General features: G+C 39.1%; 6 protein-coding genes and 1 long non-coding RNA gene across 9 annotated transcripts; 2 read left to right on the plus strand and 5 right to left on the minus strand.

Annotated features, from left to right (window-relative positions):
- Nucleotides 1-2866: 2866 nt before the first annotated feature.
- LOC133017586 (C-C chemokine receptor type 3-like) lies at nt 2867-5759 on the minus strand. Its single transcript, XM_061083696.1, has 2 exons — nt 5753-5759; nt 2867-3859 (listed from the first exon to the last, which is right to left on the minus strand). The coding sequence occupies exons 1-2, from the start codon at nt 5757-5759 to the stop codon at nt 2895-2897; spliced, it is 972 nt and encodes a 323-aa protein (XP_060939679.1). The 3' UTR covers nt 2867-2894.
- Nucleotides 5760-6795: 1036 nt separating this feature from the next.
- Nucleotides 6796-27984, minus strand: LOC133018115 (cytochrome c oxidase assembly factor 1 homolog). 3 transcript variants are annotated; one of them, XM_061084427.1, is made up of 5 exons: nt 27966-27984; nt 25651-25758; nt 20579-20730; nt 20133-20209; nt 6796-6915 (listed from the first exon to the last, which is right to left on the minus strand). In XM_061084427.1, the coding sequence occupies exons 2-5, from the start codon at nt 25742-25744 to the stop codon at nt 6870-6872; spliced, it is 369 nt and encodes a 122-aa protein (XP_060940410.1). In that variant the 5' UTR covers nt 25745-25758; nt 27966-27984; the 3' UTR covers nt 6796-6869. The 3 variants fall into 3 exon arrangements, with proteins under 3 accessions (XP_060940410.1, XP_060940408.1, XP_060940409.1); XM_061084425.1 differs by lacking the exon at nt 6796-6915 and adding an exon at nt 14578-14903; XM_061084426.1 differs by lacking the exons at nt 6796-6915; nt 27966-27984 and adding exons at nt 14578-14903; nt 27618-27697.
- LOC133018114 (C-C chemokine receptor type 3-like) lies at nt 8235-10869 on the minus strand. The gene is made up of 2 exons (XM_061084424.1): nt 10801-10869; nt 8235-9362 (listed from the first exon to the last, which is right to left on the minus strand). The coding sequence occupies exon 2, from the start codon at nt 9346-9348 to the stop codon at nt 8263-8265; it is 1086 nt and encodes a 361-aa protein (XP_060940407.1). The 5' UTR covers nt 9349-9362; nt 10801-10869; the 3' UTR covers nt 8235-8262.
- Nucleotides 27985-31071: 3087 nt separating the features above from the next.
- Nucleotides 31072-39304, plus strand: blvra (biliverdin reductase A). Its single transcript, XM_061084851.1, has 7 exons — nt 31072-31148; nt 33231-33354; nt 34919-35038; nt 35935-36032; nt 36749-36856; nt 37131-37296; nt 38739-39304. Exons 2-7 carry the CDS (start codon nt 33236-33238, stop codon nt 38992-38994), a joined length of 867 nt encoding a protein of 288 aa, XP_060940834.1. The 5' UTR covers nt 31072-31148; nt 33231-33235; the 3' UTR covers nt 38995-39304.
- Nucleotides 39305-48315: 9011 nt separating this feature from the next.
- LOC133018718 (uncharacterized) lies at nt 48316-49415 on the plus strand. The gene is made up of 2 exons (XM_061085150.1): nt 48316-48346; nt 48523-49415. The coding sequence occupies exons 1-2, from the start codon at nt 48333-48335 to the stop codon at nt 49298-49300; spliced, it is 792 nt and encodes a 263-aa protein (XP_060941133.1). The 5' UTR covers nt 48316-48332; the 3' UTR covers nt 49301-49415.
- Nucleotides 49416-49855: 440 nt separating this feature from the next.
- Nucleotides 49856-50721, minus strand: LOC133018733 (uncharacterized). Its single transcript, XR_009682821.1, has 2 exons — nt 50669-50721; nt 49856-50531 (listed from the first exon to the last, which is right to left on the minus strand). It is a non-coding gene; the product is annotated as an uncharacterized LOC133018733 (long non-coding RNA).
- A 570-nt stretch (nt 50722-51291) lies between these two features.
- LOC133017587 (uncharacterized) lies at nt 51292-54148 on the minus strand. Its single transcript, XM_061083697.1, has 11 exons — nt 54085-54148; nt 53774-53884; nt 53479-53601; nt 53302-53379; nt 53172-53219; nt 52965-53090; nt 52704-52874; nt 52229-52614; nt 51718-52028; nt 51418-51596; nt 51292-51312 (listed from the first exon to the last, which is right to left on the minus strand). The coding sequence occupies exons 2-11, from the start codon at nt 53861-53863 to the stop codon at nt 51292-51294; spliced, it is 1533 nt and encodes a 510-aa protein (XP_060939680.1). The 5' UTR covers nt 53864-53884; nt 54085-54148.
- Nucleotides 54149-72089: the final 17941 nt, after the last annotated feature.

The following is a 72089-nucleotide window of genomic DNA, read 5'->3' on the forward strand; positions in this document are numbered from 1 at the left end:
CAATAAGCACTCCATGATTTGTCCATATAATTTAAAGAACTATGTCATATTGTGATAAGGTTTATTATCAACAAAAATATAAACGCTTCTATTTTTACTCCCATTTTTTACAAGTTAAAGTCAATGTTGTCAACAACCACCCATAGTTATGGTGGAATTATGGTATGGGCATGCATAAACTACGTACAATGAACACAGGTGCATTTTATTGATGGCATTTCGAGTACACAGAGATATTTTGATGAGATCTTCAGGAACATTTTCATACCATATACATCGCCTCATGTTACAGCATGATAATGCACAGCCCCATGTTGCAAAGATCTGTACACAATTCCTGGATGCTGAAACAATCCAGTTTCTGCATGGCCTGCATACTCACCAGACATGTCACCTGTTAAGCATGTTTGGGCTGCTTTGGATTGACCTGTCCGACAGCAGGTTCCAATTCCTGCCAATATCCAGCAACTTTGCATAGTCATTTAAGAGGAGTGGACCAATATGCCACAGGCCACAATCAATTACCTTAAAAATTAGCATCTTTTGATGGATAGATTATATGATGGATAGATTATCTTTGGAAAGGTTAGGTGCTCACTAAGAGTTGAGAAAATTAAGAATTTCTTTTAGAGAATTAAGCCTTTTGTTTGCAAAGAGGAAATCTTACATCTTACAATTGTTTTTACATAAAAAATGGGAGCATTAATAAAAGTGTATAATGGCAAATAGTCTGTATTTATAAAGCGTTTTTTAAGACGTGATAACCACACAAAGCACTTACAGTACAGTCACTCGTTCACATACACATTCATAAAGTGCATCTATGGGCAATAATAATGTAATTAATAAAACTAGAAACAACCTTTATTTCTAAAATAAGGAAAACAATTTTTTTAAGGATGTTGCAAACTATCCCACCACTCATTGCACTGGTTAAGTTTACAGCATGAGAATGGCTATAGTAAAGATGTGACAAAATTCTCACGTTAAAAGGAGTGATTTTAAATATAAATCCACAAACAAGGTGATCAAAAATTAAGTCATATTAGGGCTGGGGGAAATATTCACTACCACTATTATTTGCCAATTTTCAAAGAAATGGCACCTGATAAGGGCACTAGGAAATAAGGGGAGAAATTATCCATCATTGTTTGCTGACTTTGGTAAGCAGAAAATGGGGTTAGAGGAAGGGATGAGTTAGCCATGGTGAGGTTATCAAAAAAACGAAAGGGAGACTGTTGCTGCAGTCTTTAAAGGACCGGTACATGTTTGCTAGTGCAGAGATTACAGGTGTGGGGTTAGCAGCATCACAAATGCTATTTGATGGAATAAATCGAATAACCGTGTGATAAAAAGAAATCTCGAAATATTTAGTTTTACAAGAAGAAATAAGAGAGGGATTTCAACATTAAAATGCCCCTTTATTCTTCACATTGTTTCAACATATTACTGGCCACATGCATATGTAATGTTGTTTCCCCAGAAATGACTGGAATGAATCACCAGAGAAATCTTCTTAGCTGACAGGAAACGGCTCCAGATGTTCTGTCAGAAAAGGGGAAATGGTTGAATCATTGGTCACGAAAAATCAAAAACTGTTGAAAATTAGGAGAGAACAGTTTCCAGTAAAAGGACAGGTGTCACAGGGGAACAGTGTGAATGTCATATTTATTGGAAAGGTAATACACAAATTATTTCAAAGCAACGGTACAAGATGAGTCCAATTCATCAAACCTATACAAGTATACACCAAATCAAAAAGACTGGAATTCCGGACCACGTTGGGAGAACATGCATGAAATCATCAAGTAGACCATTCAATGAACTAAAACAATGCAGTCCCACAACGTCCTGTCTGTCCTTCAATGTGCACAAGTTGAATTCATCCATTGGCTCAAGCCTTCCTGTAAGTGTAAAACCATCTATTTCTGAGCTGTTTTGAAACATGTATGGTCTGAGAGCCACTGTTGGGATATGGGACTTGAAAGTATTGAGAGGAGGACCAATACATTGTTGGTTTTGATCTTTTCATTGGATTTGTTAACATAAACAAAATATGTTTGCCTTTTCATTCTCAATGAATTACCAGCTCTGCCCATGTGGCAAAACCTTTTGACCTGACATAATCAAATTCATAGTGTATCTACATAAAATGTGATCAAAGGCAGAAGCATTTTTAAGTTGCATACGGTGGCTATGGTTTGTACAATTGAAGATACTCAAAAAAGACACAAAGCAAGTCCAAATCATGAAACCTTTTCAAACAGAGGTAACTTTATATAGAATAAACAATATCTAAACACTGACAAAATTATCTAAGACAGTTAATGATAAAGACAATTTAATTCTTTCTAATTAAGTGTGAGATTTACTCACTTTACAGTACAAGCCAAAGTCACGCATTCACACTCAAATTCATGCAGCGCTACTATATGTTCCACTTTTTCTATCACCATCTGCTGGAACATTCATCAGGGGCAATTTAGGGTTCAGTATCCTGCCCAAGGACAGTTTGTCATGTGGACTAGAGGAGCTAGGAATCAAACCAATAATGACACTCAAGGTATTACTCATGTTGGGAGGACCTACATTTTTATAGACCATCAAATGGAGACTTGTCTTCCTTATGAGGAAATGAACATGTACCCATAAGGCAAATATTTTAACACATGTTTTAAGGTTAGAGTAATGTTTGGCATTGGCTAACATTAGGATAATGCTTAGGGTTCGATCAGTAGTTGTTAGGGTTACACTAACAAGGTTACCAAACAAATATCATTACACTGACATTCATTTGGTGTGTGTGTGTGTGTGTGTGTGTGTGTGTGTGTGTGTGTGTGTGTGTGTGTGTATGTTTGTGTGTGTGTGTGAGTATGTGTGTGTGGGGGGGCAGGTTAGTAATCATAAGCAGAGTGTGGTGTCCGCTGTGATGTGGTTTTGGTGCTCTGGCTGCTGAGGCTGATATGTCTCTTCAGACAGGGGATCTTCTTTGCCACTAGCCTTCTGAAGTGTCTCTGGAACTTCTTTCCCACAAAAGTATAAAACACTGGACTGATACAACAATACAGAAATGCGATGTTCCGGGTGACATACAAGGCATAGTCCAAACTATCAGATTCACTACACAGGTCATCATCCTCTTTGGTGCTGGAAATCTGTATAGCTTGGATGAGAATGATGATGTTGTAGGGTGTCCAGCAAGCGAAGAAAGTGAGAATGATGACAAATATGAGCTTGATGGCGCGGCACTTCTCCTTCATGCGGATAGACAGGATACGGACAGTGATGCTGATGTAGCAGTACATCACCATGAACAGAGGGAGGAGGAAAAACAGGAGGAATTGTTGGTAATAACTGACCAGACGCCAGCGCTCCATTGTACTTTCAGGAAATCCTGACTCCTCACACATGAGTCCACTGAACGGATTTTTCGACACATTCTGGAGAACCAGCTCTTTTATGCTGGCTACAACACTTATACACCAAACCGCTACTGACCCAACAATGGCATATGCCTTTTTCCTGCTCTTGGCAGCTGCCACTGCATGCACCACTGCAAGGTATCGGTCAAATGTCATGAGTGTGAGGAAGAGAATGGAGCTGTAGAAGCCAATAAAGTAGGCGCTGCTGACCATCTTACACAGAAACGAGCCAAAAATCCACTCTGACTGATGGTATGTCGCCCAGAAGGGGAGACTGGTGGCAAAGAGAATGTTGGAAAGGACCAAGTTCAGGAGGAAGACGTTTGTCACTGTGTTAAGTTTTTCATACTGATAGATGATGAAGAGGACAAGCCCGTTGCCAAAGTAACTCAGGATGAAGATGACATAGTAGAAAACCGGGATGAATCTTTCCGGTTCTTGATATCAGGTGGGTGGTGAGCCAGCGGGGCTGGTTAAGTGACGCGCAAGAAGATTGGTGAGTTTAAGGAGTCTGCAGGAGTTGACTCCAACAAGTTTTGACCGTGAATTTAACGTGAAACATGCGTGCAATCTTGAGTGACATTGACGTGAAGACTGCCTGGGAATATCAGGTGCTGTAAGGCTTACAGCCACACCAACTTGAATAAAATACCTCACTTCAAGAGCAACCCGCCTCATGTGTTCGTGGAACAGCGGGTTGTCACGCAGGGTCGGGCCTGGCTAGTATGTGGACACGAGTCAGCTGTTACAAATACTCCCTCAGACAAAATCAAGTGGCCGTCATATTGGAACGGAGTGGAACGGCCATTACAACCATAATATAAAAACACTGCAGTTGATACATTTTCTTTGGTAATTTTGAGTCACCTATACTTTCTTTGAGTGATTTAATTATTTTTCGATATTTTATCTCTATATTTCCACTGCTTGTCAGATGAAGACAGAATTAATAATGTAACAAGCTCTTACAAACAGTAGTGTGAAGTTTTTTGTCACTCTAAAAACACTACAATGTTTTTATTTTAATTAGTTTAATACAACATTATCGTATATCTCATCAGAGTTACAGGAAAAGAGAATTTTTTTTTAACATATCTTTGTATTTTTCCATTTTCCTCATCCATTGATTATCGGATGATCCCACAGGTTTGTCCGGTGTTCCTGTGTATAAAACCATAGTTCAAACTAAATCAAGCTTTAACTGCTACAACAGTGAAATATTACTTATACACTGCAGTATTTAACATTGTATCTAACATCTAATCTTACAATGTCATATTAATAAATAGTCTGAGGGACCAAACCAGTGCTTTCACTTAGATAGTTCGTAATACAGTTTTTCTGTTAACAAATCATAGACCTATAAAACAGCAGGAGCTAAAAGGTTGGAAACCACTGGTTTAAGCTCTAAAAATGTTTTAACATTTTAAAAGCTGGTTATATTATCTTTTATGTTAAATCTTCCTAAAAAGTAAGTTAATAGTGACTGAAGCTGACAATTTTAAGAAGAAAGTACATTTGTAGTGGAGTCGAAGAATTCAGTTTAGTAAAAGAGCTGCTTCTTTCGTTCACATGGAAATATTTTGCAGCGAATAATTTCACAGCTGACAGCACTTTTTAAAAAATAATAACACACTACAAAAATAATCGCAATTATTAATTCTGTCTCCCAAGTTTTAAGTAATGATAAATTAAAGAACAAAAGTCTACCATCTTTGTTTGGGATGGGGTCTGCAGCAAGTCTGACCCCTGGACAGTAGTTTTGATTTGTTGTTACCTAGGTCAGCCGATCAAGTTGGTTGTGCTTTACCTTACAAATAAAAAGAATAGCATCTATCAAGTTTTTCCTTCAATTGTTGAGTTTGGATTAAAATATCTCTTACATAAACTGAAATAAGTATAAAGGGCTGACAATTTCTTTCACATATAGTCATGTGCTGGTATTGTACAATAAGCACTCCATGATTTGTCCATATAATTTAAAGAACTATGTCATATTGTGATAAGGTTTATTATCAACAAAAATATAAACGCTTCTATTTTTACTCCCATTTTTTACAAGTTAAAGTCAATGTTGTCAACAACCACCCATAGTTATGGTGGAATTATGGTATGGGCATGCATAAACTACGTACAATGAACACAGGTGCATTTTATTGATGGCATTTCGAGTACACAGAGATATTTTGATGAGATCTTCAGGAACATTTTCATACCATATACATCGCCTCATGTTACAGCATGATAATGCACAGCCCCATGTTGCAAAGATCTGTACACAATTCCTGGATGCTGAAACAATCCAGTTTCTGCATGGCCTGCATACTCACCAGACATGTCACCTGTTAAGCATGTTTGGGCTGCTTTGGATTGACCTGTCCGACAGCAGGTTCCAATTCCTGCCAATATCCAGCAACTTTGCATAGTCATTTAAGAGGAGTGGACCAATATGCCACAGGCCACAATCAATTACCTTAAAAATTAGCATCTTTTGATGGATAGATTATATGATGGATAGATTATCTTTGGAAAGGTTAGGTGCTCACTAAGAGTTGAGAAAATTAAGAATTTCTTTTAGAGAATTAAGCCTTTTGTTTGCAAAGAGGAAATCTTACATCTTACAATTGTTTTTACATAAAAAATGGGAGCATTAATAAAAGTGTATAATGGCAAATAGTCTGTATTTATAAAGCGTTTTTTAAGACGTGATAACCACACAAAGCACTTACAGTACAGTCACTCGTTCACATACACATTCATAAAGTGCATCTATGGGCAATAATAATGTAATTAATAAAACTAGAAACAACCTTTATTTCTAAAATAAGGAAAACAATTTTTTTAAGGATGTTGCAAACTATCCCACCACTCATTGCACTGGTTAAGTTTACAGCATGAGAATGGCTATAGTAAAGATGTGACAAAATTCTCACGTTAAAAGGAGTGATTTTAAATATAAATCCACAAACAAGGTGATCAAAAATTAAGTCATATTAGGGCTGGGGGAAATATTCACTACCACTATTATTTGCCAATTTTCAAAGAAATGGCACCTGATAAGGGCACTAGGAAATAAGGGGAGAAATTATCCATCATTGTTTGCTGACTTTGGTAAGCAGAAAATGGGGTTAGAGGAAGGGATGAGTTAGCCATGGTGAGGTTATCAAAAAAACGAAAGGGAGACTGTTGCTGCAGTCTTTAAAGGACCGGTACATGTTTGCTAGTGCAGAGATTACAGGTGTGGGGTTAGCAGCATCACAAATGCTATTTGATGGAATAAATCGAATAACCGTGTGATAAAAAGAAATCTCGAAATATTTAGTTTTACAAGAAGAAATAAGAGAGGGATTTCAACATTAAAATGCCCCTTTATTCTTCACATTGTTTCAACATATTACTGGCCACATGCATATGTAATGTTGTTTCCCCAGAAATGACTGGAATGAATCACCAGAGAAATCTTCTTAGCTGACAGGAAACGGCTCCAGATGTTCTGTCAGAAAAGGGGAAATGGTTGAATCATTGGTCACGAAAAATCAAAAACTGTTGAAAATTAGGAGAGAACAGTTTCCAGTAAAAGGACAGGTGTCACAGGGGAACAGTGTGAATGTCATATTTATTGGAAAGGTAATACACAAATTATTTCAAAGCAACGGTACAAGATGAGTCCAATTCATCAAACCTATACAAGTATACACCAAATCAAAAAGACTGGAATTCCGGACCACGTTGGGAGAACATGCATGAAATCATCAAGTAGACCATTCAATGAACTAAAACAATGCAGTCCCACAACGTCCTGTCTGTCCTTCAATGTGCACAAGTTGAATTCATCCATTGGCTCAAGCCTTCCTGTAAGTGTAAAACCATCTATTTCTGAGCTGTTTTGAAACATGTATGGTCTGAGAGCCACTGTTGGGATATGGGACTTGAAAGTATTGAGAGGAGGACCAATACATTGTTGGTTTTGATCTTTTCATTGGATTTGTTAACATAAACAAAATATGTTTGCCTTTTCATTCTCAATGAATTACCAGCTCTGCCCATGTGGCAAAACCTTTTGACCTGACATAATCAAATTCATAGTGTATCTACATAAAATGTGATCAAAGGCAGAAGCATTTTTAAGTTGCATACGGTGGCTATGGTTTGTACAATTGAAGATACTCAAAAAAGACACAAAGCAAGTCCAAATCATGAAACCTTTTCAAACAGAGGTAACTTTATATAGAATAAACAATATCTAAACACTGACAAAATTATCTAAGACAGTTAATGATAAAGACAATTTAATTCTTTCTAATTAAGTGTGAGATTTACTCACTTTACAGTACAAGCCAAAGTCACGCATTCACACTCAAATTCATGCAGCGCTACTATATGTTCCACTTTTTCTATCACCATCTGCTGGAACATTCATCAGGGGCAATTTAGGGTTCAGTATCCTGCCCAAGGACAGTTTGTCATGTGGACTAGAGGAGCTAGGAATCAAACCAATAATGACACTCAAGGTATTACTCATGTTGGGAGGACCTACATTTTTATAGACCATCAAATGGAGACTTGTCTTCCTTATGAGGAAATGAACATGTACCCATAAGGCAAATATTTTAACACATGTTTTAAGGTTAGAGTAATGTTTGGCATTGGCTAACATTAGGATAATGCTTAGGGTTCGATCAGTAGTTGTTAGGGTTACACTAACAAGGTTACCAAACAAATATCATTACACTGACATTCATTTGGTGTGTGTGTGTGTGTGTGTGTGTGTGTGTGTGTGTGTGTGTGTGTGTGTGTATGTTTGTGTGTGTGTGTGAGTATGTGTGTGTGGGGGGGCAGGTTAGTAATCATAAGCAGAGTGTGGTGTCCGCTGTGATGTGGTTTTGGTGCTCTGGCTGCTGAGGCTGATATGTCTCTTCAGACAGGGGATCTTCTTTGCCACTAGCCTTCTGAAGTGTCTCTGGAACTTCTTTCCCACAAAAGTATAAAACACTGGACTGATACAACAATACAGAAATGCGATGTTCCGGGTGACATACAAGGCATAGTCCAAACTATCAGATTCACTACACAGGTCATCATCCTCTTTGGTGCTGGAAATCTGTATAGCTTGGATGAGAATGATGATGTTGTAGGGTGTCCAGCAAGCGAAGAAAGTGAGAATGATGACAAATATGAGCTTGATGGCGCGGCACTTCTCCTTCATGCGGATAGACAGGATACGGACAGTGATGCTGATGTAGCAGTACATCACCATGAACAGAGGGAGGAGGAAAAACAGGAGGAATTGTTGGTAATAACTGACCAGACGCCAGCGCTCCATTGTACTTTCAGGAAATCCTGACTCCTCACACATGAGTCCACTGAACGGATTTTTCGACACATTCTGGAGAACCAGCTCTTTTATGCTGGCTACAACACTTATACACCAAACCGCTACTGACCCAACAATGGCATATGCCTTTTTCCTGCTCTTGGCAGCTGCCACTGCATGCACCACTGCAAGGTATCGGTCAAATGTCATGAGTGTGAGGAAGAGAATGGAGCTGTAGAAGCCAATAAAGTAGGCGCTGCTGACCATCTTACACAGAAACGAGCCAAAAATCCACTCTGACTGATGGTATGTCGCCCAGAAGGGGAGACTGGTGGCAAAGAGAATGTTGGAAAGGACCAAGTTCAGGAGGAAGACGTTTGTCACTGTGTTAAGTTTTTCATACTGATAGATGATGAAGAGGACAAGCCCGTTGCCAAAGTAACTCAGGATGAAGATGACATAGTAGAAAACCGGGATGAATCTTTCCCCAAAGTAGTTGACAATTTCCTTCGAACAGATCTTAACTGTTTTGGAGCCCACATAGCTCGGGTCGGTCGTGTTACTGTCATTGAACAGTTCCAGGAAGCTCTCATATTGGTCTTCATCGCCCATGGCTGGAGTCTATCCTGTAGCGTAGAGATGTTAAAAAGCATTAAACAACGGGCCTGATCACAACAACTGAGCTGCAAAACGACAAAGAACAATTGAGAGTACGAAATAAAATACAGAGAAGTGTTAAGAAATGAGTGACTGATTCTTGTGTGTTCCATCAACTTAGGTTGCTATTTTTTGCCACTCAAAACAGAGAACAGAAAGTGCTTGGCGCAGCTGAAAAAAAGTCTTTCTCAACTAGGGTGCAAAACATGACTCATTTTTTGTTGTTCCGAGAAATTATTCACTATCAGGTACTGTGACTTGAGTTTTATACTTTTTATCGCCGCAAAGAAAGGTGATCCCTTGTGGGGAATAGTAATGTGGGAATATTAAACCATTACGCCTGCAATTAATAGCCATCCTGCTCTATCACCCCCACCATCACTACAGCCACCTCCAGAGGGTAAAACATCTTCCAGTGAGTTTGTGGGAGCTTGTAGCAGTTGCCCAAGTTTTTATAGTTTCCCAAATTGTCTATAAAGTTGTAATTTCCCACAAAAACAAAGACATAGATCGAGACTGAAACATGCTAGCCTTCTGCTAACATTTTTATGTGTTGGATTAATGCTTGTCCCATTAGTGACCTAAGTCTTTTTACATAGATGTTTTTGCCAAACGTGAGTTTATATTTAATCTGCTTTTGTACAGATCCATTCTAAGTCATTTCTCACAGTGAAAGTTCATAAAAGCAGTGCAGAAGTTTGTTTCCTGTCCCATGACTTTGCATCATTATAAGTATTTTCATGTTTTTAACTGTGGGTTTGTATAATCAATGTGACTTTAATGTTGAAACTCCATCAATAAATATTCAAACATGTGTTCTCTTTCTGATAAACCATCAAATGAGGTAATATGTTATTTATCTTTATTAACCTTGCAACTAATCGGAACTCCATCTTTTTCAAACAAAACATTTAAAATTAAAATGCGTAGTTAGTTGATGATTTTCTTTTGACGATTCCCTTTAAAATCTATCATCAACAGCAAGTTTGCATACACTGACATTATCCACAGCTGCAGAACATCTATATTTTCTGAATGGAATATTAGAAAAACATTTTTTTGACATGACACAATTTGCTTATACAGTATAAGACTGTCTCGTAGCTTCTTCATTAACATTAAATTGCTAATAATTTGTGTATTTGATGCTTTATAGTTATTTATAATTAACAATGTTGTTTTCAGTGTTGCTGTTTCTTTAATATTCCTTTTCATTAGATCAAAAGAGTATGCAAAATAATTGTCATTTGTAGTGTGCATTTGATCTAGGAAATTCACAACACGCAATACAAACAATAAATTGCACATGTACATCTCATAAATCAGCACATGGTGTCAAATGCAAATTAATATAAACAAATAAATTTAGACTTTGAAGTCACTGTCCTGAAGTCTGACTGAACTCACCGCAGGAGCTTTTGTAGGTGTGCAGGAGAATGATGAGAAACGCAAAAAACAGCTGAGGGACTCTGGAGTGTTCACTGCAGCAGTTTAGTCAGAAGTGAGAAGACGACAGTGTCTGCAGAAGGGGTTGTCAAAAAATTTGCTGTACCATGTGTTGAAGTCAGGTAATGTTGCTGGCCAGTCATCAGCCATCCAGACTTTGGTTTATTATTATTGTACTTATTATTATTGGTTACAAACATAGTTGACTTTGTGCCAACAGGACCATAAATCAGGTGTGAAAAACACAATTTTTTTTCTTTGCAATTCAAAATGTGCTTTTCAGAAAAAATGGTTAATAGCAGTGATACATGGTGATCAAATTTTACAGTAGGGCTGCCTGGTTAAAGTGCAATCATTTCGCAGAAAAACTTCAGATGAGATTCCAAAAGTCCAGCATTCAGGTTGTTTTTCTTTTTGTCAGTCAGTGTTCAGCGACTTCTTAAGACCAATATGTCACCAGAAGTACAATGCCTATAAAAAGTGTTCACCCCCTTGGATGTTTCACCCTCTTGTTGCTTTTATACATGAAATCATGGTCAATATAATTTTGCTTTTTGACCAGAATTTGCAAAAAAAACCCCTCTAATATCAAAGTGAAAACAGATTTTTACAAATAATGTAAATTAATTAAAAATATATAGGTTAAAGTAAATGACTGCATACATATTCACCACCTTCAGGTCTGTATTTGGTAGATGCACCTTTGGCTGCAATCACAGCCCTGAGTCTGGGTGGATATGGCTCAATCAGGCTGGCACATCTGGACCCTGCAATTTGGGGCGTGAACAGCTCTTTTCAAGTCCAGCCACAAATTCTTGATTGGCTTGAGATCTGGGCTTTGACTTGGCCATTCCAGAACATTCACCTTGTTGTCTTTGAACCATTTCTGTGTAGCTTTTGCTGTATGCTTGGGGATGTTGTCTTGCTGGAAAATAAATCTTCTCCCACGTCGTACTTCTCTTGCAGACTGAGTAAGATTATCCTCCCGAATTTGACAATATTTTAACCCTAACCCTCTGCCTTCATGTTCCCCTCTACCTTTGCAAGCCTTCCAGGGCCTGCTGCTGAGAAGCATCCCAAGAACATGATGCTGCCACCACCATGCTTCACGGTGGAGATTGTTTGGTGTTCGCCAAACATAGAGTCTAGTGTGATGGCCATCTGATGGCCAAAACGCTACATTTTCGTCTCATCAGACCAAATAACCTTCTTCCAATTGACCCTGGAGTCTCCCACATGCCTTTGGGCGTATTCCACGGGAGATTTCATGAGCTTTTTTCAACAGTGGCTTTCTCTTTGCCACTTTCCCATACAGCTTAGACTGGTGAAGAACCCAGTCGTAGGTGTCTAGGCGGCCTCTCTCACCAGTCTGCTTCTTGCCCGGTCACTCAGTTTGTGAGGACGGCCAGCTCTAAGCAGATTTAATCAAGTGCCATACTCCTTCCATTTCTTAATGATGGATTTAAACGGAACTCTGTGGGATGTCCAATGAGTTGGACATCTTTTTGTAGCCCTCTCCTGACTTATACTTTTCAATGATCTTTTCTCTTAGTTGCTTGGAGTGTTGTTTTGTCTTCACGTTGCAAATGTAGCAGGAATACTGATGAACCAGAGACTGGACCTCCCAGACACAGGTGTTTTTATACTACAATCACTTGACACACATCAACTGCACTCAAGCGATCTCCATTTCACTCATTGTGACACTGCTGGCATCAACTAGCTGGACTCTGTTGAATTAGGTCAGTCGCGTTAAACGGTGTGAATATTTATGTAAACACTTATTTTACACTATATATTTTTTATTAATTAACTTTATTTTGTAAAAATCTTTTTTCACTTTGACATGAAAGAAGCTTTTTTTGCAAATTCTTGTCAAAAAAGACAAATTATATTGACCATGATTTCATGTATAAAAGCAACAAAAGGTTGAAACATCCAAGTGGGGTGAATATTTTTTATAGGCATTGTACCAATTCGCTTAGAGGGATAACTTTTACGTGTATATCACTGTCACTCTGAGTCTGTGGCACCTCTGTAAAGTGTTGCTTTTTGAAATAAAATAAACAAAAATTCATATTCATATTAAACAGCTAAATCAGATTAGATGGACAAAATTCATATCTGCATGGGTACAAAACCTGCTCGATATATAATCTTGTTTTCTTTGTCAAGCTTCACAATAAGTTTAGACAATTATATATTTTCTCCACAAAGAGGAAACTCGAACACTGTCAGGGTCATGGGTCCATTTCTTTATATATATCTAACAGGAAGAAAAGGAGCTCTTTGGAGCAGTATATTTTGCAGAAGGACAAAGGACACACAACGCGTTAAATGCTGTACGTTCTACTGCATGTATAGTGTGAGAGATTGGAAGAAGCCTGTCCATTTTTACGTTACCCATCTTCCCCATTTGCTATCATAATTGCTACGGCTCCAGTACCTCACAACCCTCAATGGAGAAGTGGTACAGAAAACTGATGGATGAATGACTTCTACAGCCACTAGAATTACCCTAACAATAACGTGTTCTTAAAGGCTGCTGCATAGATGACCTATGCCATGGGTTAATTTTTACAGGACAGTCTCTATTACCATCAATGTGTAAAAGTCAGTTCAATTGGAAGATATGTTGATGACTCTTATACCCCATTACACATGGTATTAAAATTAGTTGTGGGTGTTAACAGAAGCTCATAACACTCTTGATGTGCTGTATAGTGATAATATGTTGAATTTGTTTGGTCCAGATTGTGTTGAAGTTCTCTCCACAGATCAGAGCTTCAGGGTTAACTGGCACTGAAGGGTCAAATAATAAACGGTCAAAGAGACCAACTGGACTCATCTCTACTCCTTATCTTTTCTACACGCGTCAAAACCAAATTCGAGCTCAGCCACCAGTGGTACTAAAATTGAAATTGCTGCTACAGTATGTTTTTGCACAATTCTGCATGCAGGGCTTCCAGCCAATGTTTTGTCGCATTTGTGGAAGTGATGGCTTTTTAATGGACCTGACACTTAAATACTTTAGAATCAAATTGGAACTATTACTGAATTTAGATCTGTGAACCAGGATCAATCAGGAAGGATTGATTTGAATCATTGATTGAAACCTTTCTTTTTTCAAAAAACATAAGCATTCTCTTTCAGCTCAACTGGTGTGCGAACACATTTAGTGACACTGATATTCAAGTCTTAATGTATAATGTTTTTCATGCTCAGTTTCTGTATTCTCTAGTGTATTTCCACACTTAACTAAGTGTATTTCTGAAACTTACTTGATCAAAGTTTATCTCGGTTATGAATTATAATGATTTTATTGTTTAACAAAGTGCTTTTTATTTCGAAAACTTATATCGAAATGCTGCATTGCACTCGTCCTGATGTTTTCTGTGTAAAGAGTTTTATATGTACTATTGATGCATTTCTAACAGACCCTCATGGTTGATGCACTTATTTGAAGTCACTTTGGATGAAATCGTCAGCTAAATAATTTGTAATGCAATTCATTTTAAAATGTACTAGTTGTACTACTGTGACATCTCCAGCGACATCCAATAATGTTTCTTTCTGAGTTTATAAACAAACCCCATCACCTGGCAATATTTTTGCAACAATGCCAAACAGGCATAGGCATATTTTTAAAAAGCAAAAACAGAGTTACTGGTTTTCAGAAAGAACAAAAAATCCTAACGGTGCAGCACAGTGGTGCAATAATATGTTTGTGTCACATTATTTATTCAAAACAGAACACAGACACTTAACACAACAACCGGAGAAGTCAGGGAGAAGCACAATGAAACTCATTGAGCTGTGCATCAAAACTAACTGTTGTCTCTTCACAAATGATAGTGGAGCTGATAGTGGATAGTTAGACTTTTATTCAGGACCTCCTGGAGCAGAACAACTTCATCTTCAACATTCAGCTCCAGTGACCTGTCTCTAGTCCCTGTGTCTGTCCTGCTGCCTGGGTTTGTGGTGCGGCAGCTGCTGAAGGAGGACTCAGCAAGTTGATGGTCTGTCCTCCTCTGAGATTCAGCACTGCCTGCTCCAGACTCCAACTGCAGGGAGCACAAATACCAGTGATTTGTCCAGCAATGAAACGTATTGGATATGGAGGTGTACCTGGCAGGGGGACTCTGATGTGTTAAATTACGGTACCATAAGAAATTGCATAATTCAGTTCCCCACCATTGTTCCTGTCCATAAAAACACAGCCTTATTTTTCCTAGACAGGGTTCCCACGCTTGCCTTGAAAAAAAATTCCATGCTACCTCCTGATTTTCCAGGTACCATATTAAGTGATTATCTATAGGCTCCTGAAGCTTTCTGCCCCCATCCGCGCCCCCCTCCTCTCACACACACAACCCCCTAGGACATCTGACTACTTACTAGTGATGTGTCGTTCCTTAAAAAGGACTTGGGAGTAACGAGTCCTCTCAAAGAGAGATTCATTCATTTTCTCGTGGCCGCGCATCGGGACTGTTGCATAGGCTCAGTCAAGGAAACAGAAATGATTCGTTCATTTTCCGACTGGGTTTTCGGGTACGAGTCTTTGGATCATTTTTTCACGTGACCTGCATAGGCTCACTACTGTTAGCTAGAGGAAACAGAAATGATCAGTTAATTTTCCAACTGGGTCTTTGTACGAGACTTTGGATAATTTTTCACGTGACCTGCATTGGTTTAGTAGAGGAAACAGTTACCTCATTCCCTTTCGCGGGACCGCTGTTTTAGAAAGACTAAATGATATTCGTTCACAAGTCATACTGACTGGTTTTGTTATTTTCACTTTACATTTACACTTACAGTTTAGTGCACTGTAATTGTTTGCCGTGATACTTAAATGCTAGTGTGATAATAAATGATAATTTCATATATCCAAACTGTAATGATACATTATTTTAATGCAGGAATTTCATGCATTTTACTGAACGAGATTCATCACTTGCAGGCAACCTGGTGATATGGACTCTAAAAGTATAGTTTCGGATTGGTGAACTCGGGAATAGTAACCGAGAAATGTTACTCGCGATCTCAATAGAAGGGTCAAATACATGCATTTCCCAGCCAACACGGGAGCCTTGACATCTACAGTGAAACTTCTTATGCAAGTTTATCCTCAAATGTAAGTAGCTGTGTTTTAACTGTGTGGTAAACCTGGGTTTATCAACATTAGTTAGTAAGCAGTGCAATCTTGCTAGCTAGCAGCTTACACTAGAATTGTTGAGGTAATTTTTACCTTGCTTTTAAAATACTAGAACTATGTTTGACCCCCATATGTATTTCACTCATTGACTTTTCCTAAAACCGTGTTATTCACCACATTTAGGGGAGTTTGTTTGGAATTTGGATTCATTAATGATGGTTAGCAAGCACATGCAGTGCAATCTTGCTAGCCAACATTCAGCTAGTGTTGGCTAGCTTGCATTGCTAGCTAACTACCAATACATTTTCACATTAGGCTGTGACATTACTTCTTTACTGGTTGACCTGACCAGTTTAGTCTTGATCAATTTTGTAACATTCATTCTTATATCTACTTTTAGCTATTTTGTGATTTTTCGTTTTTTTTCTTTAAAAAAATGATACTACCAAATAGGAACATTTGGGTTGAGACATTTTTGAAAAATCATTGATCATGACCAGACTGATTCTATACATCTATACTGTTAAGCTAAGCTTACTAGTGAGGTTGCTGTACTGAGGAACCAGCCTTATGGTTTCCCTTTTAGGTTCATTAGTTTGATTTACAAAAGCTTTTACAGAGTAAGAGTAGGCATACTACCCCTTTTACGTAAGACTCATAATCTCAAATGTGTGCCTGCATCAAATTCCAACATCCAATATACCAAATAGGATGCCAAGAGCATGCTCTACAACATGGGATCATCCATTTCTATCTACAGTAAAAGCTGTTCACATGTAAAGGGTTTTTATAAACTCATATTAATTCTGTGCTCAATAGTTTCATTTTATTACTATTTTACACATCATCCAATAACATTTTCCAGGACAACTGTTTCAATTTCCATGTAAGTGTTCACTTTTGCTCAGTTTCCATGACTTTTCCAAACCTGGAAAATGAAAAAATAAATTCCATGTTTTCCATGGTTTCCAGGTACCGTGGGAACCCTGCTAGAGGAGGAGGTGTGTATTAAGTCAAGTATTGCTTTCAATTGATCATCTGGCATTACCCCTCCAAGGTCGTTCTCCCATAGTCTTCTAGCGTCTTGCAGGGAGTGAGGATTGATATTGTTTATATTGTTATAGAGAACTGGGATTAGACCTTTGCGATGTGGGGATAATGAGAGGATATGATCAACTGTGTTGCTGGCTGGAAGGCCTGGCAAGGAAATAATGCTTTTCTGGGCAAAATGTCTAATTTGGAGATACCTACAAAATTTAGGTTTTGGTGAATTGAATAATTGAGAGTTGTGCAAAGGATCCAAATGTTAAATGTTGATCAAATTCTGATTGCGTGATAGACCGCTGGGTTAGAGCAAAACTGTAGTAAGGAGTCTAGATTAAGTGGGCAGTAAGCATACTCCATTTGTACCAAGGTTTCACATCTACCAGATCGGTCCCCCTCTATCCAGTGGAACATTTCCTTAATGTTACATGCGCAATAATAATAATAATAATATTAATAATAGAGCTGTCAGTTTAACGCGTTATTAACGGCGTTAACGCAAACCCATTTTAACCCAGTCAATTTTTTTAACGCGAGTTAAAGCAAAGCTGCAGCTTCAGTATCTGTGTTCGGATCCAGTCTGACCTGCTCTCGCTTTTTGTTTTAATATTTCGCCAACTAAAATATATATTTTTAAGCTATTGTAGCGTCCCCACTTACACAGGACACGGAACTTCTTCGTGGTTTAGTAGCTTTTATTATCCTCTACAGGGACATGTGCACTTCTCACTCGCACACATCAACAACACTTCACTTCCTCATTGAGCCCCGATCCCCAAACAACCCCATCCTATTGGTCCAAACAGTCACATGTTCACCCTGACCCCTTCACTGACCCTCAGACATCAGAACGCTCCTTCAACACAGTGTTTTACTGAACATACGTCAAAACCAAACATTTACATAAACCCAGTCCGTTACACTATAAGGCTGCAGCTATATTTTTTTATTTATTTCAAAATAGGGTACTTCTTATTATATACATTTTCCACAAATATGGGGAGGACTCAAATAGCCCTACAAAGTTCTTTGTTTAATTTATTTCAAAGTAGGCCGACACTTGCCTGTGTATTTTGTTTGTTTGTTATTTTGTTGCTTGTCTGTTTTAGTAGCTGGCTGAAATCCAAGAAGTAGTAGGCTTACCTTTTATTGGTAACCTAAATGTTATGGTTCATTGTTTCTGAAATAAGCGGCCTGACTGCTATGTTCACAGCAAAGTTGAAATTTTTTTAATATTAAGCGATGGTTTAACTGCACTATAGGCTGAGTCCTTGTTTACCTGAAATATGCACTTTATAATTTTATTTTGTACCGCCCTGTTTGGCAATGTTGTTTTTCAATAAAATAAAACATTTGCATAAAGCAAGCCAATCCACTTTTCCATGTTGATAAGAGCATTAAAACGAAAAAAAAATGATGGAAATAAAATAAATGAAGGGACATTTAGAATAGATAAAAATTTGCGATTAATCGCGAGTTAACTATGACATAAATGCGATGAATCGCGATTAAATATTTTAATCGTTTGACAGCACTAAATAATAATAATAAACCCAGTTATTATTAAAAGGTTAATGGTAATGGTAAATGGTTTTGTTTTTATATAGCACTTTTCTAGTCTTGATGACCACTCAAAGCTCTTTACAGTACAGTTTTACATTCACCCATTCACACACATTCATACGTGCATCTATTAGCAGAACTTTGTTGTTCTATGGGGGGCCATTCGGGGTTCAGCATCTTGCCCAAGGACACTTCGGCATGCAAATGGCGAAGACTGGGGATCGAACTGCCGACCTTCAGGTTGGAGGACGACCACTTAACCCCTCAGCCACAGGTGGTGTTAATGTCACAAATGTAATCTTTGGTTTTTGTTTTCCCCAAATAAATGTTGGAATCATTCTGTTATATTTATTGCTGTTCATGTGGCACTTTGAAAGACAATAGTTAAAAAAGATGAGTAACCTGGGTTATATATTTATTTTCTGTTTAAATATACACTTCTGCTTTAATAGCAGCTGGCAGGGATATTTGTGATCATGGGTGGCATAGGTATCTTTGGTTATTTGTACACTTAGGTATTTAATTACGTAATTGTTTCATTGTTGCACTTTGAAAGACAATTGTTAAAAAAAATGAGTAGCCTGGGTTATATATTTATTTTCTGTTTAAATATACACTTCTGCTTTAATAGCAGCTGGCAGGGATATTTGTACACTTAGGTATTTAATTACGTAATGGTTTCATTTCAATTACATTCTTCTTTCATTTTCCTGAGCTTCATAGTTAAAAGTTGGGAGTTTGAGTTTTATGCAAGCTTAATTGTAGCAAAAATAAAAATGGAGACAAACTTGCATTAGGATCGGTGACAATTTGGATAAATTCCCTTATATTTTGATTCTGATTGTAGAAGAGCAGTAGAGAGTTCAGATGTCTTATTACCGGGTTGTTATTAAGAACCAAAATAAATATTCCTAACAAAAAATGAATCTACGAATACAGATCTAAAGAAGTTAAAGAAGTTTGCATGGACGTGCCTTCAAGATTGTTAGCAGCTTTACAAGTTTCAACACTCCACTCCTCCATGTCAGCTGCTGCTCCATTGACTCACATTCTGTCCATTATTTCTTTTAAATCAGCAACAATACAATTTTGCTACTGACAAACTTCTCCTCTGAATTGCACCAGAGAAGTCCTGCCACTGCAGTATAACAACAATGATGTCATATTGGAGAGCTTCCATAGCCTCCTATTCAGTTTGGTTTCAAGTGACATGGTCAGTGTCTTCACTTGTAATCAGATAGTTTGCCTTAATTCTTTTTTGTGAATTGTCTCCTGTTTGTCTCTTTTTCCTTAATTTACAAGTGAGTACAAAGTACTCATTTAGATGGGATGAAAGACTTTCTAAGAGCCCCCTGAATCATTCTGCCGCTGGCTTCAGCTCCACACTAGAGGGCCTCATTACTGTATCTTTCTAAGAATATGCTGCTACAATCCCTTGTATGTTCAGCATATAACAATAAATAAAAAAATAAAAAAGAGTAACCATCATTTCCAGTGAACACAGAAGAGGACAGTGATATGAGAGTGTACTAACCTGTTGGTATTAGAGTCTCTAACTGAAGAAGTATAAAGACAACCGCCAGTTTTTGACCCAGCTACATGGATCTTTATCTGTAACACAATACAAATTCAACATCAAGATCAGTTTCATATGAGACATATGGAAGACAGCTTAAACTATTGCTTTTCTCTTAATTTATTTTCCTCGTTTATCCCAAGTTGAATTGCTCAGTGAAAGAAGTGAGCTATAGTTTGTCGTATCAAGTTTAAAAGATCTGGGCTGGAATAGTGTTAGGCCCCTCTCATCCACATGTGTGTGTAGAGTCAATGCAGCTCCAAATATAGTCCAAATATCCTGACCCTTGAGAGGCAGTAACATTCAACATGGACCTTTAGGACTGTTGCAAGCAACACAAACATTATGCAGGTTGGACATGGCAACTGTTTTAAAATTTCAGCTGACATTCTAAAACACAGTACCTGCGCAGTGTGCTGATCTACACGGTTGTATCTGTCAGTCAGATGGATGTTGTAGACTTTTAAAGGTGGGACACCTAGGCTTTCCATGGCTGCAGGACATGCTTCCAACTTCTGCATAGACATTCTGTGCCAGTCTGACCCAGTGAACTTCTCTATTTGAAAAGTAGAAATAAAATAACAAGAAGAAAATGGAATTGTGTTAAAGTATTTCTCATTCTCAAGAGTGCCATATGAAACTTATCGTTAAATTATCAGTTGAGAGCAGTTGAAAAGTTAGCCGGTATGTTGACAGGTTGTAATTCGTTGTGGATGGATAGAAGCTCTAAATATTAGGGTGGTACCTTACGCCCATAAGTCAAATCTCCCAGCATCATGACTTGGAGAACCTGACCTGTGAAAACCTGGAGACAACCAATCATGCTTATTTTGAAAAAGTTTCCCAGGCACCCAATGAGCTATGTGCAATCAGATGTATACCACAGCCCATCATAAGGTGTGCTGGAGAGTCTGTTGTTGCTTGGTAGAAGAGTAAGCAAGGTATGAAGAGTCGTGGATTAGAGGGAAAATCCATCTTATTCTCTAGGGGCTGATTGAACTTCCTCTTGAATCCCTTCTCCTATAAGGAGACTTGTTGCCAGCCAAGGCAAACTACAGTTATCTGTGACAATGGTGATAGGGATACTTCACCAAGCAAACAGACAGGCAAGGGAGTCTGTGAGAACAAAGCTTATAAGAGATCCGGTTGCTACCACCTATGGCAACTTAGAATAGAGATCATATGCCGCCAAAGTCAGGTGCTGGGCATGGAGAGATATAAAGAAACAGGCCTGCAACCATGTTCTCTCAGGTTGGTGTGAACTGCAGGGTGAAGTTTTCTGCTGTGAAAGTGCTGCCTGTACAAATACAGCTCGCATGCCCTTGCCATCCTCTCCAGAATCAATTGGCTCAGGCACCGAAATGAAGCACCGAAATCTGCGTTGCATTTCGGTCCAGGTAGGTACCGGTTGTATTGGAACCACTGTCATATTGGAACCGGTTCTCGGTACCCAACCCTACAGGTCGTTCCTTCCTGCAGCAGCAAGACTTTACAACCAGCTCTGTACCAAAACAAAATACATGCACCACCACTATGGACTGTCACTTTAATATATTTTTATATATATTTCCTAACACTGTATATCGGTTTAATCACATTTATATATGTGTTCTATATATATATATGTATATATATATTTATATATTTCTATTTCTTTATATTCCTTCACTCAAGTACTGTATGCTACTTATGTGTTGTCTTCTGCTGCTGTAACATTGCAAATTTCCCCATTGCAGGACTAATAAAGGACTTCTTATTGCAAAACTACATTAACATTACTGTTTGAAAGTTGAGGTGGTAATGAGAAGATTAAAACATCATGCCAAGTGTTTGAATCTGTCCAGCAGTGTAAATTTCGTTGACGATAACGAAAAATATTCGTTAACGCCCCTTTTCCCATGACTAAGACGAGACGAAGACGTAACGAAATGGATCTTTGAAAATAAAAACTATAACGAAATCTATTTTAATTTTCGTTAACGAGACGAGACGAAACGAAAATGTTTTGCGGTTGACTAAGTCACAACAATTTTTAAAAACATAATCGTATCAGGCCGTCATGAAGTACCCGGAGCGGCGAGTGTGTGTGTCTGTGTGTGTGTGCGTGATGCCAGACAGCGCACCGGTCCCGAGGCTCCGCCCCCGCGCACTCGCTCAGAGAGACAGTGAGATCAGAGCTCGTTCATGTGAAGCAGGCCGCTCACTGACTCACCTGCTGCTTCTTAACTATGGAAACAGTGAAAACACAGAGTTTCTCTGGTCTAAGCTGCTCTGAGATCAGCGCCGCAGCTTCTGGATCAGAGCAGAGGCTGCAGTTGGTTTCTACCGAGCTCCAGCTTCTGTGTCCGCCTCCAGTCTGATCTGCTTTCACTTTTTGTTTTCACATTTCGCCAAAGCCAACTAAAATATATAGACTGCAGCTATATGTTTTTATTTATTTCAAAATAGGGTACTTCTTATTTCATACATTTCCCACAAATATGGGGATGACTCAAATAACCCTACATAGTTCTGCGTTTAATTTATTTCAAAGTAGGCCTACACTTGCCTGTGTATTTTCTTCTCCTCTTCATAAGCATTTGGTGTTTCCCTTTGTTGTAACAGGTAAAAATAAATAAAATGTCAACAGTTTTCTTTATTGTTGTTCTATAATTTCATGAATGCAATAATCTACAGATTAGTATAGTATAACTTTATATAACATTTTATCAGCTTTGTTATCAAATATGTTTTGCGGCTCCAGACAAATTTTATTTGGGGGAAGAGGGGGCAAAATGGCTCTTTTGATAGTAAAGGTTGCCGACCCCTGCTATAGACCTATAGGAGGGACATCTAATGGACAACCTAAGTACTGCAAGCTAGACTAGTATGCAGTTGTAGACACAACAGGGACCTTCTCAGGTCCCTGGACCTGAGAAGGGAAGATAAGGAGTTTAATGTTGCTATTAAATGTGACTAAAACTAGACTAAAATGTAATTTGTTTTCGTCGACTAAAATGTAATTTGTTTTCGTCGACTAAAACTAGACTAAAATGTAATTTGTTTTCGTCGACTAAAACTAGACTAAAACTAAGAAGGATAAAAATGACTAAAACTAATATGCATTTTCGTCAAAAGACTAAGACTAAGACTAAATCAAAAATAGCTGCCAAAATTAACACTGCTGTCCAGACCAGTCTTAGGAACATCTTCTGCCAGTCTGCCAGATGATAAAGGAGATCTTAGATAATTAATTGATTAATGGATTCCACCCATGCTGTGCTTCTTTGAGTACACTATCCAGTAGTGTCCTGGGAGCCCACCAACGGAGTGGAGCACTGATATTTCGTATATGCCTGATAAATAATGATATTTCAGCACTCAAATTTCTGGAGGTCTTTATAACATGTTCAGCTAAGTGAAAATTTGGCCAATTTTCAGATCAACATTATTAGTTCTTTTCACATGGGGGTGCAATTTTTTAGGAGAGGCGGTGGACTAGTGGCAGAAACTTGGACTTTGGACAGAAAAGGTCTCTGGTTCGTCTCCACGGAGAAACAACAAAAAGACGAACCTGGATTGATCTGTCCAAAAATCCCTACCCTGTCTAGTGCCCCTGAGCAAGGCACCTTATTCCCCTAACATCTGCTCCCCGGGCGCCGTACACGGCTGCCCACTGCTCTGTGTGTCTGGCACCAGATGGGTTAAAAGCAGGGGATAAATTTCGCCTTGCATGAGTGTGCCTGTGCATGTCTGTGCATGTGTGTGGGATAATAAAATGTATCTTAATCTTAATCAATGACATTTTTTTCATTTGCGGATGTGATGTTGCTTGAGCAGATGTGTATGTGGAAGATTCACCAAATAGTTTGTTTAAATCCTTCAACTTCAGGTTTACGACTATTGCTCAGAGATGTTTACTCTATGGCCTCTTGAAACCTTAACCTTATGGTGTCTCTTTTCAAGTGGTTGGGATCTCACACCTGGGGTCTCAATCTAGGGGTCGCCCACAGAGACATGAAGGCAGGATAGCTCCCACCCTGATAAGACATCAGGAGGGTAATAAAGACCTTTACATACCCAATTGGTGGGGGCTGTGGGTTATAAGAATGGTAAATGGTTTTGTATTTATATAGCGCTTTTCTAGTCTTGATAACCACTCAAAGCTCTTTACAATACAGTTTTTTCATGCACCCATTCAAACACACATTCATATAGTACATCTATTTGCAGCACTTTGTTATTCTATGGGGGGCAATTCAGGGTTCAGCATCTTGCCCAAGGACACTTCGGCATGCAGATGGGTCAGACTGGGGATCGAACTGCTGACCTTCAGGTTGGAGGACGACCACTCTACCCCTCAGCCACAACTCTCATCTGTTCTTTGCTCATTTGTACATGCCATTCAGGTGATTTTTACTGTGAGTCCATCTGCAGATGCTGGATTAAACTTACAGAAAGACAAGTGTTTGACTTTGTGCTTGATTAACAGAAATTGCCACCCTAGGGAATAGCGTATTATTTTTGATATATTTGGAGCTGTGACCTAAATTAAAGGAGATTACTCTCCAAAAACCTCAAAATTAGTTATCCATATCTCCCTTAATTATCAAATCAGCATACCAAATTGTATTAATATTTATGATGGTGCGGCCAAAAAGTGTGATGATTTGACATGGAATGACACTACTGATACCCTAGTAATTCCATGTCATCCAAGTAAATGACAACTCCATGAATGCCTGTTAATATGTTGCATATGATTTTCTAGTAACACCTGGGGGTGCAGCTGCGACAAAAAGGCTTTCAGACGTAGCAAACTCCCAGCTTGGGTCACTAAAGCTGTTAGGTAGGTTGTGGCTGCTTGGATGCAGCGGAAATGGCAGGTTGCCATGCACTGGTGGACTGACCTGTTGTTGCTGGCAAAATCATTCCATCAAAGCAAGACACTGTGTTTTGCATCTAACAAACTGTAATGCAAAGCGTCTAAAAAATATGAAGTCCTGACTAGTGTGGCTCACACACACAACAGTTCTATTTCCACCATGTAGGCTGTATTTCTGTTGGTGACTACGCCCCTGCCACAGGATGTGTGTGATGTAACTATCCCAGCAAGTGCTTTCCTTCTGCTTTCGGTTGCTCCAGCTGGCTAGCGTTGGGTAGTAATTAGATAATATGGTTTTCTGGGGTATTTGAAAAAAGGTGGCAGTTTTATAACCATTCTGAAAAAAATTCTTTAAAAAACCCTTTACAGTGTTCATTCAGAACACCACACCAAAAATTGTGGAGATATTACCCAGGCTCATATATTATCATAATCTTGAGGCCTGAAGGATGCTTATGGTGTCATAGGAATCGTAAGAGAACAAGGCAGGAAGGATACAGCATAAATGCCCACTTATGAACCCATCCCAACTCTCTTGTACTGGTTTACACACAAAATAACCTGCATTTACACACACGCAACTGACACACACACACGCTAATTTGTACTCACGCTGAAGTAGATAGTACATGGTGCCAACCCCTCCACCAGTCAGCACAGTGGTGAAGATGGCGAGCTGCTGCAGATGACTATTGGAAACCCTCATCTTTGCTTTCTTTCCTGTGAGTGTTAAATAACATTCACATCTCAACAACAGCTTCAGACTTTAGTAAAAGAAGACTATTGGCAAACATGTAGCGGAAGAGACACGTTTATGCTAATGTTCTAAAAACAACTGGATGGTATAACAGCAATAAATAACACACACTGACGCAAATACAGAGTTGGAAAAAAACAGACAAACAAAATCTACAAAAAAAAACAGTCGGTGTAGAACACAATATTCTGATAGAGTAAAATTAAAGTAAATAATTGCTATATTAATTACCATGTCTAAGAAGCACATAGGCTACCTGAGCTTTTGCATTACCTCCCTCAACCACAGCATGGATGGGGCTGTACATATCCACTTTATTAAAATGATCATATGTGCAAGTAGCATTATAAAAGTTGTAACAATGTATGTGGCTCCAGTTATCTGGATGTTCTAATTTCAAACAACAAATACTGCAACCAGGTGATCTGGTTTTATACTTGAGAGAGGTGGATGAAACTGCATCAAGAACATACAGTGTCTTTATTAGGATACATCTTACCAAGTTTCAATTAAGAGAAATGCAACTGATACAAACTGAGGCTGTATATAGATTCCAAATCATCATACATTGAAGATCTTGCGCCTCTTAACGTGGAATCTGGTGTACAAAGTTATATTGCTGCTGATGTGAGGAGGTTGGAGAAAGTAAGACAATTTTGATTTAATAACTATGGACTGAAAAAAAGAAAAAGTTTTGAGGTTTGAGGAGACACGCATCAAATCGATATATTCTAGTTTTCATTTAATTGGTGCATGATTTTATATCAGATCAATCACCTCCTCAAAAACTAAACCAATCTTAATCCCATGCCTAGTTGACTGAAAAATGTTAACACTTTTTCCAGCTTCAGACAAGATGAACATAGATACTTATCATTAGATCATAGAACATGGCAAAACTAATACTGCCATCTGATGGTTCCATACTGGTACACAAGCCATTTCGCAGGAAAAGTGGCGTCTGGTTTGAGACTTATGTAAGTATTGAGTTGCACACAACAAAGCTTGTACAATTTTTAACCATTTCAGTAAAAATATTTTTTAACATGTTCTACTTTAACTTTTGAAGACTCTGAGACCATCCTACATGCTGAGATCCCATCATGTCAGGACTATTTTAACAGTCTTCTTATCTGCCTAAATCAAAAATCTATTGACTGACACCAATATGAGCGAAACTCCACTTCTAGTCTTTTAATAAGAACCAAGAGACATGATCACATGCTTCCTGTTACAGCCACTTTACACTGGTTTCCAGAATGTCTTGGAAATTATTTTCAGTTCTTACTTATTTTTTTCATCTCAATCTGACCTTTTAGTACCAGAGTACACAGAATGGTCTGCCTGCGATAATCAGATCGACTGAATAATTTCTTTTCAGTCACTTCTTTAGACATACTTTGATCAGAAAGCCTGGACACCCCTGCTCCACACTTTTCCCGCATCCACACACATCCGTAACTCGCATCCATACACATCCGTAACTTCATTGTCATCTTCAACTCTGTAATCATTTTTTTTTGCCAATTAAAAATGGATGGCGGGCCGCAGTTGGCCCGCGGGCCGTTGTTTGGACACACCTGGTCTAGACTGTTCCCGCATCCACACTCATCCGTAACCTCATTGTCATCTCCAACCCAACCCTCTCCTTTGAACACCAAGCCAACCAGATTAAAAAAAGTCTTCCTCCACCTTAAAACCTTCACTGGCTGCAACAAAGAATTCAACAAAGAAACAAAGAATTGTATTCAACAAAGATAGGCCTACAGTTTAAAATTGTCCTCATCACATACAAAACCCTCCACAAACTCGCCCCTCTTACCTCTCTTTTAAAGGACTGTTTTTACCATGTTAAGTGGTAACCCATGTTCACATCATGACAACGGCTCGGCTGTTTGTATTGAAACAAGAGCCCTTTTTTACATAGCAGGAAATGGAGTTTTCACATGGGGAGAATTTCAAACTTTCCTTAACATGGCAGCAAACCTGGCAAACGAGAGACCCACAGACGCCAGGACTACCAAGTTCATTCTGCACGGTAGACTGTTTATAAAGATCGCCTGCACAACATCCAGCACACAAACAAGAAAAAAATAAACATCCCATTCCAAACATGTGTTCGCATCGGGCACTGCACCAACAGAACGGCCGAACGAGACAAATCTCTCACCTTCTGTTAAACCGGTAGGTCGACGCTACTCTGTATACTTCCGTAAACGTCACACAGACTGTCGCCAATTGGATGTGGGCTCGCTCCATTTACACTCGGGCGTCTACATCTCGTGCTCGGCCGGGCGGTGAGTGTAGTCTTGTAACAAATCATAATAAGGGACAGAAAATATAAAGGAAATATACACATGAAGAACTGTTGGATTGAGAGGAAAGAGAGACCAGGAGCCATGTGTACAGGTTATGATTACTGTAATAACAGTTATAATATAATACTAAAAGTTTGTTTTTAACAATAATTGCAGTCAAACTCCTCTTAACTCTAGGAACCACTGCCTTTGAATAGAGAAGCGTTCTATAATGTCCTAAAGATACAATGGGGCTCAAATATAAAGGGGTTTGTGTATGTTAGAACAGGATCTTGAATTCTATTCTGAATTTCACAGGAAGCCAAAGTAGAGAAGCTAAGACAGGCGTAACATGAGCTCTTTCTGTTCAGTTCCTTTCACAACTTCTAAGATTCATTCTTAGAGCTGCTCTTACAAAGCAGATATGACTTTAATTACTCAGGTTTTAGTTGATCACAGTAAATGTGTTTCTGCAGAATAAGAATCTGTCTAACATTGTCAAGCAACTTCACATAATACTATATAGTGTATATATTTTGATCTTTTTTTATTGTGCTTCGGCACTGTTATTTAAATTCTGTTTTTCTCTTATTTTGCTGTAACAAGTGAATTTCCCCGTTGTGTGGATAAATAAAGAAATCTAATCTAATCTAATATCTTTTTTTGTGTGTGTTAGGAGCAGGATCTTGTGTGTTAGGAGCAGGATCTTGAATTCTATTCTGAATTTCACAGGAAGCCAAAGTAGAGAAGCTAAGACAGGCGTAACATGAGCTCTTTCTGTTCAGTTCCTTTCACAACTTCTAAGATTCATTCTTAGAGCTGCTCTTACAAAGCAGATATGATTTTAATTACTCAGGTTTTAGTTGATCACAGTAAATGTGTTTCTGCAGAATAAGAATCTGTCTAACATTGTCAAGCAACCTCACATAATACTATATAGTGTATATATTTTGATCTTTTTTTATTGTGCTTCGGCACTGTTATTTAAATTCTGTTTTTCTCTTATTTTGCTGTAACAAGTGAATTTCCCCGTTGTGTGGATAAATAAAGAAATCTAATCTAATCTAATATCTTTTTTTGTGTGTGTTAGGAGCAGGATCTTGTGTGTTAGGAGCAGGATCTTGAATTCTATTCGAAATTTCACAGGAAGCCGATGTAGAGAAGCTAAGACAGGTGTAACATGAGCTCTTTCTGTTCAGCTCCTTTCACAACTTCCAAGATTCATTCTTTGTCAAAATAAAAGCCTGCCAGTATGCACAACTAAATGTCCGTAAAGAGCTTTAAGTGAAAACTAAAAGCTCTTTACAGTACACATCACATTCACACACTATTGCTACACTATCTGCACTTTCAGTATCTTGCCCAAAGATAGTTAAGAATGCAGACTGGAGAAGCCAGGGTCCAAACCACAGGCCGTCTCTGCCTACTGACCTACTACCACCCTACTAATAGCATTGGTTGTATTGGTGATCAGGAGTTAAGTCACCTCATTAATATATATATATATGTATATATATATATATATATATATATATATATATATATATATATATATATATATATATATATATATATATATATATATATATATATATATATATATATATATATATATTACAATATTACTATATGTGACCAAGGGCTTAGGCAAGTCCTGGATTTGATTAACGTTTTGAATTGTACCAACCCTTTAATACTGACTCAAACCAATTAAAGGCCCAAAGATCATTTACAACGACCCATGACAGTAAAAGATGGACTGAGACTTATCAATTTATTCAGCAACAGACAACTTTAACATCATATTAAAACAGAAAAGTGAATCCATACAAGAGAGTTAACTGTAAATATATATATATATATATATAATACTTAACAGGGCAAATTAATAATAGGAAAGGGGAGTGCTAACGGGTGATTTGGCTGTGGCCACTGACAGTTAGAGGACCAGTATACACACACTTCAAAGCAAAGCAAATGGTGGAGGAGAATAATATAAATTGTGAAGGTTGTGCAAAGAGCCACTACCAAACATACGATTGTGGGGTGTGCAAATTACATGTGAGAAACAGCGTAACCAACCCCCCCACCATGTGGACGCCCATGTTTGACACCGTTCCTGTAGCACTTGAACAAACAAAGACAGGAAACACAAGTTCAGTACACAATACTAGCACTGCATGGCAGATACAAATATCTATTAGCTTCTTGGGGGAAAGTAATAGATACTACAAGGATAGCAAAAAGGACTGCATGCAAAAAGTCATGGCTAATATATATATATATATATATATATATATATATATATATATATATATATATATATATATATATATATATATATATATATATAATATATATATATATCAAATTAGAAACCAGGAAGTAGTAGATGCTAAGGTCTACCCATCCCTACAGTAGCCCTGGAGGGACATTTCACTACCAGTTACATATACATTACTATACTGTAGCTGTTATCTTTCTCCCTCCTATGTTGGATTCTGTGCGTCTGTAGACCAAGTGTGTCATGATTTAACACTTATTTCTTTCTAAGAGTTCAACAGAAAAGTTAAGAAAAACAGGAGGGGCTGTTTTAATCTATATATTACAGCCCTGAGCATTCTGCGGGTGTGTCTCCAGTATTGAACTGCTCACGGAATCCCTATGTGTTTGTCTCCTGGGAAAACATTCATACTCAGTACTGACGCAAAGTTTTTCCTCTTTGCAGCGAGATAAAATCAATCAAACCCTGATTGAAATGTTGGAGTTTCAGAGCTACTGGCTCTCCGACATGGTTGAGACCTTCTCATTACTGAGTTCATAAATCGAACATATTGATTGCAATCACGTGGTAAATGGACAAAGGGCCTCCGCCCCTCTGTCTCCAGTCGACCGGTGCTACCCGTGCAGTAAAGCAAGCGCACTCTGCAGACTCTGGAGCAGTCCGCTCCTCATGCTGGGACCGGCGGTGACAGAGCTCCACACCGCCTGAGGACCTCGTTTTCAGTGTATCTGTGTTCTGAGCTGGATTCCTCCGGGGTAGCGACAGAAAGCAGGTAAGAGCAGCGGCACAGTCCACTCCTCTCTGCGTACACTCCAGCTGAACATCTGTGGTCCAGGTTTCAGTTTATTAGTCTCCGCAATGACATATGTTTCTGTCATGAACAGTTTTTTCTCCAATGTTATGTCATGCTTAGTGAAACTGGATCCACTTGATCTTCATCATCGCTTTCTCCACACGGCAGATATCTTCTCTTATACATGTGTTCACACTTTGTCATTGGGTCACGCATTATTTATACAACCTTTAACAGAACAGACAACACAGACCTTATACAAGGACCCTGAACCCTATTTTGATTGACTGCGCTAAACGTGGGGGACACATCTGTTTACAGCTGGTAGGAATTACATGTATTCAACCAGTAATCGGTCTTTATCAACTTACCAAAGGAGCCACCTCTATGTTGTTCATTGTAAGCAGGGACGTGCACAGCCATTTTAGGGGGCAGGGGCTCAAGTGAGAAAAAGGGCACTTCTCATAATTATTCATAAAAAATATTTATTTTAACAAAACGTTGAATTTATTGTAAAACATGTCTGACTTACTAAACAATTTATTTCATTAGCCTCACACTCACGCAATTGTTAAATACTCTTTCCTGTGTCACTGCACATGGCTGCTTTTTCATCAGTAAATATGAGTTAATAAAATCAGTCCAATATGAAATCTCTTTTTATTTAGAAAGTACTTGATAAATGAGTATAGACTGTTACTTTTATTACAAGTATGCTGTAATTTACAAAATAAGGTTTTCAATAAAAAATCAGACTTCAACAGTTAGTGAATGACGCTGGTCAGTGCTCTCCACACTGATTTGAAATTCATTCAGTTCAGACTTGTTTGCTGCACCTAAAGCTTAAAATGACAAACTCTGATTTGAGCCTTTACTGTATCAAGGTGGCCCCACCTGGCCCCCCTTAGCAGCGCCACTGGACCGAGGTGCATTACTCTGCTGGTCAACAAGTGACTCTGCTCCTCTGATGTTCCTGGATAAATGGGGCGTCACTTCTTCTGCAACAATGAAGATAAAACACCGCCTTACGTTTAACCCTTGCGTCTTGTGTTGTGTAGCAGGTTTATCTTATAAACTCTAGAGCAACTCAAACAAACACAAAATAAGCGTCAGTCCTGTACTTGTCTCAATAACTTGTGATCACTGCTGGTGTTTATTGTTCAAGTGTAAAGTGAGCGCAGAAGTGAGGAGGAACAGAGACTCTGACACACCAGATCTTTAATGAGCGACTGTCCTGGTGCTGAAGCAGCGGTGTTATAATTATTCAGCGGCGACAGGAATATTATATCAATTTGACAGCAAGTTGTGGTGTTTGAGGAAAATATTATCTTCTCTGCCTGTTTAATGTTTAATGAGTGTTAGAGCATGTTGCAAACAGTGCCTCTGTTCAGCCTGTGTTCATCGTTTTAAAAACTGGAGTCCTTCACAGTGCAGAAATTTCAAGTGTGACCAACAATCCACTGGCTCTATCACACTACGCCTGTATGTTGTAGCTTGACTTAACTAGAACTATTAGAGCATATCCCTGGCAAACCCAAACTTGCGTCCCTGCGTGCGTAGAGCCCTGAGCAAGTTAGCTGGAGCAGACAAACGTCTATGTCAAAGGCCAAAGCTCCAACACTTCACTGGCTTTTCCACAGCTGTGTTTGAACCTATAACCTGATGTGCATATAAACTGGCGTCTTTTTACATGAAATGGAGATAAGAACCTTTACTCATGACTTGGGGTTTTCTTTAAAATAAACCACATACAGTGAATCCAACAGAATATAATGTCTGGAAGAGGTGGAACACATAGACCATGATGCTGAGAAACTCCTGTGACATACAAGTGTTTTCAAGCTAGTTAAAAACAAGTACATTTTCTAAACATATATATGATTCATGTCTCTTCTTAGGTATTTATGACTTATTTGATGTATGACTAGAGTATGTTGAATGATCTGTTTAAGGCATTTTTTTTTTTAAATGATAAAAGAGCTCACATGTCTATTCATCACATCCTGTTCAATCAACTACACTGACTTTAGTGCCCTTAAACCTCTTGTCTTTGTTTCTCAGGCAGGATGTTTGGAGCTGTAGTGGTTGGAATTGGCACAGCAGGTTGGGTGAGGATCCGAGACATGTTAGCTCCACAGCCTGGCAGTCATGCAGAGCAGCTCAGTGTCAGAGGATTCATATCCAGGTAACTCACAGACGCTGTCGAACATACACATAGAAACACAGCCAATATTGGCCAAAGATAAAATAGGATATGACCTGAAGCATCAAGTGAGGAAAGGCAACACAAGATCTGCACTTGGTTGTCCTATTTTGGACTTGAGTGTGCCCAAGTAGAGGCGATGATAACGAGAATGTGTCATCTTAGGCTGTTTTTATCACACAGATGTTTGTTTTTAATTAGTTATTTAATGCTATAAAAACGGGTTCAAATATGATTGACAGCTGAGACTCTTGATTGGTTGCATGTATCGGCAGGACCTTGATACCGTGGCCCAAACCCCAGTTGATACTGTGCAGGCTCATCCTCTTTCCAAGTTGACATCTCCGTCTGCATGGTCTACATGTATGACACTTTTTTTTCATCCTGAGATATTTGTATTCCTTGACTTTTGCGTGACAAAACACAGGTTTTCTAACACGTGTGTTAATGAGGTTTCAAAGTCACGCTGTCAATTTTCCAGACATTGTTCTTTGGTATTCTTACATTGGCTCACTCGGATAGTTTTTTTTAAAATAAGTTTTTTGTAACAGAGGATTTGCATAGCAGTACTTTGACAAACAATTCAAGAAATCTTTCCTGTACAAAACATATTTACACCTCCTAAGAAAAGAGGTTTATAAAGAGGGAACATTTAACCACAGTCATCAACTCACAGGAAGAAACAACAAAGTAGAATTTACTAAAAAATTAAAACAAAACAAACTAAAAAAAATTACAATTATATAATAATACAAAAGATATTCAGGAGGAGAAAGTTGAGATGTAAAAAAATAATTGAATAAAAAAAAATGATGATGTAAATGATATTCAGATACAGTAGAATTTCCTGATATGTTTATTGGCCTTTTTATTTATTTTAGTGGAGAATACATTTTTTTGTGCATTCAACAATGTGGAGATTGAAATGACATTTGTATTTATATAAAGTTCTGATGATGTTATTTGAACTAGTTCAAAATGCTTGTTTTTCAACAAGACTTCTTACTGGACAGATGTGACAGAAGAAATCTGTATTTATGGATTTGGGGTTCAGACAGACAATAAAAGATTTAGAATTAAGACTTTGTCTTTGTATTAACTTTTTGGGGTTCTGAGTCTTGTTACTCTGTAAGTACAGGCACATGCTCAAAAGCTAATTAGATGGTATTTTTTTATCATATCAACAATCAAACATCTGCTTTGGCCATTTCTGTTAGAGCTAGTAGAGACAATTAACCTCTAGCTTATAGTCTTAAACACAATTTCCCTGACACACTATTCTAAATTCATGTGTATAACGCCTTTCGAACAGTACAGGCGAAATGAAAAAACTCATTCTGGCTTTTTAGCTTGAGTGTTTTCTCACCTCTGGGTATATAAAATGATTTTCTCAAATGAAGCTATTCACCACATACAGTATGTGAAGAGGAAGCAGCAGTTTAACATGTATAGTCACTCACCCACAGAGTCAATTTACTGTCAGATTTTCCTCTACATGTCAGAAGGTAACAGCACTGTGTTACTATCGGGATGTTTTTGTTAACAGGAGAAGTCTGGACACTCAGCAGGGAGTAGGTCAGATCACATTGGAGGAGGCTCTGAGCAGAAAAGACATTCATGCGGCGTTCATCTGCACTGAGAATGTGGCTCATGAGGACAATGTCAGGTAATGTGTGATGGACAACTACACTAAATAGGAGGGGGGGCGTGTTAAATGCACTTTGTCCTTTTTGTGGCCAGGTCTGGAAGAAAGAAGGCATCATACATTACACCCAGACCCAGGTGTGTTGTAGGATGTTTCTTTCATCCTCTTAATCACAGGACAGTTGCTGACATTGCTGACAGTTTGGAGACGATGTGGAGAGTTATCTCAGAGACAGCATATTGGATAAATAAAATACAGCAGCTCACACATTCTGACTGGTTTTTAAATGGACGCATTTCTCCATTTTTACATTTTCCATTATCACCACAATCCATACAATAACCATGTGCAGTTAAATACTTCCATTCTGCCATACATACACTCAAAGGACTTAAGTCGAAATATTTTAAATATGTAGTACATAGTTGCTCTAATTTTTCATTTCTGTCGGATAACCTCAAAGATTACTTTTGTAGATTGAATTATTTTTCATCCATAAAATGATTGCTTGACACATTCGGAGACCAGCTGATGAACATTGTGGAACATTTAGCAAATGAAAAGCTAGACATTTTCTTCAGGTACTGGTTCAGACCAAACACAGAGTCAAAGAGAGAATGAAAATTGGCTTCAGCAGGTGGCCAGAGAAATTTCTCTTAATTTATACTAATTTAGCTTTGAGTCTGCTAGATGTATGGGGCAAGTGATTACTCTCACTTTATAAAGTATAATATGTTATGACGAGGACCAGTGACACTTACAGACACTTTAACTGTGCAGCTGATTTTCTGTAAAGGGATTTTCAGAAAACGTCTCCCACAGAGAAACAGACATTAATCGGAATGCACAACTTGCAGCTTCTTATCAGAATTCCTGCTGCCTTCTGCTGACTAGGATAACTCCTCCTTTCTCAACAGAACCTTTCTGCAGGCAGGGAAACATGTCTGTGTTGAGTATCCCATGACCCTGAACTACAAGGCTGCTGTGGATTTGTGGGACTTAGCTCTGGAAAAAGGTACAACTTTAATAACATGTGTAAATCAGGAGGGACAGTTTTTATATAGACTGTCTGATGATGGATCCAGTGCATTAGTTGTCAGTAAGGTGCAGTGGAAGTCAGACAATATGTTATTTTCTGCTTCAAGGGTTCTCTCACTAAGTCTGTGGTCATTGCTGTCAGCTTCTCTTGGTTAGTACTCATTTCACTAGCAAGGATCCCGCTTCAACTATATCTGTCATTTAAAAGGTTGAAATGAAAATGCATGGATTTTGAATGAAGGGGTTGAAGTGAAGATTTGTCTCAAAGGCTAATCTGGGAGGATGCACTGGTGACTATGCAGAGGCAGACTAAGTGTAGTGGTATTATTCCACCCATCCTACAATGAAACGCGCAAGATGTATGCAAACTGAACAAGAAAGGATGAGGGAGGGAGAGACGAGAAGAAGAGAAAGGGCAGGTCACATAATCTGAGACAAAGGGTGTAATGGTTTGACTAGGTAAATGTAGCCCAAAGGGTTATAAAAGGGTGAGGTTGAGGCGTGGCCCTACTACTGAACGCAACTTAACTAGTTAATTTCATTAAGGGTTTGTGGTTCAGCAGCTCCGACCCTGTGTGGAGTACAAAGGATGTTTCTGAGGGGTTGCGAGACAAGCTGCTGCTAACACTTGTTTTTCTGTCAACTTAAAAACCCAGTATATTTTATAGTTGTGTGTGTGTGTGTTTGTGTCAGGAGTGGTTCTCCATGAGGAGCACATAGAGCTGCTGACAGAAGAGTACAAAATACTGAAGAGAGAAGTAGAAGGAAAAGTGCTGAAGGAGGGCACGCTTCATTTCACAGGTAAGAGACTGTGTTTACATTGATACTTCTATACATTTTTGCAAAATATATTCTAAAAACTATGTTCTCGGTTTAGTTTCAAAATATATAGGTTTTAATAGTATTTCCAAGTTAATTAAATGTCATTTCATACAGTGATATAAGCAAATGTCACATTAACACTGGTCTGATCTTTAGAGTTGCCCTGCTAAAAGAACCACACTTCACTGATTGAACTACAATGTGTCAATAAGAAAATGTCATGATAAAGGTTATGTTTTCTTATTTGTTCAAGGCGGATCTCTGAAGCCTGGATTTGGTTTTCCAGGGTTCAGTGGCATTGCTCGCCTCACCTGGTTGGTTGATTTGTTTGGTGAGTTGTCGGTGACTGCAGCAACCATGGAGGAAGACTCTGGTAACTGCATCAAGATGACTGCTAAGTTGGTGACTTGTGAAGACCGGTGAGAGACTGTGTTTGTCTAATGAGAATTACAGCCCTGTGGTCATATGCCTCCGTCAATCATTGCATTTTCACTTTACATACATTTTTTTCAAGCCCATATGAGGTCACGGTGACTTCTGAAATCTAATCAGTTTATATTACAATCCAGTAACTAGTCAAAATTTGAAGAAATTCCTCAAAGGTACACTTGAGATATCATCATGTTCTTCTAGCCAAAAACATTCTTGCCACATTTGAAAGTATTCTCTTAAGATACTATTGAGATAATGAGTTCACAAGGCACAATGTGGTTTTGTGAGGTCACAGTGACCCTGACCTTTGACCACTTAATTGTGTTTGTCATATGTAATGAAAATCCCGACTGGTGTTCCTGTTATATCAAGTTCACAAGACAATGAGGTCAGTGACACTTTTGACCGTCGTCGACCACAAAAATCTGATCAATTAATTTCTGAGTCTAACTTAACGTTTGTACAAAATTTGAAGAAATTGCTGTCATGCCATTAAGGATACATCTTGTTCACAAGAATGGGATGGACATATGGATGGACTTAAAAACATAAATAAACTAACAATGTCCCTCTATATAGTCTTTCTGACTATGCTACTATGTCTGTGCTTCTGTCCCAAAGTGACTGATTCCTACTGAAAACACAAGTATCTATTATATATATTGTTTCTCTAAAGAAGTTTTGTAATTCCAAAAGCTGGTCACTGTAGGTTTGCACAAATAAAAATCAAACAAGAGGAAAGAACTGTTTTTATCGTTGATCGTTTTGTGCTCAGTAATGATTTATCACTGGTATCTGCAAAACCCAGTTTGAATTCCTGTAAGTTTCATCAGAGGAGGCAGAGGACCATACAAAGGATCCTACTGATCCAGAGCAACATCTGACCTCTGTCTGAGCTCAGTTGTTATGTAGTCTGAACTACTATAGTCTACAGTGATTATTTTAATGTCTTTATTCAGTGCGGAAGCTTAGAAAAATCAACCTAGTCCAAAATATAATGGTTGCAAACCTGTTTGCACTGCATTACTATTATTATTAGTATTATTACTGCAGTATTCATTCAGTACCTATATTAAAAATATAATTGTGTAAAGCTTATATGCACTATTTATGTAACAGTATAAAACTGCATAAACGTGTGTCAATATATATAATCCCCAAAAACATTTGCCAGGATATCTCCATAAATAATAGAGGCCAGGCATCCAGTTATGATCATGTGCTAGGAATGTTGTCGTCACAACAATGAAATCAGAGCATCACATCATATAGTGGCGTAAAGCATTTAATGCAATTAATGCAAGTTTTGCAACCAATAAGATCATAGACACGATCTACAGTTTCTTTAGATTAACCAGTCATTCATCATCATATGGTTTAAATGACGTCTTTAAGTCCAAAATCTTTGAGTTCACCTCTCTCTTTGTAGACCTCTGACGTGGATTGAGGAGCGGGGACCAGGCCTTCCTAGGGCCAAGAACATCAACTTTCAGTTTAACTCCTGCACTCTAACCCAAACCCCCCCTGCACCCAGAGGGGCTGTGGGCCTCTTCATGCAGGACCTGATCCACTTCTCTGCCAAGCTGGCGGGCCAAGTGAGTCCTGAGGAGATCCAGAGAGAGAAGGTCAGGATCCTACATTGCTTGGAGCTGGCAGAGAAGATTCAACAACTTTGTCAAAGTTAAATTAGGACTATCAAGTTTATGATAAGCATAAATCTTGATGTTTAAAACAAATTAAGATTAAGTTTTCCCAGATCATCACACGTGAGATAATTAGTTAAAAAACATGGATGCCTTATTGCAGAATATTGGGACTAGAAACACAGCATCTTGTAGAGCAGGTCTCCAGCCTCATCTACACTCACTGTATCAGCTCCACTTATTACCCCCCCTCAGAGATATTGCCTTATGTTTCATGTTTTTCTGTTCTCTTCAGTAACTATTGCTTGTACACTATAACTTCACAACTAAACAATAAACTACGCTAACTGACTTACTGAAATGAACAATGGGAAATCATTGAACTAGATAACAGGTTTGTGTAGGTGAAGATCCTGGTTGTGTGGATCCAGTAGAAATCACAGTTCAGCCAATTAATCACAGCTGTTAGACCTAGATGTACTGTATAGGGTTGGGCAACATAAGTTAGTGTTTCGATTCTGGTTTTGTGGACCGGGAAGGGAACCCATTTTTGAATACTTTTATGTCAAGCATAATGCTGAATATTGTTTGACCTGAATATTAGGAACACCCCTGAATACAATGCAGTCCATTGCAACACTGGCACAATTGGCACCAGTTTTAACACAAATACCCAATCATTATAAAATTAGTGGAGAGATAGGGTAACTGGTCTGTATGATTAGTTATCAGATCATCTGATTGCCAGGAAGAGCAGGTCTTTTATATTCTATCTGAGAGATCAATGATGGACACATACAACCCAAAACACACAGCCCCAGGTAGAGGCTCTGGGGCCATCACATCAGCAGTAATGATTTCATGATTTCCCAAATAACACGCTGTCTAGTACAGTAGCCTTAGAACCAAATGTAGCACCAGATAAAAATCTAGACCACTTTAGGTCTATAGAGCTTTCTGAGCTGACTCATTCATTTAACTTTCTTCAACTTGTGTATTAGACTGTATCCCAACTAAGGCAGTTTGAATTAATAGTTCTATACTAAATCAGATTAACAGATCTCTATCAAGAGGTTTCTTACCGCAGGCTTTTATGTAAATTTTTAATTTGATTAAAAAGCCTTCACATGTTTTAGCTAAATTTAGATCCTCCTGTCCTGACCGCTATGCCCAATTGGATTGACCTGAAAAAGCATCATTATATAAATTCTACTTAATGTTTGCATCTGCCTGATATCAGGAAATGTCGTGGAAGGATGACGTGGAAACCTTGAGCTGTGCATAAAAGCTGGCACATCCCATATGCCATTTGTCAGATCCTTGGTGTTGGGCAGCTGTGGCTGAGGGGTAGAGTGGTCGTCCTCCAACCTGAAGGTCGGCGGTTCGATCCCCAGTCTGACCCATCTGTATGTCGAAGTGTCCTTGGGCAAGATGCTGAACCCTGAATTGCCCCTCATAGAATAACAAAGTGCTGCAAGTAGATGCACTGTATGAATGTGTGTGTGAATGGGTGAATGTGAAACTGTACTGTAAAGCGCTTTGAGTGGTCATCAAGACTAGAAAAGTGCTATATATATACAAAACCATTTACAAAACCATTTGAGGATTCTGTCCCCCTTGGCCAAGTGTTTGCTCGGTAACTCTGTTTGTGTTCAAATCTATTCACTGTAAATTGTTTCTTGACTTATAATTAATTACTTTGATATAATTTAATTTATCACTCAGTCTGATGGTTTATTTCCTCACAAGGGAATTAAATACAAATTCCCACCACACCCTGGTGCTGCTATCATTAATAACATCACTTTTTAAAATATCACTTATAATAATTTTTCAGTGTGACAAAGCTTAATTATGATCGTTAAACAACTGCTCCTGGTCTCTCTCTCTTCTCTCCCTTTTCCACCGACCTCTCTCCCCTCCATTTCTCTTCACTCGTTACGTAGAGAAACGGTTTTTTTTACCCACTAATCGCAAAAGTAGTCTCTCTATGGCAAGTTTGCCATATGAAATGTAGCCGATATTCACATGAAGGGTTCACGATGATCTACCCAATAATTTTCTTGAGTTCAGCAATACACTATGATCCCCTGGAAAATATTGTGGAAAATTAGCTAATAGTGGACATTCTTCAAACTGAAATGTTTACAAAATGTATAAAAGCAGTAACTCTAGAACTATTTCAAAATTATTTTTCAAAACAGTTTAGCTACATAATTACTACATAGCTACAAAAAATGTACAGCTTACTTGAATACACTCATACCTCATATGGCAGAGAGAGCTTTAAGGTCCTGGTGAAAAATAGGGAAATATGCTTCTTCATTGCTGCAATTTAGAAGGATGATGCATGAGAGAGGTGTTTTTACTTCTATTTTAGGTTTAGGATTAAATACAAATTCTTCACATATTCAACAATGTGATATATATTTCAAACCAATATTTAATTGGAACATCTCACATTATTCTGATATGAAGGCGATGTTTCAGATAAATATACCTTTAGTTGGTGACATTTAAAACAATTATTCTCAACCAAACATCTCTCTTGAGAATAAATAGCTTGAATTGAAACAGCGCTCCTGGACGGGGGCAGAAGCAGAAATCTCTTTGATATATAAAACCCACATTAACTGACCAGAAACTGCTGAGGATATTTTCCAAATTTGTCCTTGGTAACAGCAGTAAAAGTTTCCTAAAACAGAAGCAAAGTGAACTAAAGTATTTTTTAAACCTTATTCGTCAAAAGCCCTGCCCTTCTGACAGTTCAGTAAAGTCATCAAATAACCAGAAACTTCTCCAGCTCCAAATTATAACACACCAACCAAGCATGGGTCACACCAGTGGCTCAGAGCAATTGCTTAAGTGAGGAGTTTGTTTTTCAGGCTGATGAACTTGGAAGATGGTTTTGACTGTAGTGTATCAAGTCCTACAAATAGTCTTTGAAAGACTTCAAATGTTCTGGCAAATTTTGGAGGATAATCCAGATTTAGAGCTTAGGTACGGCCAAAGAGCAGGCCGCAGGCTCTGGACACATTATCCAGTCCTGTCAGCACTGGAGTTCCATCAATAATGATGCCCACTGCACCTGGCTGCTGACAAGCGTAGATCCTCATTTCCTGTGTTTTAAGGTCCTCATGTACTTTCTCTTCTGCTGTTCTCTACAACACATGCAAAACAGTTGTTAACATGTGTTGATTTAAAGGTAGAAAATGTCAAATCAAATGGATCAATATAATCAAGTTCATGTGATGCTTCATTAATCATTTTATCTTTCTTGAATATTCAAAAGCATTGTCCTATTTTTCTCTTTTTTTCCACTTTTCAGAACTGAAGCTGACTTCCTCAAATGTCTTGTTTTGTTCAACTGCAAGTCCGAAAGCTCAAAATATTCAGTTTACAAAGTTATAAACCAAAGAGAAGTAGCAATCCCTCTCTACAGAGCGTTACGTTTTTGAGTGGCCTTAATATAAAACCCCACCCCCACAGCTGTTACTATTATTCCATTCTAGTTTTCATTACCATGCATATCTGAGGTATCTGTGTTTGGATGAGGAGCCAGAGGCCTACATTTTTTCCTGTACGAACCTTTATTCTATGAAAAATTTAGAACACACCCTTCATTTATATGTTGCTGGTGATCTCATCTGTTGTGTCTCAGTTGTGTTCTGATTTGTTGGATTTTCTTCTTTACGTGTCGTTTTTAAATAGCCAAACAAAAAAAAAGTGTCCATTTCCTCAGACATTATCTATTTAATAAAAATGTTAAACACTGAATCACAATGACTTTATTTAGATTATGTCACATCAAAATAACATATGTTTTCAAAAGTCTAACATAGACATCAATAAAAAAGGAGAAATTATTTGAAACACTATAAATGTCATTAATGCTTCTCCTTCAGATATGACATGTAATGAGCTCACATAAGTGAGTGGGAGACAAAAGTCCTCCGCAGCATTTTTCTTTTCATTTTATCATTTCATGTTATTAAAAGAGTATGTTGCCGGTATTATCATTCCTGAGTGCATAGGTGTTCTTGGTTTTATGTATGTTATTTCCATTTTTCCATTTTTACCTTCTAAAAATACCCTGTTCTCCAATGTGTTTCAGTTTTTATGAATAGCCTCAGGCCGCTGCTGCAACCTCTCACTAACCTTTTTCTCAGAACACCTTCTGCTGAAGTTTTTAGGTCTAAATTGATTTCAGTGAGATAAAACTCGATAGTCTTGTGCTAATAATAATGCTCAATCAGAGGATACGCACTAAAACAGATCACTTCTTCCTCTATGTGAAAATGTCAGTACCAGAGCAGCACAGTGGAATAAACGTGTGGAGCTTCCATAAAGACCATACTTACATAGTCAGAGATGAGGTCCTGCACCCTCTCCATAGGTATTCGACGAGGCATCTCAGTCATGTCCCTCTTCTTCACCACTGAGGCATGTGGGTCCTACAGTGGATCATTGGATCATAAAACTGTATTGTAAAGAGCTTTGAGTGGTCATCAAGACTAGAAAAGCGCTATATAAATACAAAACCATATATGTACATGCATACACAGACACACATATACATATAAATATGTATACACACACAGAAGACTGTGATGTCGTTAGTGAGTCCCTGTAAGAAGACTGACCTGATCTGCTCTGCAGGAACTCAGACCTCTCGTCCACCAGCAGTCTTCGCTGTCGGTCCATCGCTTCTTCATAGTTGGATATGGTTGTTTCCAGCAGACTGAATATGTCGTCCACAGCCACTGCGAGCCGCTGGTTGATAAAAGTTTTCAACAATTGAAGCGTGGACATGTTGAGAGCTTGAGACCAACGTGTTTGCACAACCTTCTTTTTCCGGCTCCCGCTCAGTGACGTCACCAGACCGCCCCCACGCCCGGGTCACTGCAACACAGTTGTCAGCACACTTCCAGTGTTAACCCCACTAAGTTACACACTGCATCTTACACCTGCACACATTGGCATCTAAGGGGGCTTGAACCCCTGCCCTTTTTTTTCCACTGGAGACAGTACCCTTTTTTGGGGTGCTTTTTTATCTTAATTTTTTTAATATATGAATATAATACTCCTGTTGTTCACAGCTTTCCTGTCAACAAACATATTGATCGAAATAAAAAATCCAAATATGAGGTTGTGAGATTAAACCTCCCCTCCTTCCCCCCACGTCTCCTGCACAGTGGTGAGCAGAGCTGTGGACATTTCTTGATTCTGCATCGCGACGCAGACGACTCTGCATCCATGCAGACAGCACATAAAGGATTCAAGTTGTTTTTAGTGATGTCTCGCGCTAAATAATTATAACACCGCTGCTTCAGCACCAGGACAGATGCTCATTAAATATCTGGGGTCTCATTTATATATAACCGTTATGTACGCACAAAACAAGGCCTGAAACGTGCGTACGCCACTTCTCATGCAAACATTGAGATTTATAAAAACAAACTTGGCGGGAAAATTTGCGTATTTCCACGCAAACTCTGACCCATGCATACGAACATTTTGGAGATGGGAAAGTGGACATGGCACTTTCCCTTCTCCAAAATATACCAATAATCTGAAACAGATTATTATTCCAGAGGAGGTGAGGATTCACTAATGTGAGGGAATCGGACCGATGCTCTAAATAAATAAATACTGCCGTGACACCGGTGCGGGGTTCTGCGTGATGTGTGCATGCGAATGGAAGGACGAGGAGGAAGCGAGGGTTCAGCGATTTCTGATCTCACACATTTATTATGTATTATCCACAGCAGCGGCAGAGTATCAGTGTATTTTCTTCATTAGTGACATCACTGCTGTCCCATAAAATGATTCTTCACCTCCACCTCCCTAACAAACACCTCGATGTCAGTGTCAGAAAGTTTCACTTCCTCTTCACATCGCTTGATGCCGTGACTCCGTCAGGACACATGGTGGAAACCCATTGGTCAGCTGCATAATTTAATATTCATGTCGTGCTTTGCATTGACCATTTATGGTTGAAAGTGGGCGTGTGGAGGGCGGATTTGGAGGCAGATCCACATACGAATGTTTCCAGGTGGACTGTGATTTATAAAGCAAACATTGTGTTTTGGCGAGCGTGCGCACTAGCCTGGGTGCCAGACGAACTTAGCCCCGCCCACAACATTTGTTGTTCGGAAAGTTCGGTCTGGAGTCGCTCCGTTGGGGAGAAACTATGCTCAAAACAGAAGCTGTTCGATCCAATCAGATCGTCAGGGCGGGCTTTATACGATGATTGACAGATGATCTACAGTGACGTAATCAACCACGTCACCAAAGAGCGCTGCCTGCCGCTGGAGAGCTGAGACATATTTAGACATATATAGTGTTTATATCTATGAGCTGAGATGTGTCGATGCTGCCATCGAGTCTGTTTCAGAGACATCGACAGCGCATTCATTTTGAAAGAGGAACAGAGGAACGTGATCAAGGCATTTGTAGATCGAGAAGATGTTTTTGCCGTCCTCCTACGGGATTCATAAAAAGTTTAATGTATCAGCTGGCCCCGATGCTGCAGCCACACAAGCAGTCATATAAATAAAAAGAGAGTGGGGGGGGCGGGCGCTACGCTCCTCAGCACATATGAGACAAAAGACACATGTTGGGACGCTGTTAATGTTGGAGCAACAAGAAAGTGAATGCTTGAAAAAAACGATTAGCTGCCTTCTCCTCCTCGCTGATCTCCTGCAGCGCAGCTGACGGATCAGCAGCTCCGTGGATTCCTGGTAGCGACGGATCTCTCTCAGAGCCTCGGTCCCGGGCCGGTAACGGTACCGGACCGGTCGCGAGTTGCGAGGCTCTGAGAGAGATCCGTAGCGGGCTTCTTCACGCCGCCGGCGGCCGGGGCTCTCACGAGCAGCCCTGGTCTCCAGCTGCTTCCTGGGGGCTTTGCCTCTGGTGGAGATACGAGCGGCATTAGCAGCATTTCCATTGATTTATTTAGAGAGTGAATAAACTCCTGAAACAGACAACTATGGCAAGCCGAATTGTCATTTATCAACTACGTTTGACTATCCGGAATTAACATTGTAGATATCAACAACTTCTTTCTGACTAGTCGTAATTACATTTTGAATAGTTGGAATTTTCATTCAAGATATCTGTAATGTAATTGTGACTAGTCGAAACGACAGATAAAGATATCTGTAATTCAGTTTTGACTAGGCGAAACTGAATTACAGATATCTGCAATGACGTCACAGAAAACGACATTCAACTCGTCACACATCTTAAATGACAATTGCAGATATCTGTAATTCAGTTTTGACTAGGCAGAATTAAAGTTAAAGATATCTCAAACGTCATTTGAGTGCGAATTATTGGGCATGACGTTTTAGATATCCAGAAATACGTAATTTCCGTTTGCCGCCATAATCAAAGAAGAAGTGGGAATAAGAAAGGAGCAGTCATGGCGTTGGCTGTAATCGAAAAAATCACCAGAAAATTCCATGAAATTGAACGAGCCCTCACACAGGGGATTTGTGGAGAGAGAGAACGTCGTTCGATTGAAAGCTGTGAAAGAAATCTCGGAAGAATTGAAGATTTGCTATCACCAGAGACCAACAACGAACTCAAAAGCAGTTTGGCTGAACTGAAAAATCTAGTAGGCACACATTTCCAGGCTGGGGAAGACCGAAGTTTCTCTGTCGGGCGCATTCGTTCAGGTGTGTCCGTTTATCACTGCATTCATATATTAGGCTATAATATGCATTAGTTCGCTACGTAAAATAGTTGTGGCGACATAGTGGCGATAGTGTTTCCTACGGACATGCAGGTGCACGGTTCAGACCACGTCTGATTGTTTGTGAAAATACAAAAACGAGTTGCATGGGTCAGAGCCATGGAGTTTGCTCTATCGCTCCTGCATGGGTGACCCGATAACCGAGTGGTTATGGATTTTGTACATTGGTCAATAAAAAATAAACAAACAAAAAAACGAGTGGCATAGCCTACCACATGGAGTGTGCGAAATACGGGGGGGTTGGGCACCCCCGACTATCCCCTATCCCATGAGACCCCCTGAAAGCCTCAAAAGCAAAATTTGAGAGGGGTCTCAAATTTCGTATATATATATATATATATATGTATATTATTGTCACTAATGGTAATTTCAATGTGTTTAAGCTCACCATGTCCAGTATTCAGAATTTTAAACATTTATTCACAAATATGTTCTATTTTTTGCCAAGCGGAGCCAGCCAGTCCTGTGCGCGTATGCAAATTAGCCATGTGCGCCAAACAGAAGACGTAATGTTGAGAAGTCACACTAAAGAAATAAAAAACAATTGCTACTGGACAAAAATAACTATCAAAATGAAAAAGAGTGGAAAGTCCGCACACTTGCTCCCGTTCAGTGTTTTTAATGATTTTTCACCGTTGTAAAAGGATGTTTTGTCAAATGTTTATTTCAGTTTGCAAAATTGTTAAGTGTGTGCATGTGTTTGTCATGTAGCCTATTAGACTGATTATCTTGGCTTGCATCAATGAAATATTGTAATGTAATAGGCCTACTGCATGAGAAAATTTAGATCGATATGGCGCAACAATCGGGGGAGATGGGGACCCCCCGAATATTGATGGGTATTTCGCACACTGATCCATGTGCTTATTTCAGCAATCATTAAATGTATTGGTCTTACTGTTATGTCCACTGACTGGTCACAGCAATAAATACAGTATTTTTGCAAATCCTCAAGCCTCTCCACACCCAGGGTAGCCTATTGGCCTATTCATTAACAGTATGCAATTTCAATGCATGTTTGAGAATTGGTATGCTGATATATTGGCCTACTTTAAATTATAATTAATAAACAGTCCAATGCTGCCTCAACACTTAAACCTTGTTGACTTTTTCTTTTTGTAGGGAGAACAGGCCGACCAGCTATTGATGTTACCAGAGAACAGATAGAATTTCTGCTGGCGCAAGGCAATACAATTGCAAAAACTGCTGAAATACTTGGATGTTCCTCATCATTTCTGTACAAGAAGTCAAAGTTGATGGGTATACCTGTCAGAAGTATGCGGCCTGCAATAGATGATGGTGAACTAGAACAACATGTGAGGCAACTATCCTAATTCTGGAAATGAGGTAATTGGTGGTCTTTATTTTTAGCCTGTATTTAATTCACATGTGTGTGCCATTGTTTTTTGAATATCAAGAAAATGTAGATCCTTTCTTAAATGTGTTTCAGATTATTCGAGCCCTGTTGCGCACACGGGGTGTCTTTGTTACACGGTCCAGAGTGCGTGAGATGTTGACACGGGTGAATCCTACTGCTGCTGCAAGGAGATGGAGCCGGACAGTTGCAAGATGTGTTTATCATGTACCTTACCCCAACAGTTTGTGGCACATTGATGGGAACATGCGTCTGATAAGGTTATTATTACCAGACTTGTCATACTTACTACCAGACTTGTCAATATATTCTTTTATATTTTGAAGAGAACTTCAGCAAGTGAAAAACTGGAGTTCACAGCTATATTGTTTCAAGACTACTGTCAATAGTATTATAATTTCAAGTAATCATTTTATTTGTTTTTCAACCTTTCTAGATGGGGCTTTGTCACTCATGGTGCAATTGATGGATACTCCCGTCTGATTACTTACCTCAGCTGCAGCACAGACAATCGTTCCACAACAGTGCTTTCTCAGTTTTTGAAAGCAACCTGCCTCTACGCCCTACCATCAAGAGTTAGATCTGACCATGGTGGTGAAAACATCCTTGTGGCTTTATTCATGCATCTAGTTCAAGGACTTGAACACAGAGGTTTCATAACCGGACGATCAGTTCACAATCAGAGAATTGAACGCCTTTGGCGTGATGTATTTTTGCATGTGTTGCAGCACTTTTACCATATGTTCTACTCCTTAGAGGATTCAGAGATTCTAAACCCAGATAATGATGTCCACAGACTATCACTGCATATTGTTTATCTTCCGGAGATCCAGAAAAGACTGGAGCAGTTTAGACAGGCCTGGAACCTCCATCTGTTGAGAACAGAAAATAATCGCACACCAACTCAACTCTGGACAGAGGGCATGCTCAGAAATATTGCCACAGACAGCACAGCTGTCAACAATGTGTTTGGGGAAAATCCCTACAGCGACCAAAACATTGAGGCCATCCTAGCGCAGTACGGAATTCAAACACTGCCTACACTTGACGAGGAAGGGTTCCCAGCTGTAAGGGTAGAGCCACCTCAACTCATCCTCACTCGGCAACAACAGACATCTGTGCACAATGCAATCCAACACTTTTCTGATCTGAAGATTAAATATCAGGCTTGCTGTACTGCAATTGTCAGTATTTTGCAAACTGATCAGGTATAGTCCAATTCCAAGCCCAGAGACATTTTATTGGTTGCATACATTATCCAGGATGTAGCTAATGCCGGGTGTGCCAGTCAAGACATTGGAAGTAGCAACAGTGTTGTCATATGTCATATTGTAGGCCTATTGTTGGTTGACAAGCGCCGACACGCCCTGCCTGACTCTGTTTAGGCTACTCTGTGTAGGGGGATGGGCTGTATAGTTGCGTTACTGCTCCCATTGTGCTTGGTCAACATTGTACAATAAATAAATATACATTTGATGTCTAACTAATTTGCATGTCCTGCCCACAGGTGCCCAAGAGACTGGCATCATGCATGGTCATACGTCTTCAAAACAAACGGAACAAATGTGTATTATTGCAAACGCTTGATCTAAAGTGATAAAGTCTTGTTAGTCCGAGTATTGATCAAAAGTCCATGTTTGTGTGAGAATGTTTCCATTCTGCCTAGAAGCCATTTATTCTTATGTCTATTAGGCCTTCTGCTATTGGGATGCTGATTTAAAGGATTTGTTAAATTATAGGCCCTGCATATAAATACACTCAACAATGCATCATTGTAGCACTGACCACTTTATTGAGAGTGCAGCAAGTGGGGATGACCACAGTAAAGAGAACAACAAGTGCCACAGAGGCAAGGAGCACTTGTAAGATTTGGACATAGAAAATATTTAAAAGTGCATGAAATTGGACATAACATTAACAGAGTACCACATCATTAAAAGTGAAGGTGCAAGTGCACTTGGCACTTGATGGCAGCTGTGGTTGATGCCCAACTAACAGGCATTGTGGCCTGTGTCGTGGGCCCAGCATTGGCGGAGTGGCAGAGGGTGGGCACAAATCTGGTGATAGGGTTGTGATTAGAACAACAAGTGCCAAGTTAAAGAGCACTTGTAAAACTAGAATGTAGAAAACAATTGGGAACAATAGAGGCATGCCCTCTAACAACCTGCACTGAACAATTTTAAAAACAAACACGGTAACATTATGCAAGACCAAAGGTCGGCGCTTGCAAAATTCCCTCCATCATATGTTTTTTAAACCATTCATAAGAAGAGTGCAGCGGCAGGCATAGTGTAACAATACACGTGTTTGCTTCAGGGAAGATTCGGTTCTCTTCATGAATGAACTGTATTTGAGGAGGGTGTGGAAATCCCAGTGGAGGGACTACAGAGGCTCCAGACGAAAATTCCAAAACCCTCTCAAGGGTGACTGGACTGCATTCTCCTTCTGTAACACAAGAAAGTGGTGTGAAACGGTGATTAAGTGATGCCTTTCACACCTTGATAGAATTGGAGAAAAGTTAATTTAAAATAAATCAAATGTTTTCACATACAATATTGTTACTGGTAGAATAATTAGTATACCTTCTATGTCAATCAACCAGTCACGCCAGAAGCAGATTGTCATATTTTCTCGGTTTCTCCTGTTGCTGCCCTGCGCTGAGAAGTCTGGAACAAATAACTTGCACAGGTCCTTCGCCTGAAGGGGAATTTCCTCATTGACAAAGAAGTTGAAGAACACGGCCGGATTCTCCCTCATCTCTTTGAGTAATCCAAGGGTTTTTAACCCATCAGCAAACCTATGAAAACATGTGACAGTGTGAGTTGTCCTGGGCTAGTGAGTTTAATTTCTCGGACAGACAAGAGAGGTGAGGCAATTACTTACTGGTCCAGGGCAGTCGCCAATCTGCCGTTGACAAAGAAGTCAGCAGCTGACTGGACAAGGGAGTCCTTCTCTTCCAGGCTGGACACATGCCTCAAGGCACCTATAATACTGAGACTATCTGCTGCCTCTGTTATTGCATGGTTTGCCTCTCTGACTGTTGTTGCATCCTGTATCTAAAAAGAAAAGACAAATCGACAGAAAGACAAAAAGAAAGAAAAGACAGAATGAAAGATAGTGAGTGGCACATAAAGACAAGGATAATTAAAATGTGCTGGAGTCTACAATCCAAACTTGGCTTACAAGGACACCTATCCTATATAAATTACATGTCAATAGTTGTACACTATGAAAGGAAGCATTTCATAAATAGAAAGTTAATAGAAAGCAACTGGAGGGCTGTGTCACAGTAGACTGTACATTCAATGTATAACACCTTTCTCCTTCTTACTTTCATCAACTGCTCCCTAAAAGGATGGTCGCCAACTTCATTGACCGTGGCCGGGATCGTTTCTATTCCACAGATTTGCCGGAAAAGCCTTTCCGAGAAGAAATGCGGACCAACTCCTCCATGAATGATGCACACAGCTATCATTTTCCCCACCCAGGTGTACAGTTTACTCTGTAAAGCTAAAATGAACACGTAAAAAAAACACAATAAATCAAGACAGGAGAAATAGGTTTCCGTGTATACATTTCTAGAATTATGCCAGTTGAATGAAGACAGCCCCAAGAATTTGGGCTTCCTTACCTTGCGTATCAAGACGCAACTGCCGGTCTTTCTCATGTCCATCGAAGATGTTTGATTGGTGGACGGCCCTCATCAACAGCCTTAGGTACTCTCTGGTCGGGCCGCCTTCGTCAACTGCCCCTTCACCATTGTCATCTTCATCCACAAAGACAACATCCAGTCTTGCTTCAGGGTCGAAGGACTTCCGTTTAAACGCCCGCAGGCTACATGGTAAAACATTGTCCCTGCACACATTTATTTGGTTGCTTGTTGGAGAGAAGCAGTCATCTACTTTGCTGACCAGTTTTTTCAATATGGTCTGTAGATCAATCCTGCAACCAAAGAAGTTCATACATTTTATTCATATGCCAAATATGTACCATGTTTTCTAAGTTTTAACCACCTGCTTAAATGTTACAGGATATAAGCATCACACTGACTTTGGTTTAGTGCTAGTCCTTTTTATGGTATAGAAAATGTAATATTTACATACACCAAAAACATCAATGTCAAGTTAATGAGAAACACATACTCATCCACAGGTCCTCTAAGGTGATGTGTTGATACAGGAGACTGATTTTGTGAAACCGTCTCCTCTTGTTCATCAAGATCAATGATTGGTTCCTGGACAGGTGAAGGAGGGAGTGATGGTTCTTCATCAGTCAGGATTTCTTGCGGTTGTGAGATCAGAGTGAGCGATGGCTGGATAGAGTTCTCAGATGGCAGAGGCTGGAGAGAGGGCTCAAACAGCAGTGAGTGGGTGGAGGTCACAGAGAGACTTGGCTGGGTTGAGGGCTCAGACTGGAGAGAGGGCACAGAGAGACTTTGCTGGATTGAGGGCTCAGACAGCGACGACTGACCAGGAGATGTATGGTTTAGGGCATGAGCTCCATCATTTTGTTGACCTGAGAGAATTTCCTGAAGACAAACATACACAATAAATGAGCTTGCACAAAAAAAAACAATTTTTCATTTGAGACAGGAAATACAATGCAATAAACATTTACCTGTACATGGTGATTTGAAAACCAAAGTACGTAAAGAGTTGAGGATGGTTTTATACCATGATCAATTATTGACCCGGCGGAACTGCTCTCAATTGATCTTGATGATGTGGCTTCTTGTACCACAAAGGTTTCACTGGCACCATCATCTTGTCCCACAAAGTCAAACAAGGTCTAAAAATATGTGAAACAGTGTTACACCAGTGACGTTTGACAACCCACTGTGACGACACTTGATATTTTCTCAAGCTGAACACACATCACCTGAATTGGCTCACACAAGCTGAATTTCCTCATGTTGAGGTGTCCATCTGGATATTTAAATTTGATCAACACCCCATCAAAGGGTACCTCACATGCAGATAGACGCTGATGTCTTGCTTCAATAGCCTGAAATGTTATTGCTCTCATTAAAAAGAAAATTCAAATTAATCTTCGGCTAGTTCATTCAAACGAATATTACAAACAAACCTTTTGACGCCTTTCCTCACAGGCCTGATAGGCTAGTTTCTTCCTCTCCTATTAAAAGACCACATTAAAATTATTTATGCATTCTGTAATATAATGTAAAACATACAAAATAACAACTTGGAAATTTTACCTTCTCCTGATCCACCAACAAATTGTCATTATATTCCTGGTCTTGCTGGGCACGTATTGCTTGCCATTCTTGAAGAGCCTAAAGTAAAACATCAAAAATGGCATTTCTCACCAATCACCATCAAATAGGCCTACACATACTTAAAATAATAGATTCTATAATGTCAAAATTTGTTACCCGATTTGCAACCACACTTTGAGCTTGGGTACTCTCAGCCAAAGGGGCGGTCTCATCTTGTACTGGAGCAATTGAGAGTGGTGGGAATGAAACCATGGATATGGCAGAGGATGTGGATGCCACCTGGCAGTACACAGAAAATCAAAACGTACAAAAACTGTTTGCCTGGGGAATGTAACTGCTCAGACATCACAGTATAATAAATACATATTAGAAAAAGACAAAAAACACCGTTTATATCTGCCACTCATCAAGTGCATACTGATCTTAGATGTGCAATCATTTCAATATGGACCTGATCTGAAACCACATTTTCCTTAGCCACCTGTGAGGTCTCATCTGCTGCTGGAGCTGCAGAGAGTGGTGGGAATGAATTCTGGGACATGGCTGAGGGTGGTGAGGTTTCCTGAGGTCAGAGAGGGTAACTTCAGTTACAGGCAGACATTACAGTTAACACATTTGATTGTAGTACATTATTATTATTATAACTGTCAAGGTAAAAAAACATAAACAGCCTATTTCTAAGAACCTCAAAATAGGTTACAAAGGTGAAACTAACTTCAGCACTGTAGTATGATATAAATCCCTGTGTATATAATTCCATACCTGCAAGACAGTGGCTCGTGGCACGATGTAAAGTCTGCTTTTGCCAACAGCTGTTTTTAGTTCCCTCACAGAACTAACATTCAATATCTGGATTTTGCGTCCTTTGCCTGTTCTTGCCAATTCAAACCCAACCAAATTTAAGCTTATGTGAGGGTAGCTGTGACAAACATAGCTGTTTAATTCCGCTAGACTCCAGTTCAACCCAATCTTCGAGTTTGTGCGGCTGTCTGCTGAATCTTGCACAGGTTTTCCTAAAAATGGAAATGTAAACATCAGTATAATCTGCTTCTAGTGGCAAAGTAACTCAGCCATTAGTTGCTAATACTATATTCCCGATATTTCAGGAATCCTCGCAAACTGTCCTTAGAGATCTTGCCCAGACTCCTACAATGTTCGCGAAGACAGTTTCAAAGACGATAAATTCCACAAATCAAGGCTTCCAAACTGTTGTCATATTTTCAGAGATAATCAGTGTTGCCAACCACTAAAGTAGACCTGTATGACTGCCACAGCTAACCTATGATAAGTTGTGCTTCTACAAAGTTTAAAGCTAAACAAAATTTGTATATGACTGAGATGAGGGAGCCTGGTTTCACTCCCAAGGGCATCACACAGTTGAGCCTCTGAGCATAATATGTGAAAGAACATTAACATATGATATATGGTGTAGCTGAGCCTCCGAATGCACCACCTAGAACCCACACTAACCATAACCACCATTGACTAACTTTAGATAGCTGATGCAAAATGATTCATTGGGAGATATTCCTCAACACTTTCAAAATGATGCCTTGGCATGAGAAAGTGTTGGAAGGGCATAGGTGTATTTATTAAAATGGCTACATGGAAACTTTTATGAAAATGCATAAAAGAGTAAACAGCTCTACAATATTTCTCTAAAACAAATGCTAAATGTATTTTAACATAATTAAATGTCTCCCAATACACAGTTTTACAAATGGGACTAGACAGGCTCAAGTTAGAATTAAAAAAGCTTGTTCCATAGTTTTCTTGGCAAGAAGGTTGGATAATAAGGTGTAAAAGTAAATAACACTCAATTCTTATGTGCTTCAATCTCACATTACCTAATCCAAGTTTAGCAAGTTCATCAAGTGTTTTTGTTGGGGGCAGAAAATCACTATCTGGCCCTGGAAGGAGGAAAAGCTTTGCTTGCCAAATAAGGTTTTCCCTGCAGCCACCAGATCCTCCTGTAAACACAAATACATAACTGTCAGTCACTCTTTGCTAAAATCTATATGAATAATATGGACAATAAGATACTAAATAAAACAAATAAAAAGTTCACATGAATGTACTGAGGGGTGTATGGCATGCAGGCAGAGAGGGACTGACCCTGTGATTCAGTGGGTGGTAAGGTGCTCTATTATAAAGTGCGTCATGGTTAGGCCATGTTTATACATAGCAGCAGGGTATTCTGAAAAACGGCGATATTGAAAAAAATTCTGGTCACACCAATGATAAAAACAACCAGGGAATTAGGGATGGGAATTTCGGCTCTTTTTAGTGAGCCGGATCTCTTGGAACGGCTCACCATATTACCGCTTACTGTAGTGTATACCTTTTATAATGGTGCCATGCCGTAATTCCGATTACGATAACGAAGCACGATAGTCAACCCGGAAAAACAAGATAGGTTAACATATTTAACAGCTAACGTTACCCCGAACTTCTGCTAGCACATTCTGCTAGCTAGCAAATGGCCAAACTTACCCCGAACTCGTGGAACTTCCCGGCGAAATAGTCTTCTCGTTGAAGAAAGTAATCGGGAATCCTCATTGCTCGTTGCCAGCTCCTGCCTGGCACGGGCTGCAGCGTTAAAAAGACGGTTAAAACCCCCGACCCCCTCGACTGCCGGCTGCTGTGACATGGTACTAAACTGATCCGTGGACCGATGTAATCAGTGAACACAGGTGTATTGTGTGAATGATGATGAACGACAACGACCTGCTCCGCTCCCGTCTAAAGTGGGAGGCGGTCCTATAATTTGTCATTACAGATATCTGAAACGTAATTTCGCCTAGTCAAAACTCTAATTTAAGATATCTGTAATTCAATTTTGACTAGGCGGAATGAAAGTTACAGATCTCTACAACTTTAGATATCTCTTATCAAAATTAATTTCAAGATATCTATAACCTGATAATAGATATCTACAATTAAATTATGACTATCCCTAACTCCAGTTTGAGATATCTACAACGTCGTTTTGACTAGTCTTAACTCCAGTTAGAGATATCTACAATGTAATTTCGCCTAGTCAAAACTTAATTTAAGATATCTGAAAAGGGACATGTAGATATCTTGAATTGAGGTGAATTAAAGATATCTTGAACTGGAATTATGACTAGTCAGAATCAAATTGTAGATATCTCCAACTGGAATTACAGATATCTACAATTCAGTTGCAGATATCCGTAATTCACATAGTGGATATCCGCAATTGAATTGTAGATATCTGTAATGAGAAACCCCATAGACATGAATGGCAAAAATGACGTCATTTCTCCTAGGAGGAATGTCTTTTTGGATATCTGAAATGACAGTTGTGGATAGGAGGAATGTAGTTGCGGATATCCAAAATGTTCTCTTTGACTAGGCGAAACTGAATTGCAGATATCTGCAACACATATCCAGTCTAGCGAATTTATGTCAAATCGGCTTGCCATAGACAACTGACAACAACTATGCGTCGCTTGACATACCTCACATACTACGTTGCTCTGATTGGTTGTAGGTCTATCCAATTGAGCGAAGAGGCACTTGGTTTCCTGGTTCGGTTGAAACACGCCCCATAATCAAAGCCCAATGGAGCGGTCTCAGACTCATATTCTGACTAGAATAATGAGTCTGACAACGTCAGGCTACGTGCGCACGGTTATATAAATCGGAATTATCTTTTGTGTACACCATTTCCGGCTTTTGTATGTACATATACTTTTAGTAGGAATCCTACGCACTCTTTAATAAATGAGACCCCTTGTAATGATCTGTCACTTTAGTTTATATGTTCAAGCTTAATTGTAAAAGTGTCTGTTTTAGTAAATCTCTGTTGTGTGTGTTCCAGTTGTTTTCATGTTTGCACACTCTGTTTCTGTTTCCGGCTCAAACAAGAGTTTGTCATTTTAATCCTTAGGTGCAGCACACAAGTCTAAACTGAATGAATGACAAATCAGTGTGAAGATCACTGACCAACGTCATTCACTTGTTGCAGTCAGATTTTTGAAAACCTTATTTACCACTTAAAATAACAGTGACAGTCTATAATACTTTTTAAAGCACTCTCTAATTAAAAAGAGATTTCATATTTGATTGATTTTAATAACTAATATTAACTGATGAAAAAGAAGACGTGCATGTTTTTCCTTAAAATTGTTGTCTGCTCTTGTGAGAGTGAATACCAAAGAAGACCATTGTCTATGTGTGAACTGTTGAGTGTTTAACAATTGCGTGAGTGTGAGGGTAATAAAATAAATAGTTAAGTAAGTCAGAGACGTTCTACTATATTCAACTTTAGTTAAACATTTTTTGTTAAATTATGAGAATTGAGCACTCACTTCAGGACCCTGCCCCTGAAAATGTCTGTGCAAGTCCCTGCACAAGGCTGCCTGTGGACACACACTCCAGACTAAATGTCTACACATTGATGGACAGCAAAGTCTCAATGTGGTCAAGTTTTATTTGTCATATCCTGTAAAATAGTGTCAACAACACAATGAAAGGTGTTGGACAAGAATAAACCAGTCAACTCATCAGTGCAATAATTAAATAAAAATAATAAGAGCAAGGTAAAAAGAACTTCCTATAAAAAAGAGCTTCCTATAAAAAAAGTCTATATAAAAAATGCAATACTATACAAAACTAAGAATATATACATTCAAAGGTGTGACTCAACAGACTGTGTGCACAGACAGATATTTCTCTACATCAGCCTATGGGTCATAATTGACCCCAATGGCCTGAGTGTGGACACAATACAACTTTAGGGAGTCTTTCATTTAGTTCACATATAACTGTTTATTCAAAAATGGTATGACTGCTATGGAGGACCTGAGAAATGATTATGAGTCAAAGCCAATAAGTACTACAGTTACATAGGCAGAGTACTTACAGCAGGGAGATTCTATTGCAGACTCCAGTATTAACCATCACATGAGCACACTGTGATCACCAGCTGCACAGCAACTTACACTGCCAAGAAAAAAAATAAATCCTACACTGTTCGAGTGTCATCATTTCAGGCCGACCACACTGCATGCGAGGTGTGTGTTTCAGTCAATCAGCAACATTATATAATGGACTTTGGATCAACATATAAGACAATGTCGTTGTATAGCAATCTAGTCCAACTAAAACTCAGCAGAAATGCATTTGGCCAGACAGCATTGGTAAATTTGGGCGGTCAAAGCAGCAGTCAGGCTCTTAATCGTTCTCAATATGTGGCTCATACAGGCGACATTCTTTCACTCACAGTCTTGCACCAATATATCTGACCAATCGTCTTTCTGCACGTTATCCTCAAGCACTAGATGGCATACTTTAAATATCATTGAAGTTTAGCTTGCCATCACCAACATAACTTCCATTATGTCCAGGGAGACTTGTTCGATGGTTTCCATCAACCCACTCGCTTTGCTTCACCACCAAGGTCTACACTCAGATGGGTCCTGTCCTATCATCCTTCTCCTATCTTAATGTGAGACTGGGATCAATGAAGATACTAGACACATTCTTCACATACATTTTCTGTTGCCGTTTGTTTTTTTCTTTCATTTGATCACTCCTATTATAAATCAACACTGAACATTTTAGTGCAGTGAAGACAAATTGTGACTACTTGAAAAAGACATGCTCCTCATAGGGCTTTTATTATCATGTGGCAACAGTGTATAAATGTGTGTATAAACGCTGCTGCTACAGGACATGTGCCTCAGATAATATTCAGAATGTGAGAAAAAAATGTGATATCAGTGACTCTAAAGCTTTACTCAGGATGGAGCCCAACTCAAAAACATCCAGCAGGCAGCAGCTCTATGGAAGGAAGAAAGCTGAGAGAGCTAATGTGTTCATCACCTTCAGACTTGTCTCTTGTAATTTCCTATTATCAGGCTCCACCAGTAAGTTGTTAAAGACAGCTTGTCCAAAATGCTGCAGCATGTGTCCTGACAAGAATCCAAAAAATAAATCATGTCGACTGTATAGGCTTCACGACACTGGCTTCCTGTTAAATTTAGAATATAATTAAATGTCTCCTCATAAAGCTCTTAATAATATAGCCCCATCATACCTTAAAAACCTCAAAGCCATGACTTTGGGTGTCTAGCTCCTTTCCTGTGGAATCATCTACCAGTTTCAGTTCGTCTCTACGTTTAAGAGAAGGCTTAAAACCTTTCTTTTTGATAGAGCTTATAGTTAAAGACTGGCTCATGACTGCTTTAGACCAACTCATATGTCGCTGAAGGCTGAGATTGTTAGGGACACATGACACATTGAGCTTCTCTTTCTTCCTCTCCCTATTTGATGTGAGGTGTAACACTGATACACCTCACTTTTTAAAGTTAGCCACTGTCTTTTCTCATATTTTATTTAGTTGATTTTCACTGTTACACGTGACATCTATTGCACTTCTTTTGGTCCTGGGACAGTAATCCCTCACATGTTTTACTGCTGTATCTTTTGGTAATTTTTCCCCGCTTGCTGAGCATTGAGGGCCACACAATGTTAAGGCCTATGAGGTAAATTGTGATTTGTGACTATTGGCCATGGAAGTTATGAATTTATGTTAATCACCAACAACAAGTTTTTCCCTTAAGTGGACCGTCATGTGTTGTGTTAGATTTCCTTTCTGTGAAAATATTTCACCACAAACAGTACAGCTACATGGTTTCTCCCGTGAGTGGATTGTCAGGTGCTGTTTCAGATTCCCCTTCTGAGAAATCTTTTCCCACAGATAGAACAAGTAAAGGGTTTTCTCCGTATGACACCTCATATGTGTCTGCAGATGGTGCTTCTGTCCAAATCTTTTCTCACATTTTGAGCAGCTAAACAATTTATAGTCGATATTGTGTCCCACATCATAGACTGGAACGTTAGTTTTCACAGTATTCAAATCTATTTGAGGTTTCCTAATCTCCTTCCAGTCATCATCACTGTCATCAGTCTGAGATTCAGAAGAGTGTATAGTCTTATCCCCAAATCCAGAGAGGCATATTAAACCAGACTCTAAGATCCTGTCAGCTTCTGGTCCTTGACCGCCCTCTACATCAGGTTTTGTTTTCACATGATGGGCTGAGTTGCTAAATGTCGGCTCAGTCTCTTGTTTATCCTCAGTTTGTCTTTGCCAAAACGTAGAGGACTGAGATTCCTCTTCATCTTGATTGCTCAAATTGACATGCGTGAAAGGGAACTTAATGATATTCTCCTGCAGTCCTTGCTGTTGACTCCTGACCTGCAGACTGGTCCAGAGATCCTGTTTTTCCTCTTTAACGTGTGCCCACTTTGGGTCTTGCTTGTCCAGGCTGGAGATCCACTCTTGCTGCTCAGACAGAACCTCTTCTTTAATCACCACCAAATGTTGCTGCACACCTGCACAAAACATTGAAAGACACAACAACAAAGTTACATTTAAGCTTTAAAACTTAATCCATGTAAATGTTCACCAAAGAAAAAAATAATTGCAGAGCTTCTTTTCAGTATTTAAAAAACGCACTACTACTGTCAGTCCGTCCTCCGACACTGCTAAAAATGGACAGTTGTTGGCTAGTACACAAATCAATATATTGATTGGATACCACATGTTTCACCCAAACAAAAGTACTTTGCCCAAGGACACTTCAGCATGCAGAATGGGGAAGACTGGGATCGAACCACAGTTCCCTCATCAAGTTCCCTTTCACGCATGTCAATTTGAGCAATGAAGATGAACCACAACAACTGTCCATTTTTGGCCAATCGGCTCGTTGCTCCTTCACTGCGAGCTAAACACTCATCAAAATCACGACTGTTTGCTGTCCTGGCTCCTAAATAGTGGAATGAGCTCCCCATCATCATCCGGACATCAGACAGTTTACACATCTTCCGCCGCAAACTAAAAACATACCTCTTCCGACTATACCTTGAATTAAAAAAAATTTAAAAATACTAACAATTTTTGAAACTAACAATTTAGTAGCACTTAAATGGCACTTACTTATAGCACTTTGGAGTTTTGCTTTATTTTTGAAGAAATTGTACTTTCTTCTTTCTTGATTCTTGTTGTTCTTGGTTTGTACCCTCAGGGTTGAATGCACTTATTGTAGGTCGCTTTGGGTAAAAGCGTCAGCTAAATGAAATGTAATGTAAAAGTTATTTCTGGTAGTGTAATGTTAGCCAGATAATAACACAAGTGTTGCTAAATACAGAACTGGCAATCTCATAAATAATTTGAAGAACTATCACAGAAAATAGCATGAGGAGATCATTAAGGAGAAGAGAAAAAAGGACAAACTGAAGCAGTAAACTTTGGAAACTGCAGTCAAACAGTGCAGTAAATCTAGCACAGCCTATAAACAGAACAAAGAAAAACAGGAAGAAGAAGGTTTCTAGTCAGTTTAATGTATGAATATCTCTGCCTTGAGACAGTGACACCATGTTACTGGCTACAGCACTGGCAGACAGAGGGACAGATTTAGTGAATTACTGGTGAGGTTGCTTTACAGTCCTGCTGCTTCAAACATAATCACACATTACCCGCTGGTTTTTATTAAACTTAATCAGGGAGCATGTCTGAACCCAGGGGACACGTTTAGCATATGCCATGTGAGCAACAGTGTGTGGGTGAACGTTTCCTTGGCTCATCACCTACCCTATCATTATTATTATTATTATTATTATTATTATTATTATTATTATTATTATTATTATTATTATTATTATTATTATTATTATTCGACAAACCTGCGGTTTTTCGCTGGGCAGTGAGCCTGAGCTGCCGGCACTTCATATCCTCTTCATACTCGCTGAGCACTGTCTCTAATCGGCCAACGATCTCCTCCATCGTCGCAGTGAGCCGCTGGCTGATGAAAGCCTTCAGACTATGGAGTGTGGACATGACAGGTCCTCAGCTGACAGTTGAAGCTGGGCGAGAACAGTACGAACAGCTGAGGTCTGAGTCACTGATGACTTCTTCTGCTTCTGCTTCTCATTCTGCTGCTCCTTCTTCTGCTGCTTCTTATTCTTCTTCTGGTGTTTATGGACGGTTGGTAAACCAGCTTATAAGTGTATTACCGCCACTTTCTGGACGAGTGTGGAGAAGTAGATCGGGAGCAAACAAAGCTACACAAAAATGTAATTAAATTATTTTCTTTTGTCCTGTTTCTCTTAAGTATAGTTCATTAGATATTACGTATATTCCCTAATGTCATACCTAGTCAATTTTCTGATGTCATATTTTGCTTTTTATCTTGTAATCCTGATATTAATTCCATTCTTTGTTCGTTATATTTGTAACATTCTATCAGAAAGTGACAGTTTCCGGTTGTTTGCAGTAGTCACATAGTCCAAGTGTATCATTTAATTGTGGATGACTTGTCCTGAGATATTCAACTTTATCACAGATTTGTTGCATGTGTCCCATCTTTATGTGCCTTCTGAACCATCATTTCAATATACATTTTACTTGAGGAGTGTTTTCCTTTTAAAACAGACAATATTCAGATTATGACAAATATTGATACATTTACATTAGAACACCTGCTCTCATTGTAAAACTGCTGAAACATAAAGACTCTGAAGGGAGTCTGCAGAGACTGTGTAGATTGTAAACACATTATTGATACTTGAGGAAATGTAGCTGGTCAATATTCTTTTGAGTTGGAAAACTTAATTGTTCATTCAAACATTTATTTTCTTTGCTGGCCATGATCAGACTAAAGCCAATAACAACATTGTCACTATCTCTCTCTGCTTCTGCATTACTTAACATCTACAATCTACAGGCACCCATATGGCACACAAGCCTATTACATTACATCACCCTCTGTAGCAGTGCTTTTCTTTCACACACTTTTGCCTTTTCAGCTTTTGGAAATGAAAACTGCTTACTACACCCCTAACCTTCCTAAATATGGGAACTGGACAATAACTTTTGTAGATTACTTACAATAATCATATGTGATCTAAGCACTTTATACTCACTACTTTTTATGTCTGCATGTATGTTGTGTATGACATTTGCATGATATGTGTATATGTATGATATGTTTTATCTTGTGTCTTTTTATATATTCGAATGTGTTCCTCCTGAAGTATAATTTTTCCACTGTTATTTGTATGGTGCGATCATATTTTAATTTCTTTATATTTATCTCCCTTTGCTCTCTGACACACCCATATGCAGATGTCTCCCCAACTTTTCTCTTCATCTGTGTAGTTAGGATTTATCAGAGGATTTTATCTGAGGCCTTTGTGGATTGATGGCTCCACTATACAAGAATCTGACTTTAATTGATTTGTTTTTCAGCCACCAGAGGGCAACATAGCATATATGTTTCCTTTACCATCATGAATCCACACAGCATTATTAAATCTTCTGTGTCCACAGGTGGGTCATTTTGTGCAGCCAAGCATTGTTCAAGTCTACTGAATAGAAGTTTAAATTCTAGTGTAGGATCATTAAATAGATACGAACAACATAAGGTGGACATGTACAATATCTAAACTGTCAGTTGTCGATAAAATGAAAATGTCATAGCAAGTCACCGCAGATTTGGACAATTTTACCACTAGTATTGTTACACATGTAGCTAAATTAAAAAAACATTTGTTGTCCTGGTCATGACCTGTCGCCATGTACTCTGCAATGCAGGATGCTACTGACAGACTATAAATCAATCGTCAATCAACTCTTATTTTTACAGCCCAAAGTCACATATCATAATTTGCCTCATAGGCCTCAGCAAGGTGTAACATCCTCTGTTCTTAACAATCAGAAATAATAAGGAAAACCCTTTCAACAGGAGAATAACAAGGTGCAAACATCAGAGAGTTTGAAGGATCCCGCTCAATGGACAGAAGTGCAAAAGTTATTTTGTGTAAGATAATATATAACAATATTTACAACATTCATGAGGAAAGAGAGTGTCTTACATAAATGGAGCGGTGTATCAATGTTGAAAGTATTTATATAAAATTAAAAATCAGTTTGAGATATAGGGAGCAGCATTGACAAATGTCTATTCGCGATATTTTTTCAGGTATCACCCTCACTATGTAGAATGCCTGGGATAATGTATGTCACATTTTCCCCAAAACTATCTCCATGCTACTAAATTAAGACTACGTATCTGTTTTCCCCCCATATGTGGCAGTTAATCAGTTACAGATCAGATTTTTTGAAATGCAACCTCAGTCTGAACAATCATGTGACACGTATTGAATTTCATTGCGACTTTTACGTCACTCCAGTGGCGAGTTTAGCCTGAAATTTCTGGTGGGGCAATTTTGTATGACGTCATGTCACCGTCACAAAAACAGAGGTAGCTGATTATTATAAGCAGTAGGCCTATATAGACCAGTGAGATATACTATGGGCTGCATTTTGAGTGCCAGCAGGGAGCAGAAATCCTATTTCAAATACATTTCACATGCTTTGGAGCTCAGCCCGACACAAAGATGTTGCCTATAATCAAGCATTAAAGTAAAATGATTGCAACAAAGTAAAAGATTAGACAGACACATAGCTCAAATAACTTGCATAATTTATTATTATCAACATGAGGCGACATGCACCAGCTTCATCTGCACAACACTTTGTGTTTTCCTCCCTAACTAAAGAAGGCCTGCAACTGTTTAGAGTTGGCAGTCATTGCTAAGTGTCATGGTAAAAGAGTTTATTTCTATATAAATTATATATTCAAATGAACACTTATTAGAACAATGTTTATCTTTTGCTTCCTGATTTGATACACTTTAGATAAGAACCCAGTGTTTTATTTTTCTTCTTTTCCATAAGAGACAGAAAACGGTCAGCACAGCTGTGTCCTTCAGGCTCGTCCGTCCCTAATAAAATGATAGGAAACATAAAATACGGCATTATTGTAGAGGAAGTGTTACACAAAGTTTGTAGGCCTATCTTTATTTTCTGTGGATATTCAACTACTGATTTTGAATATGGTTTTGGATTAAACTGTGCACTACCAAGACAATGCATGTACTGTGTGAAGTTCTTCCACATTATTAGTATTGCAAAGCTTATTCTCCAAACACACTCATCCTCATAAACTAACGCTTCTCTCTGCTGGGTGCCGCCGAGCTAAGCTAACCACCAGGTACACGTCCCTTTGAATCACTACTTACAGATAAATACAATACTAAACTTGACTAACCTCAGAAACGGGAGCTCACACGTCTTTAGCCTCTCTGTCAGGAGAACAAGCAGAACTTCAAAACGTATTATTCATCTGATGTGAGTGAACCTGTCAACAGTCTCGGGTGGTGTTCACTGACGAGGTAGCCTGTTAGCTCAGGTGACGCCGAACCGGAAACAGGCTGACGCTGGAGTCGAGTAGCTTCGGAGACTCGTAGGGCCCATCTGAATAATCACCACTCTCCCGGTTGGGCCCAATGTTTACTGAGGTCTGTGTGGTTCACGCTGATTGGTGCTCCCATGGCACAGGTCTGACGCTTGCCCGTTGTGCCCACAGCAGAGACGTACGGCAAGCGAAAAGCGTTTCACACAGCGAGCACACAGACAGAAACACAGACGAATCAAATTACTCCAAACAAGACTATAATGCTTGTGAGTGAAGTTTATTCACACACACATTCACGCTACTTTGCATATAAAATAAAATAAAATATATTTTTGCCACAAAGCTCAGATATGCAGTATTTAGCTTTCTGCACAACAGCGCCATCTGGTGGGGCTGTGCCCTTTTTGTAGAAACTCTATCGACATTCCTCATACTTTTGCGCAGGAGAAGGGGCAGGCTGTATCAACCGTATCAGCGCTGTATGTGTTAGCATGTCAAACTTGAATCTATGGCGATACGAATGGGGAGGTCCAGGTTGATATGTAAGCAGTTTCACCCTTTCTTTGGGACCAGGAAATACCTCAAATAGAAACCGTCCAGCCTCTGCTTGCGTGGCACTATTCGTTTGCGAATTTTGTTTAATAGAGCAGATATTTCTTCCCGTACCACCCTGCCCACTCTCCAAGCGATGAGACTGTTGAGATGGGGGGGGGTATTGTGGCGAATTGAAGCCTGTAGCCCTTGGCCAGTGTGGCCCGCATCAATGTCTAAAACTATAATGTATAAAAAAAAATAAAAAAACCTTTTTTTTTTTTTTTTTGAAACTCAAAATTTAGTAGCGCTCAAATGGCACTTACTTAAAGCACTTTGTTTTGCTTTGGGGCCAGGCTTCGTCGACAGGGGAGAGGCCGGTGCATGCTTCTGCGTTTTCAGAGACACACAAGAAGGGGCACGCAAGAGCCCCTTGAGTGCCCCTTCTTTCGTGCTTGCGTGCGTTCACCAATTTTTGTAACTATATGAGAAAGCTACGCAAGCCTCACGCAGCCCGCAAGGCTGTGATTGGTCCGCTTACTACATCCTTTCCAGAGTCATATTTCCGGTTTCATGCCCCATAATACCGGCAGAAACCAAGGAAGATTTAGAAGAACGGATATGGACCAAATACTTAGAAGAGCACTTGGCAGAAGAGATCTGAAAGTATGACCACCTGTATAACCCGTCACTGACTAAATACAAGGACACGCAGATGACCTGCAATTCCTGGAAGGAGATCTCGGCTGACGTCGGTTTGCAGGTCGACGAGTGTACGAAGCTGTGTAGAAAGATCAGGGACAAATTTGTCCTCCAGAAAAAGTAATAAACAGTCGACTAAGACTGCCACACACAAAGAAGGTGTCTCTAATTTGTGTACATGGAGTTGTTGTTGTTGTTTACATTAATAAATTAGCATCTATCATAAGTTCATGAATGTGAAATGACCCTGATGATCAATGCATTTTTATGGTTAATCAAATAAGTGCAGCTTTTCTGACACCAAAATGGAGGTGATGTGTCACAGCTCCTCTGTGTCGCCCAGTTTCTCTCCTCCTTACCTTGTCGCTCTCCCCTCCGTAGGTGTGTGCCATCTTACCCTGATGACTCAGCGGAGGCACAGCCAGGGACAGCTCATCACCGAAGCTGCAGCTCATCCGCTGATCAGCAACAGGATATCTACCCTGGTCGTGCTTCCAGTCATCACCAGTTCATCCTCTTTACTACCGTGGTAGTTATTCGTCCTCAGCCCCTCTGCATAATTAATCAGAGTACCTTCTCCTGTTGTTATACACTGTTTTCTCCTCATCTCCTCCAGGATTCACCCCTCGATCTTCCTGCCTTCCCTCCTCGCTGAAGACCTCCCGTAGATATATGCTCCCTCAGCTACCACATCTCAGATCCAGCGTTTTAGAAAAATAAACACCCTTGTACTCTTCATTTTGACTCATGCTCACTGTTCTGTCTCTGCACTGGGGTTCTTAAACAAATCCTGAGCATTACATGATGTAAGTGAGGTGGTGGTGAAGAAGGACATGGACCATTTTCAGACAGCTCATCCACACTGGCGTCAGCTCTTTTCACCACAATTGCTCTTGATGTCTTCGTCGATGTCTTCTATGTGTGATTTGATTCCTGTTTTGTTTTTTTGCATTTCTTCATCATCAACCCCCCCACTTGATGCAGTGAATTCGGCAGAATCTCTGGAGGCTCTCCCTTGGATCTTTGCGTTCACACATACATGTCCAATGGAGAAACTCTGGGATACAGCAGGGATATGACTGAGTGGCATTGTGTTGCTGATGTGGTTAACAGAAAACTACTGGACAGATTACCACATAACTTGGTGGAAGGATGGGTAATGGAAGAATCAATTGAATTTTGGGACTGATGGGTGCAGATTCAGGGTGTCTTTTAGGATAAGATTATTATTAATTTCTTCAGGTAGTGATTATGTAATTATCTATACTTGAAATGCTTCTCACATGTTGTGTTCTAGAGGGATGTGGTATATAAAGTGATCCTGTGTCATAAGTGAACTGTGAAATAGGAGCGTGTGCATCAGGAGATGGCTGAGGTTTGACGCTGTCTCCCTTTCACATACTGGTAGCACCCTGAAAGCGATGCTGTTTGACCTTGGCAATTCTTACACTGAAATACTGTACCAACCCAACTGTTGAACGTGGACTAAATTCACCCTAATCCTCTTATGACAGGACAGTCAGACCAGAAGAGACTAGGGGGTTGGCTCAGACAAGAAGGTTTAATTCTGGCCGATGAATGTCTGGGGCCTTCCTCAAATATCTTGGGTCAATTGAGCCAAGCACTTCATGTGTCATGGCTTTGTTTTCTTCAGGTTTGGCAAAGATAGTCATTGTAAAAATGCATTTTTTCAACAGAAACAAATCTGTTGCTGTATAAATACCATCAGGATATTTTGAATGACTGTAACCCGAACCATCAAAGACTCTAGCTTGATTTCAGTCATTACACTGATTCATTCATGATAATTTTCCTTCAAGAGATTTCAATAATGTAGCCTTGTACTCAAATAAAATAAAAAATTATTTCCTCATCAATCTACACTGGGAGAAGGGCTCGCTCTGTTTTTGTTTTTTGACATTTTTTGCAATTTAATAAATAAAGAAAACATATCACGTTGAAAAAAACTATTCCATCTGTGGTAAATTTAATGATTCAGGAAACCAGACGTCATGGCTTGGTCAGCTGTGAGACCTTGTATGGACAGGTGGTGTGTGTCTTTCCAAATCATCCAATTTACCACAGATGAACTGTTAAAAGTATTACTATTTATTTTATCTTCTATATAAACTTAAAGGATTTCATGAGATGAGCTGTTTTTGTTTGTTTATGTGGCTGTGTTTGTTTGTTGTTTATTTAATGTGTATGACTTTTTGTGTGTGTGATGGACCCCAGGAAGAATAGCTAATTCTAATTGCTGGTGCTAATGGGGATCCTAAAAAAGAAAGAAAGAAACCAATGTGTTCAAACATCTCAGAGACAATATCACGAGAAAGGAGGAACATATGCAGTGTCAATGTGAAGAGTGTGGATACTTAAGTCAATGTTATATATAATTTTGCCCTTTATGATATATTTGCAAAAAATCCTAAAGCTTTGTCATCACATCCTTATTTTGAAGTGAAGGAAGCGCTACATGTGTTGTGTGACGCTGTAGTCGTCGGGAGGCTGTCGAAGAAGAAAGCTCAGGAGTCTGACACCAGAGACCATGTTGTGTGAGGTTATATTTAGGCAACAAGATGACGTTGGATAAAGTTGGGGAAAGATCAAAGCTTGGTTAAATGTCAATAAAGTAAACTTATCCTGTTACATTCACCGCAGACTGTTTCTGTATTGAACCAAGACCACAATCTTTCCCTAACCTTATCACTGCTCTTAATAAAACCATAATAAACACATCACAATATTGTAACTGCTTGTCAGATATGTTCATATTAAAACAATTTTGATAAAAAGACATCATCTTGGCAACATTTCCTTCATAATGCAGCTTTAATCCAGACCTGTTGTCTGACTGCTTCAGAAATCAAAAATTCAACAGTTCCTCATTAGAATAATGTTATGATCAAGCTTTTTGTCAAAGCTCCACCTCTCTCAAACCCTCAGTGTTGTGCTACAGTCTCCAGGCAGGCCAGCAGCTGTGAGCCATCAGGACTATTTTGGTCGTAGGAGAGTCAAGCCAACTTTCACACTTAGAGTTAGAGCATCTCTAATGGAATAGAACGCTGCATGCCAGGTGCCCAGATCAACTTTGGGAACAGGGAATGCCCCTCTGTTCTTCATAGTTATTGTCTGACTTCACTCAGTGAGACTGTAATACTTAAATCACAAGGGTTACAGATATATGTTTGTCACATTTGTACCATGGTGATTAGCACAGTCACTGCGGTTACATGTGTCCGATTGAAACCCGATTTCTGGCGTTGTCGGGTTTTAATCGAAGATCCATGTCATGTAACTCCACAAATCTAGATTTCTTGTGTCCGACTGAAGTCGGATAACCACCCCCAGATAAGTAGATCGGATTTGGCTGTTTATCGGACAACGCGCGCATGTAACTCTGGAAGCTAGACAACAACTGGAGATGACATCTTTGCGCATTCTTGAGATCAGCCGAAATCGGGTTTATGCCATCATGTAAACGTAGTGAGTGATAGTTAGAATGCATTATTTGTGTCTTGTAAAGAGTCTCAGAGCAGGGGACAAAGGATACACATACATTTGATTTAAATGTAAACCTACTTTTTAATTCATCTCCATAAAAACAACCATCAAAAAACAAAACAGAAAAAATAAATTAATAGATTGTTGTAGTGTTAAATAATGTGGCTAGCAGTATGTATATTGCATCAGCAGCAACACTCAAAATGAGAGTTGGATTTAACAATCTAGCCAAATATTTAAAGTACAGTCATAAACAGTTTTGAAAAGACTCTCAGACCATAGACATTATACAGTGATGTAGAAATTCTACATAGAGAACAAATTACAGTTTGTTATCATCATTTCAGACAAGAGTCATAATAGATTGTCCTGTTGGGGCAAATCACTGATGGCACATTAGGTAGATTTAGCTGATCGTTAAAGGCTCAACTTAAATTTGACAAAAAAACTCAACACATATTTGACCAACAAACATAAACCTAGCATTCGGCTTACGGGTCTCATAAAATCAATTACCCAGTTACAATTTAAAATTTTCAACCAATTATATTTCAGCCAACAAAACACATCACTGATATGTCCAAGAATCTCTAACCTTCTCTTCCCTGTTCTTTTGAAATACAGCATTTCATCAAAGACATATCAGACCAGTGTTCAAATTCTTGCATACTCTGACAACCTGTTTCCTCAAACAACGTTGTTCCTTCTCTTAAAATCACACTATAGACGATGTTATTATTTCCTTGTCTTAAAACTTTCCACCCACAATCCAGCAAGGGAAGGGAAAAATTCCTCACAAAATCCCTTACATTTTATGCTAATCGAGGTCCAGAGTTAACCAAAAACCAAAACATTTCTTCTAGATGAGCATTCAAGCTTAAAATGTCAATGTATTTAAAACTCAAGGGTCTGTTTGTGCGGGCAAGTTGTCACGATAAGGTGATGCATGTTAATTTGAAAGGCTATCAATGAATAACAGTTCATATTATGAGACAGAATTATATATCTATAGTTACTGGGATCATAAGCACATTTATCATCAGAAGCAACATTTGTTCAACAGCAGACATTCTAGCGCACTGCTGGTTGTCAGTGTCCACTTTTTGGACACTGCATAGGTTTGCTGGAGCATTCAAATGCATTAGTCTGAGGAACCCTCGACTGATTTTTTGGTAGTTTTGAATCAACAACTGAATGTTGATAATTGCATGTTTGCTAGAGTGAAATCGTCTATTGCGACAGACTAAAAGTCAAGTTGGACCAATAAGTGGTCCATCAAAAATGTATCTCTGTATCTTCTCAAGATATGTGGTTCAGGATGTTTGGTGGATACTTGCAGGACACGTTCAGTGAACTGCTGAAGCTGGTGAGTTAACTCACAATAAAACCTAAGCCAATTAAGTTTGTTATTTAAAATATTCCATATATATATATATGTAAACATATGTAACCGAATGTGTTGGTACTTTTGCACCTCAACAATGCTCTGTTCTTTCTGAAATATTGAAACTCAAACTCTTTAGTCGTGCTCACCTGTAGGCCTTTATTTTGGCAGATAAAGAATCAAAGAAGCCTTAAGTAGAGCTGGATTTCTGCTGATTCTACAAGGATCTTCTAAAATGCCCTGGATATAATGATGGTATATCTTATTGATGATTAATTAGTGGATTGTGGTGATATTTCCAGCAGACTTGTCTTCAATTGATATCACACTTGCCCTCAGTCTTACTACCAGTCATT

The sequence above is a fragment of the Limanda limanda genome, chromosome 13 (assembly GCF_963576545.1).
Source record: "Limanda limanda chromosome 13, fLimLim1.1, whole genome shotgun sequence".
Lineage (NCBI taxonomy): Eukaryota > Metazoa > Chordata > Actinopteri > Pleuronectiformes > Pleuronectidae > Limanda > Limanda limanda.

Coding starts and splice junctions, on each gene's coding strand:
- blvra (XM_061084851.1), top strand. CDS start 33,236: ATGTTTGGAGCTGTAGTGGTTGGAATTGGCACAGCAGGTTGGGTGAGG. Junction 33,355..34,918: donor GTCAGAGGATTCATATCCAG/GTAACTCACAGA, acceptor TTTTGTTAACAG/GAGAAGTCTGGACACTCAGC. Junction 36,857..37,130: donor GGGCACGCTTCATTTCACAG/GTAAGAGACTGT, acceptor TATTTGTTCAAG/GCGGATCTCTGAAGCCTGGA.
- LOC133017587 (XM_061083697.1), bottom strand. CDS start 53,863: ATGTCCCAGAATTCATTCCCACCACTCTCTGCAGCTCCAGCAGCAGAT. Junction 53,602..53,773: donor AAAATGTGGTTTCAGATCAG/GTCCATATTGAA, acceptor GTGTACTGCCAG/GTGGCATCCACATCCTCTGC. Junction 53,380..53,478: donor AAAGTGTGGTTGCAAATCGG/GTAACAAATTTT, acceptor GTTTTACTTTAG/GCTCTTCAAGAATGGCAAGC.
- LOC133018115 (XM_061084425.1), bottom strand. CDS start 25,744: ATGAGGGTTTCCAATAGTCATCTGCAGCAGCTCGCCATCTTCACCACT. Junction 20,210..20,578: donor TAGATCAGCACACTGCGCAG/GTACTGTGTTTT, acceptor ATTGTGTTACAG/ATAAAGATCCATGTAGCTGG. Junction 14,904..20,132: donor AGAGACTCTAATACCAACAG/GTTAGTACACTC, acceptor TGCTCCCTGCAG/TTGGAGTCTGGAGCAGGCAG.
- LOC133018114 (XM_061084424.1), bottom strand. CDS start 9,348: ATGGGCGATGAAGACCAATATGAGAGCTTCCTGGAACTGTTCAATGAC.